Here is a 69587-nt window from a genome sequence, read left to right on the forward strand (position 1 = left end):
AATAGCTCAAGATTATTTAGAACAAGTCTGTAATCTCAGCAATTCCCTAAACTCACCACCAGTGGTCACCCTCCCCAGCTTTATAAATTAGCCCTCTAAATGGACTATATACAGTAGGTAGGCTACTATATAGAGACCTATAAATATGACACCTGTGTTATAACGTTGCTTTTCCATTCATATATTCCATTCATATATTTTGTGGTAATGAATGGAAAGTATTCAAATGTATGCTATCCTTTTTAATACTTCTAGACCAAACCATCCGTGGCCAAGAACAAGATTTACTCATCATTGCCACTTCCAACACAAACTGAAAAAGAAAACAATGGGCAGCTTGTTGGCAACTCAGTGTCTCCACCCACCCTTGTGTTTATACAGAGTTTTGTCAGTGAGATTCTCACTGATTGTTTCTTTATCATGATCATCATCTCGCTGCTCCTGGCCTCTCTGCTGTCACTCCTTCACTGCTGAGACTGATTATATAACAGCATATCATGCTGATTTTTAAAAAATACTTAATTGGTATGTGCAGAATGACACATCTCTCTCACATCTCTCTCCCTCAGCTCATGTGAATGTGGAAATAGTGAACGGCAGGGAAGCTAAATCCCACTCCAGACCTTACATGGTTTCTCTTCAGATAAATGGATTTCATAACTGTGGTGGATTCCCTTATTTCTGATGAGTTTGTCTTGACTGCTGCACATTGTCAAAAGAAGTAAGACTTTGTACTGATTGATTATTGATGAATAGGTTTTTAGATGAATTGACAGTAGTATATGGTTTACAAAGTTTTGTCATCAAATCAGTAGGCTGAATGCATGAAGTTGTGAAAAACATTCATTATACTAAAAAGACTTGCGTTCAACAGAAATAAAATACTGACAGTTGTGGTTGGTGCACGTGATATAAAAAATGAGAATGAAGGGTCTGTTCGTATTGGAGTGAAGTCCTACCAAAAGCATCCAAAATATAGCAGTGATTTGGACCTGAATGACATTATGATTTTGAGGGTAAAGCAGGAAATGTAGTCAAGGAGTATATACACACACTGCCTGTGTGAAAGTATTCATACCCCTTCATTTTTTCCTTCCCCACGTTTTGTTATGTTGCTGCCTTATGTTAAACTGCTTTAAATGTATTTTTTTTAGCACATCAATCTAAACTCAATACACCATAATGGCAAAAGCAAAAAGCAAAACACTTAAATGATTCCATTGCATAAGTTTTTATACCCTTATCTGGGACAATTGAAATTTAGCTCAGGAGACTTCATATTTCTTGTAGCTGTTACTATACTTTGAGGGTATTTAACCTGTGGCAAATTTTAATTGAATGGGTATGATTTGGAAAGGCACACACGTCTTAAATGGTCTAACAGCTGAAAATGCATATCAGAGCAAAAGCCAGGCCCTGCGTTTAAAAAACAATCTCTATCTTAGCTCCGTTACCCTTAATAGAAGAATTCTGAAACTCCGTTACCCTTAATAGAAGAATTCTGAAACAACCAGGACTCTTCCTGGAACTGGCCTTCTGGCCAAACTGAGCAATTGATGGAGAAGGGCTTTGGTTAGAGTGGTGATCAAAAACCTGATGATCACTCTTGTTGAGCTTCATGATCATATGTGGAGACAGGAGAAACCTACAGAAGGAGAAACATCACTGCAACACTCCACCAATCTGGGCTTTATCGGAGTGTGGCCAGACTCCATCCTCTCCTCAGTGAAGACACATGAAAACCACTTGGAATTAGCAAAAAACACCTATAAGACATACCCAAAAAGACTTGACCCAAAAAATGTACAGATGAACCTCAATTCAAAGCATCATGTTTAAAGGAAACTAGGCACTGCTCATCACCTGCAGAGTACCATCCCAAAAGTAAAGTGTGCTGGTAACAGTCTCATGCTGTGGGGCTGTTTTTCAGCGGCAGGGACTGAGGGACTCGTCAGAGTAGAAGAAAAGCTCAGTGCACAAAAACATTGAGATAATGAATGAGCCTTAATGAAAACCTAGAGCATTCAGAAGCTCAGACTGAGCAGAAGGTTCACCTTCCAACAGGTCAGTGACCCTAAGAACACAGCGAGTGTGGCTTATAGAGAACTCTGTGAATGTCCTTGAGTGGCCCAGCCAGAGCCTGAGATTGAATCCAGTCAAATATTTCTGGAGAAACCTGAAAATGTGTGTGTCATTTTCCCCCCATCCAACTGACAGAGCTTGAGAGGTGAAGAGGTGATGAGCAGACAAATGCAGACGTGTAAAGCTTGACGCATCATACCCAAAAAGACTTGAGGCTGTAAAGGTGCTTTAGCTAAGTTATGAGGAGTTGTGCAATGTACTTATTTCAGGGGTTTTTTTTTTTTCTTTTCATTTGTTTTTAAATAAATTTATGAAGTTGTGACAATTCTGTTTTTGCTTTGTCAAAAAAAAAGTAATTTAAAGCAGAGTTTAACATAAGGCAGCACCATATATATTGTAAGGGAAACAGGTCAATTTAGCTCAAAGGGAATCATTTAAGATTTTAAAGGGAATTTGAACAGAATCACTGTTTCACGGCTGATCACTGAAACGGCCAGCGATGTGCGGTGGATATTAATATCCAAAGTATAGTGACAACACTATTAATTAGCACAGTAACAAGATCGGCAGTTTAAGACATTAACTTGTGAGCACAAAACACAAGATACTACTTTTTCAATTGTTTCAATATGAATAAGGCTTTATTAGATAAATCTAAGACATATAAACTAATCTAACACATAAGCACACGTACTCACATTCACACAAGTTGCAGGAGGATAGAAAGTTAGGAAAGGATGAGTTTAAAAGAATGAAAATGTGAAATCCCAAGTTTACAGCAATATGTGAAATTGCATAGGCATGAACAACCATCAATCAATTAATTAACCCTCGCATTGAGTTCCTCAATGAGGTTAAAATTATATTAGATTCACCAGTACAGATCAGAGTCTGGAGGTACATTACTTGTGATGCCTCTGTAACGGGGTTCCCTTTGTTGTCGCTGAAAAGGGGATTTCCCGAGGTTGCTGATTGGCTGGAAGTTCAGTAGTCGTTGAAGTGACGTCTTGGGAAGCCCATGGTTGGGCGTAGGCTGACAATGCGGAGTTGTAGGCTGGTTGAAGTTTCAGACGGGCACGCGAGGTCAGACTCGGAGACACGGCGTTACAAAACTTAACTCAGAACACGAACTCTCAAACCGAAAAGAAAAGAAACTAAAGTAAAAGAATAGAAGTAAAGTTTGATGAGACTAGGTGGTGTTTCTTCTCATCGTGGCTAAGTAGCAGCAGGCGTGCAGGCCGAAGCACGCTGGAACGGCGCTCGAAGAACGCTAAAAGTGATGACAAAGCATGACTAAAAGCAGCAGCTAAAAAGCAGGCTAAGAGCCGGCATGACTGATAGCCAAAGCTAAACGAAAGCTAAAAGCTAAAAACAAAATTTGATGGTGTCCTGAGTATTTAAACTGGCATTTTGGCCACACCTCAAATGTTGTCTTGACCAATTAGATATTGTCTTTTCTCGGGGTGTTGCATTGTTTGTCCCACCCATTCATAAATCATATGTTATCTTATCAAGCACGTGGTCCGAATTTTCCCGCTCTTGCAGGGTATAATTTGGACATGATTCCTATAACAAGAATATGATACATTTGACAAATAACTGATGGTCAGAAACGTTTCAAGCAAGAAGATTCGAACACACACACATACTAAACGTGAATATGATCCCTTAAGCTATTCAAGAGTTATTTAAAAAGACATACACAATAAGTGATTAGAAACATTATAATCAAATGTGTGGGTTACATGTATGATATGGAGTTAAGCAATGGACTGATATCCATTTAGAAGTCTTTTTTGAGTTCATTTTGGTGCGCATATGCATTGGAAGGCATTCTCTGTGCCATTCTGGGCAGTAAGGATATGTCCTGTGAAGATCAGAGGGGTTAACAGGTCTCCTTAGGAATTTCATTCTGGTTCTGCTAGGTAGGGGGAAGTCAATCCAACGATCTTGTTTACTCTCATGGCTTTACATGTGAGGGTCAGACTGTCCATCTCTTCGATTACTTGCCCCAAATTAGACAATCTCTTCTTCGAATTGAAATTGTCAATAATTGTTCTAATGGTGTTAATGTTGAAAGCTGTTCTGTGAAAGAGCTGGTTGGTTCTCTAGCTTCAGACTGTGGTGCTAGGAGTTGATTTACAACATCCTGCCTTTCTCACCAATAAAGCTAAAGTACCAAAAACCATATCATTCCAATCTCAAACAATACCATTTCATTCCTCAAACTCTACAATATATAAGGCTCATATCTTGCCTACTTGATTAGGGAAAGAGTGAAAACTTCAAAACTGATTATAAGAAAAGTCAAAAATGGTATTTTAAAAAACGGAGCTTCTAAAGCACAGATGAGGGAGTAAGCGTGTATGAAAATCTGAATTTGCACAGCTTGTCAGCATTACTAATAGTGAAGCCACACGTTTAACTACTTAAAAAACAGTGACGTTAACACTTCTCTTCTGAGTAGGCCTGATTCCTGCCAGCTATAGAAGAGTGAGCTGGCAGATATGTTTGGTGGGCAAGATTTTTTAATCAAAGTTTTTAAACTTTTTAAACTATATCTATAGCTTTACAAATAGGAAGATAGACAGAGAGACAGATAGATAGATAGATGCCACTCACAAACCCACTGTGTGATTGTGAGCCTCTACTTTTCCAAGACAGAAAAGCTAATAAAACTACTAAAAATATAGCACTTTTCTGGTGTTATTTTAATGATTGGGGCAGTATTCAGCCCTTTCTCAAAATTCTCATCAAATAGCCCATCTCAGATTGCTTTTAATGCAAAAATCGTTAAATTAATATTAATGCTGTCTTCCCTTATCAAAAAGTAGCATACTTCAAGTTTATTTTATTAAGTGTACTTAAATAAAGTTCAAGTATATTTTTAAGTATACTTTATGTAGCAAGTATACAAATATCAGTCTTCTAGTAGTTTACATGTAAGTGTACTGCTTCAATACTCCTTGGGACTAAATTGGCACACTTTCTAGTATATAAAAGTATACTTTAAGTGTAACAGTAGCAAACTTTGAGTACACAACTAGTTTACCTTTATGTTTGTAGTTTGTACTGCAATTATACTAAAAGTTAACTTATAGGTATACTGATAGTTTACTAATTAAATAATTTGTACAGTAGACTCATAAGTTTTCTTTAAGTGAACTTTACATCATACTTTAAGTTACTACTATGTCCCTATTTAGGTTTTATTTTTGTATATATTTTGTTATATGAATATCTGAACATACAAAACATCCAAAGAAAGAACAGGGTATCTGCATGTAAACAAAAACATTTTATTCTAGCTTTATGCATTCTTTTTTTTTAAACACTTTAATGTGGGTATGTTTCATTAAAAAATAAAGAAATAACATTTTGAACAAAAAGCTGAAAAAAGACTATGAATTGGATTCAGAACGATAATCAAAACGTAGATGGAGTCGATCAACACCCCAAAGCTTGACTGTGATTATTACCTCTTCATCGGTCCACAGTTTATTCCATAACGTTACAGTTCTGATGCTGTTTCATGTCAGAGGATCGTGTTACATGTGTTAGTATCTGTTTGTTTCTTTTTCTTCTTCACTTGTGTTTTCTTGGAAATTCTGTGCAGAAGATGTGTACTAGCGCCCTCTACAGTATAATAATGAAAACACGGATTCTAGGAGCACAAGTATAATTCAAATATATTTAGACTTTTTGTAAGTATAAGTCAAGTATACTTAAATGTCATTTTAAGTATATTTCCGAGGAGTACATAATGCCCATTTCTGAGAAGTACACAAAAAGTAAACTAAAAGCATACTTTGCTATTTTTAGTTTAAAAGAAGTATACTAATAGCACACTTGAATGAACTTCTTTTTCGGTAAGGGTTTATTTAGAAGTTCTGATTGGATAGGAAAGATATTTGGGTGGGCTCATGGCCAGATCCCATAAACAGATAGCTCAACCATTCAGCTATCTATTTATGCCATCTGGTCTTGTTTCTGAGAAATGTCTTGTTTTGATGAAAATTATTGATGAAGTAGCATGGGTAAAGCTGATAAGTTTCTGTGTGCGAGTCTGTGGGTTAATGTTTGTATGTTGACGATACCGTGAGCAGGTGTAAGATCATTTTTATAGATAATAAAAGATAATTTTGTTTCAATTCAAATATTTTCATTTTTATATTTATTTGCTTGATCAGTGTCTTTGTGGTGTTGGATTCTTTTGCTGTACTAAGGTGCAAAACTCTTCGAAGTAACTGAAAAAATTTGGCAAACTGGTAATGTGGTCAAGACCCTCCTGGACCCACTTTGGCCATGAAGTTACAGAAGAAGAAAAAATAAAAATAAAAAATCAGCAGTTTAGGATGACTGTCAGTTAATCAGAATCAATCATTTTAGAGCTGTGTTGTTTTAAGAATGCTTAATTGCTATGTGCTGATTAAGGGGACTTACAGCATCATATCTTTCAGCCATCATTACTCCATGACCTAACTCTTAACTCATTAAAATAAAGGTGCTTCAAAAGGTTCTTCAAGCGATGCCATTAACAGCATGTATTATGATGTTTAATTGGTATGTACAGAATAAGCTGACTAATAGTTCTAATAAAATCTAATTAATCTAATAATCTCTCTCTCAGCTTGTGTGAATGTGGGCATAGTGAATGGCACAGAAGCAAAACCCCACTCCAGACCTTACATTGTTTCTCTTCAGAAGGACAAGACACATGTCTGTGGTGGATTCCTCATCTCTGATGAGTTTGTCTTGACTGCTGCACATTGCTGGAAAGGGTAAGAGTTTTGTTTAGTCTGAACTGTGTTTCATGTGTTAAAATCATTTTGGCTGACAAAAAACTTGCAATGCCACCATATATGTCATAAATGAGCAGCATCATGACTCCATAACCAGCACAAAATGCTTTTTCAACAGAAATGAGATTCTGACTGTTGTGGTTGGTACTCATGATTTAAGGAACAGTAAGAGTTCTGATCACATCGGAGTGAAGAACTACATCCCACACTCTGGTCTGAATGACATCATGCTTTTAAGGGTAACCAACTGTAATGCTTTTAGTTATTCAAAATAGTGATCAGTACATATAAAATTAGGGATTCCTGATCAGATTCTAATCATCACCATCAAAAATCACCTTGGCCTTCAGGGCTTCTGTACTAACCTCAAAAATAGCAGTGAAATCAACTGCAGTTCGATCTTATAAAAAATTATTAAACCTCTTTATTAATAATAGTTGTGTTTTTGAATTACAGCTACAGAAAAACTCAACCTAAATAACTATGTTAACTGGATATCATTACCAAAGGATGGGGAAGATGTAGAAAATACTAAGTGTAGCGTTGCAGGCTGGGGACAACTGCAGACTAACGGCCAAAACAGCAATCATCTAATGGAGGCAAGCGTGTATATATTGAATAACATGGAATGTAAAAAAAAATGGACCAATCTACTCAGTCTCAAAGATGATGTGCACAGGTGGCCATGGTGGATCCTGCCTTGTACGTACAAAAGATGATTCACAGAACTGATTATGTTAATTTGTGAACTGAGTGTCAACAAATACAGTATTTTACATTTTAGTGATGTGTTGTTCTGGGTTTCTTCACAGTATGACTCAGGAGGTCCTTTGGTTTGTGGAGACACTGCAGTTGGCATCACAGCTTTTGGGTATAGATTACAGTGCAATTCACCTCAGTATCCTAATGTGTATACTAAGATTTCACCATATATTCAATGCATCAACAGAATAATTAGAAATGTGAAATGAGTTAAGTTCTTGAATTCCTCTGCATAACCTCTTTCAGTAAAAGTATTACCTGGCAATCATCAATCATTCAAAGTGTCTTCATTGCCACATACATACATGCATACACACACACACACACACACACACACACACACACACACACACACACACACACACACACACACACACATATACACACACACACACACACACATATATATATACATATATATATATATATATATATATATATATATATATATATATATATATATATATATATATATATATATATATACTGTATATAGTATAATATACCTATTATGCTATTTGGAAGGTTCATAATTTGGTTTTGTGAGTCCACAACAACAGGGTTACATGCATACAAGGTTAAAAAAAATAACGTAATTTATATATATATATATATATATATATATATATATATATATATATATACATACATATATATATATATATATATATATATATATATATATATATATATATATATATATATATATATATATATATACATACATACATATATATATATATATATATATATATATATATATATATATATATATATATATATATATATATATATATGTATTAGTCCTGTCAAATGATTAATTACGATTAATCACATCCAAAATAAAAGTTTTTGTTTACATAATATATGCGTGTATGCTGTGTATATTTATTATGTATATATAATTGCAAACACATGCATGTATACATTTAAGAAAAATATGTTATGTTTATATATTAAATATATTTATATATAATATAAAAAATATAAGAATATAAATATATAAATGTATATACATGTAAATATTTGTAAATATTTTCAAAATATTTACTGTATGTGTATGTATTTATATATACATAATAAATATACACAGTACACATACATATAGTATGTAAACAAAAACTTTTATTTTGGATGTGATTAATCGCAAATCCAAAACTCAAATCCTGAGGTTATATATAATATGCATTTAATTTTACGTTATTTCTCAATGACTTTCAAATGAACCCTTTCCACAAGACTGTGATGATGCATTTCATTACATTTTACATTTACGCATTTAGCAGACGCTTTTATCCAAAGCGATCAACAGTGCATTCAGGCTCTACATTTTTTTTTTTTAGCAGTATGTTTATTTCACTATTGTTTATTCATCATTATCGTAAATCCTCGAATGGTTTTTATATTTAGATTTTTTTTTTTAAATGTATGTACATTTATAACAATAAACTTTGTATTATGTCACATTTGCATCAAAGTATTTTACAAAAAATAGTTAACGCTAATGCGAGGGTGCTTCTAATGCAGCGTCTATGGGAGGGACGGTACGTTTGTTAAACAAGTAATTGTGCTGACAGAGTTTTGAGAGGCGAAGAGGTGAGGAGCAGAATGGCAGATAATTGCCAAATGCAGAAGTTCAAAACTTGTTGTATCATACCCTAAAAGATATGAATACGTATGCAATGTACTTATTAGTTAATGGTATGAATACGTATGCAATGTACTTATTTCAGGTTTGTTTTTTTTTTCTTTTCATTTTGATTTTAAATAAATTTATGAAGTTGTGACAATTCTCTTTTTGCTTTGTCAAAAAAAAAAGTAATTTAAAGCAGAGTTTAACATAAGGCAGCAACATATATATATATATATATATATATATATATACAGTATTTTTATATATATAAAAATTAGTGGGGGGGCCGTTATCGGCGTTAACGTGCTGCGTTAACGTGAGACTCTTATCGGGCGATAAAAAAAATATCGCCATTAATCTATTCTCAAAGTTGGGTTGGGAGCTGGGTCTATACTACGCAAGCTATGATGACTTTCACCGTGATAGTTTAGCGCGGATGTATACCTAGACAAATTGCACTGTAGGGGGCGAGAACGAGTCTTCTAACCTGTGTGTATGCCTACTGTGAAATTACCAAGCTTCCCCAAAAAAAAACCTCGACAAGACTCACGCCTGTTTCACACCTACTCCGTCTGCAGCGCGTATGCAGTCTGTGTGAGTTACGTGTGTGGTGCAGAAGCAGCACGGACTCATTGTGCTTTCACACAGGACACGTTTCCAGTCCACTACTGATCCGCGGCTGTTTAGTCCACAAACACAACATTTGTTCATCAATCTATATTTCAAACCATGTTAAAAAAAAATGTGACTTATCACAGAACAGTAACAATCTTTCATAATCATAGACATTAGTTTAAAGTAAATAATATGAACAACATATTATTCATGCATTTGACTTCTAGGTTTGTATAATAAGCTGCTCAAGCAAGTGGCAAAACATTTAAACACAACAATTAGCCTACATTTCTTGTTGGGATATCGCAAATATTTAAAATTAAAGCACCGTTGACAGAAACAGTCGACTCTCGTGCCTTTTGCATTTAAATCTTTATTACAAGCAATCGCACGGTTCTTAATGAACTTTGTTTTTTCTGCTTCCATAAAAGTGCATAGGCCTATGTCATGTTGCCTTGTTTATCTAAAGGTGCTCTTTTTCTTGTTTTAAACCTAGCCAAAATCCATGTGTTGCGTGTGAAAAAACAGTAGGCTTTAATTAGTATACATTTATTGTGAAATTACTGCATTTCCGTGTCAATCCATTGTAATTTTTACCGCGAACAATGCACCGTCATTTTATTTCAGCGCATGCAGCACCGCAAAAATAGACTCGGTACGTAAACGATCGCTACACTGCTGCAGACGCACCGCTCCTGGAACGCACTGACGGGCCGCAACCGCGTGAACGCTGGAATCCGTTACATGGGTGCGTAAAAATAAAATAAAAAAATGCAACGCATACGCACTGCAGACGGAGTATGTGTGGGAACAGGCGTAAGGTTGTTTGCAACTTGTGCAATGCGGAATTAGTTTACTGTAGGAGTTCTTCCAGTCTCAAGTACCACCTAAACGCAAAGCATCCCTTAGCTAATGCAGAAGATGCCGGGCCAAGCAATGTAGCGCAGGGGAAGAGTCCGTCAAAATACTATGTTTGAGTGCAGCACAGCTCTATCAGTACTAACAAGTACATCTTATTGAACATAATTTGAATGCCTTCGGCAGAATTCAAATGAGCCATTTTAATCTAGATTAATCTAGATTAATTCCAAGATTACAGTGAGATTAATCTAGATTAAAGACAAATAACAATAAATATTGTGACAAATAATATATGTACCTGGCATCAAATCAGGTACTGTCTGCAGTGTTGCTGGCTGGGGAAGACTGCAGGCAAATGTGAAAATAATGAAAGGCAGACAGTGTAAAGAAAAATAGAAAGGAAGTGTGAAATATTCATTCTCAAAGATGATGTGTGCATATGGCCGTGGTGGATCCTGCAAAGTATGTACACAACGTATATACACACACACACACACCTTTTTTTTCTGAGTTTAAACTGATATACGATTCTAATTCATGTGTTGATCTGTTTCATAACAGGGGGATTCAGGAGGTCCTTTGGTTTGTGGAAAATCTGCAGTTGGTGTCACTTCATTTGGTGATTTTAATGTCTGTAATTTACCTGAGCATTCTAATATGTTATACTAAGATTTCAGCATATCTCAAATGGAAGCATCAACTCAAAGTTTCCTCATTGTCACAACCACATATAAGTATTACATGACAGGCACATGTCAGTTATTACATGGCAAGCATCAACTCAAAGTTTCCTCATTGTCACAACCACATATAAGTATTACATGACAGGCACATGTCAGTCACTTCTCATGAGCAAGTAAGGCTCATATCTTGCCTACTTGATTAGGCAAAGAGTGAAAACTTCAAAACTGATTATAAGAAAAGTCAAAAATGGTATTTTAAAAAACGGAGCTTCTAAAGCACAGATGAGGGAGTAAGCGTGTATGAAAATCTGAATTTGCACAGCTTGTCAGCATTACTAATAGTGAAGCCACACGTTTAACTACTTAAAAAACAGTGACGTTAACACTTCTCTTCTGAGTAGGCCTGATTCCTGCCAACTAGAAGAGTGAGCTGGCAGATATGTTTGGTGGGCAAGATTTTTTAATCAAAGTTTTTAAACTTTTTAAACTATATCTATAGCTTTACAAATAGGAAGATAGACAGAGAGACAGATAGATAGATAGATGCCACTCACAAACCCACTGTGTGATTGTGAGCCTCTACTTTTCCAAGACAGAAAAGCTAATAAAAACTACTAAAAATATAGCACTTTTCTGGTGTTATTTTAATGATTGGGGCAGTATTCAGCCCTTTCTCAAAATTCTCATCAAATAGCCCATCTCAGATTGCTTTTAATGCAAAATGTATTTTAAATATATTAATATTAATGCTGTCTTTATTTAGAAGTTCTGATTGGATAGGAAAGATATTTGGGTGGGCTCATGGCCAGATCCCATAAACAGATAGCTCAACCACTCAGCTATCTATCTATGACATCTGGTCTTGTTTCTGAGAAATGTCATGTTTTGATGAAAATTATTGATGAAGTAGCATGGGTAAAGCTGATAAGTTTCTGTGTGCGCGTCTGTGGGTTAATGTTTGTATGTTGACGAGCGAGCAGGAGTAAGATCATTTTTATAGATAATAAAAGATAATTTTGTTTAAAAAATGCAAATATTTTCATTTTTATATTTATTTGCTTGATCAGTGTCTTTGTGGTGTTGGATTCTTTTGCTGTACTAAGGTGCAAAACTCTTCGAAGTAACTGAAAAAATTTGGCAAACTGGTAATGTGGTCAAGACCCTCCTGGACCCACTTTGGCCATGAAGTTACAGAAGAAGAAAAAATAAAAATAAAAAATCAGCAGTTTAGGATGACTGTCAGTTAATCAGAATCAATCATTTTAGAGCTGTGTTTTTTTAAGAATGCTTAATTGCTATGTGCTGATTAAGGGGACTTACAGCATCATATCTTTCAGCCATCATTACTCCATGACCTAACAACACTCTTAAAAATAAAGGTGCTTCAAAAGGTTCTTCAAGCGATGCCATTAAAGAACCATTTTTGGTTCCACAAAGAACCATTCAGTCAAAAGTTCTTTAAAGAACCTTTTATTTTATAATCTGAAGAACCTTCTTTCGCCACAAAGAACCTTTTGTGAAACAGAAAGCTTCTTCAGATGTTAAAGGTTCTTTATGGAACCATTTAGACAACAAGGTTCTACTATGGCATCGTGAAGCACCTTTATTTTTAAGAGTGAAGAAGGAAGGAGAAATCGGTCTGCATGAGATCATCCTTGTTTATCCTGCATCAAAATGATAAATCTCAGTCTTTCTGAAAGGACATTAATATCTGATATGACTCTTCATAACAGTTGTATTATGAACTGTAAAATATTCAAATACCAAATTGCATGCATACATGCTTTATCCTTCTCATCTACACTACAGTATTTTTTCATCACTGTGTTGCTTATGCTGCAAGAAAACCAAAACTCATGAGCTACTCAGTGTCTCCACCCACCTTTCAGGTATATTTATACAGAGTTTTATCAGTGAGAGCTCACCGTCTTCATCATGATCATCATCTCTCTGCTCCTGCTGGGCTCTCTGCTGCCACACCTGACTTTCACTGGTGAGACTGGTTATATAACAGCATGTATTATGATGTTTAATTGGTATGTACAGAATAAGATGACTAATAGTTCTAATAAAATCTAGTTAATCTAATAATCTCTCTCTCAGCTCGTGTGAATGTGGGCATAGTGAATGGCACAGAAGCAAAACCCCACTCCAGACCTTACATGGTTTCTCTTCAGAAGGACAAGACACATGTCTGTGGTGGATTCCTCATCTCTGATGAGTTTGTCTTGACTGCTGCACATTGCAGAAAAGGGTAAGAGTTTTGTTTATTCTGAACTGTGTTTCATGTGTTAAAATCATTTTGGCTGACAAAAAACTTGCAATGCCACCATATATGTCATAAATGAGCAGCATCATGACTCCATAACCCAGCACAAAATGCTTTTTCAACAGAAATGAGATTCTGACTGTTGTGGTTGGTACTCATGATTTAAGGAACAGTAAGAGTTCTGATCACATCGGAGTGAAGAACTACATCCCACATGAGAACTCTACTCATGACATCATGCTTTTAAGGGTAACCAATTGTAATGCTTTTAGTTATTCAAAATAGTGATCAGTACATATAAAATTAGGGATTCCTGATCAGATTTTAATCATCACCATCAAAAATCACCTTTGCCTTCAGGGCTTCTGTACTAACCTCAAAATAGCAGTGAAATCAACTGCAGTTCGATCTTATAAAAGATTATTAAACCTCTTTATTAATAATAGTTGTGTTTTTGAATTACAGCTACAGGAAAAACTCAACCTAAATAACTATGTTAACTGGATATCATTACCAAAGGATGGGGAAGATGTAGAAAATACTAACTGTAGCGTTGCAGGCTGGGGACAACTGCAGACTAACGGCCAAAACAGCAATCATCTAATGGAGGCAAGCGTGTATATATTGAATAATACGGAATGTGAAAAAAAATGGGGACCAATCTACTCAGTCTCAAAGATGATGTGCACAGTTGGCCATGGTGGATCCTGCCGTGTACGTACAAAAGATGATTCACAGAACTGATTATGTTAATTTGTGAACTGAGTGTCAACAGATACAGTATTTTACATTTTAGTGATGTGTTGTTCTGGGTTTCTTCACAGTATGACTCAGGAGGTCCTTTGGTTTGTGGAGACACTGCAGTTGGCATCACAGCTTTTGGAAATAGATTTCAGTGCAATTCACCTCAGTATCCTAATGTGTATACTAAGATTTCACCATATATTCAATGGATCAACAGCATAATTAGAAATGTGAAATGAGTTAAGTTCTTGAATTCCTCTGCATAACCTCTTTCAGTAAAAGTATTACCTGGCAATCATCAATCATTCAAAGTGTCTTCATTGCCACATACATACACACACACACACACACACACACACACATATACACACACAGACATATATATATATATATATATATATATATATATATATATATATATATATATATATATATATATATACTGTATATAGTATAACATACCTATTATGCTATTTGGAAGGTTCATAATTTGGTTTTGTGAGTCCACAACAACAGGGTTACATGCATACAAGGTCAAAAAAAAAAAAAAATGCATTTAATTTTACGTTATTTCTCAGTGACTCTCAAATGGACCCTTTTCACAAGACTGTGATGATGCATTTCATTACATTTTACATTTACGCATTTAGCAGACGCTTTTATCCAAAGCGACTAACAATGCATTCAGGCTCTAAATTTTTTTTTTTTTTTTGGCAGTATGTTTATTTCAGTATTGTTTATTCATCATCATCGTAAAACCACGAAATATTTCCATCAAATAATTTTACAAAAAATAGTTTTAAATGTATGTGCATTTATAACAATAAACTTTGTATTATGTCATATTTCCATCAAATTATTTTACAAAAAATAGTTAACGCTAATGCGAGGGTGCTTCTAATGCAGCGTCTATGGGAGGGACAGTAAATTTTGTTAAACAAGTAATTGTGTGCACATCCCACCTTCTGGCAGGTGCAGGACAAAAGAAACTACAAAAGTGAAAAAATATATAATGTCCACAACACTGCTTTTAACTCCCATATTTAATTAAAGGCAATGTTTCGACCCTGCTGGGTCTTCTTCAGGCAAATGGTGAACACATTTGATAAAGGGATATATAGGCCTTACAGTCAACTGACCCACCCTGTGATTTCCATTAGCTTGATTGGGTCTAAACAAGCCTAAAAGCCCCACCCATTACTCAATTAAGAGAACACTTGCATAGAAAAACACTTAATGGAAGAAACAGTTCTATATATACACAAGCCAATCCCAAATAATTGGAGAACATTACCCCACATATGCATAAAACCTACTGAAATGTAGTCAGCATAGAAACAAAAAATTATATACACACACATACACAAACAAATACAGCTAAAATCATTCAAGTTCAAGTGAATCAAGTTCATTTGTTTTCCCCCTCATTAATGTACATAGTTAATTTGTTTTTCCCCCTCACAGAATTGTTGACATTTTTGCACATTTATTAAAAAAAGAAAAACTGAAATATCACATGGTCCAAAGTATTCAGACCCTTTCCTCAGTATTTAGTAGAAGCACCCTTTTGATCTAATACAGCCATGAGTCTTTTTGGGAAAGATGCAACAAGTTTTTCACACCTGGATTTGGGGATCCTCTGCCATTCCTCCTTGCAGATCCTCTCCAGTTCTGTCAGGTTGGATGGTAAACGTTGGTGGCCAGCCATTTTCAGGTCTCTCCAGAGAAGAATTGGGTTTAAGTCAGGGCTCTGGCTGGGCCATTCAAGAACAGTCACGGAGTTGTTGTGAAGCCACTTCTTCGTTATTTTAGCTGTGTGCTTAGGGTCATTGTCTTGTTGGAAGGTGAACCTTCGGCACCAGTCTGAGGTCCTGAGCACTCTGGAGAAGATTTTCGTCCAGGATATCCCTGTACTTGGCCGCATTCATCTTTCACTCGATTGCAACCAGTCGTCCTGTCCCTGCAGCTGAAAAACACCCCGACGGCATGATGCTGCCACCACCATGCTTCACTGTTGGGACTGTATTGGACAGGTGATGAGCAGTGCCTGGTTTTCTCCACACATACCGCTTAGAATTAAGGCCAAAAAGTTCTATCTTGGTCTCATCAAACAAGAGAATCTTATTTCTCACCATCTTGGAGTCCTTCAGGTGTTTTTTAGCAAACTCCATGCGGGCTTTCATGTGTCTTGCACTGAGGAGAGGCTTCTGTTGGGCCACTCTGCCATAAAGCCCCGACTGGTGGAGGGCTGCAGTGATGGTTGACTTTCTACAACTTTCTCCCATCTCCCGACTGCATCTCAGGAGCTCAGCCACAGTGATCTTTGGGTTCTTCTTTACCTCTCTCACCAAGGCTCTTCTCCCCCGATAGCTCAGTTTGGCCGCACGGCCAGCTTTCGGAAGGGTTCTGGTCGTCCCAAACGTCTTCCATTTAAGGATTATGGAGGCCACTGTGCTCTTAGGAACCTTAAGTGCAGCAGCGGAATTTTTTTTTTGTAACCTTGGCCAGATCTGTGCCTTGCCACAATTCTCTGAGCTCTTCAGGCAGTTCCTTTGACCTCATGATTCTTATTTGCTCTGACATGCACTGTGAGCTGTAAGGTCTTATATAGACAGGTGTGTGGCTTTCCCAATCAAGTCCAATCAGTATAATCAAACACAGCTGGACTCAAATGAAGGTGTAGAACCATCTCAAGGATGATCAGAAGAAAAGGACAGCACCTGAGTTAAATATATGAGTGTCACATCAAAGGGTCTGAATACTTAGGACCATGTGATATTTCAGATTTTCTTTTTTAATAAATCTGCAAAAATGTCAACAATTCTTTAACTTTAATTAAATAAGCAAATGGCTGCAATACAACAAAGAGTGAAAAATTGAACTTGAATGATTTTAGCAAATGGCTGCAATACAACAAAGAGTGAAAAATTTAAGGGAGTCTGAATACTTTCTGTACCTGCTATACATATCCCTATAAGAATGGCTTTATATCAAATTCTTCATTAAGACCACAGGGAGACATTGTATTTAAATAGTGACTCCAAAATGTTTCCCATTGGAGAAGCCTTTTATCATGATCTCCTCCTCTAGACAGTTTATTGACCCGCTCCACGCCGATATATCTAAGGGTGCTGACATTATGCCCTGCTAGTTTAAAATGAGCAGCGACAGGACTGCGTTCATCCCCTGTTCTAATGGTACTTCTGTGTTCACTGATCCTGGTCCGTAGCACTCTCGTTGTTTTGCCCACATATGCTAAGCCACATGGGCAGTGAATTAAATAAATAACATGTGTAGTGCTACATGTAATGACACCACGAATACAAAATGGCTGCATCCGAAAACTGAAAAATGCTGCCTTCGGAGGACGCATTCCAAGGTAGGAAGGCATCAAGGCACGTCCGAATCCAATGTTAGCTTCAGTTCCTGTCTCCTGAGATGCCTTCATCTTGCCGATTTTTAAAGGCAGCAGATGTATCCTTCACTGCCTTTGATATCCCACAATCCTGTGCGTTCAATTCTGTAACAGTTAAGCCAACAAATAAAGATGGCGTCTGAACGTTGCGGTCGGTGGTCAGTTTGTGTGTAAATGTACATTTTTGATCAACATTTTCCACTTTTGATGTCATTTCTAGTGAGAAATTCATATTGCAGTAATTAAATATTCACTTATCACCAAAGCTCTCTATATTTTGCTTTAGATCATTAAACCATTACTCAGAAGCCTGTCCAAAATCAGTTTCATGAGGTGCCTTTGTACAAAAACGCTACCTGCAAAGTCATTGCCTGATACGGCTACTGCCTACCACTAGGCACAACTGCCACATCTATAGTTACCATCTGGCATACTGTACTAACAAAATACCAATTTTTGCACTTATGCGTGTACGAGCACTAGGCACAACTGCCACATCTATAGTTACCATCTGGCATACTGTACTAAGAAAAGACGTTGTGAATTGCGGACGTATATCATTTTTAACTAGGAGGTCTTTTAAGTTAGGGGCACGCTTAAAAATAAGCTTAGGTTTGTCTGGGAAGACTCTGCTGAGTTTACGGTCCGAATCAATAATGTGCCAATGTTTGTAAACAGATTTTCTAAATTCTGACACAAGTGGGGAATATTTTACACAACATAAAGGGGACTTGTTTGGATTTTTAGTGCGCTTATTTGATCGAAGACACTCATCTTGTGTTATCTGATCAAAACGGTAAATTTTACATTAGTCTCTGTATTTTTTTTTTCCTTTTTTTGAAAGTCATTTTTCTTTTGCTATTTGAGCAAATAGAAATGCAAAAAATATATATCTGTGGTACTCTTCCAATCACTGCCCTCGAAGTTTACCCAACTATGATGACTTTTGCTGCTGAGAAACCTGTAAATGTGAAAAAGGTCTATGATTTGTTCGAAGATTCATCTTTCCAAACCCCTCCTTTGCATGAGGCTATTCTGCTCTGATTGGTCAGATGACCCAGTCTGTTGTGATTGGTCTACTGCATGCAACGCATATCAGAACACCCATTCTGTTATAACAATGATAGTGCTTCACTCTGTTCTAAATATAAAGAATCAGAGGGGAAAGTTGTGTCAGCAAACCTGACCCACAGCTTACTAAAGACACAAACAATATGGTAATATGCATTAGCTGAACCCAGACACAGAGTACTGATAAAGCACTGCAGTTTGTAAACCAATGTATTGCTCCACCCTTTATCATGACTCCAAGTAATAAGAACTACAGATATTCTATATTAATCAACACATTTCTAGACAATAGCAGGCCCACAGCTGATTAACAGAACTATAACGTGAGTTAGCCGGAGACCTACAGCTGCACTGAGTGTATACACAACACACAAAACTACATGTTTTGTATGCTCAACAGAACAATAAAGAAACAATGATTAATCATACTTACAGGTCGTGATTCGGAGGAGCAAGCTGGTCCAAACAACTGGGCACTGACCTATCTTTCAAAGACAACTGGTTTACGAATCCTGCTTTGAACTCATTAACTTGTGACTTGCAGAAATGGAATTCGAAAATTAAAATGACTTGTTTCAGCAATTCAGAGTCAAGTGTTTCAGTTGTGACCTTAAAGGAACACTCCACTTTTTTTGAAAATAGGCTCATTTTCCAACTCCGCTAGAGTTAAACAGTTGAGTTTTACCGTTTTCGAATCCATTCACACCAAAAACTCGTATTCAGGAAAAACTTGATAGTACAGTCTGCAATAATAAAAATATACAAAATTCTAAAAACAATGTAAAAACAAAACTTGATAGTACAGTCTGCAATAATAAGAGGATTCATAATGCTATAGCCATTGTATAAACAGGTCACATGCTGCCTTTGTCCAGTCAATACACTAATGCTTCACATATGCAAATAAGAATGTTAACCCAGGGTTTAGGAATGTTCAGTGAGAAATACCAGCATTTTCATCTGTCAGTTTTAAGGTGCAAAGCACCTTTTTCATCATATTTATACTCATAATACATGTTTAATTCTTATCGCCCAAACCATCTGTGGCTTAAATTTGTGACCACAAGGATTAACAAAAACAATGCTCGCTCATGTTACAAGATTTTTTTTTTTTTAAAGAGTAGGTACCTCAATGTCTCCGCCCACCTTTTAAGTATATTTATACAGTGTTTTGTCAGTGAGAGCTCACTGATTGTCTTCATGATGACCATCATCTCTCTGCTCCTGCTGGCCTCTCTGTTGCCACACCTGACCTTCACTGGTGAGTCTGATTGTGTAAGAATTCTAAGAGTATTTCATTGGTATGTGCTGAATAATCTCACTTATAACACTATCTCTCTCTCAGCTCATGTGAATGTGGGTATAGTGAATGGAAGGGAAGCCCACTCCAGACCTTACATGGTTTCTATTCAAATGAACAAGCGACATATCTGCGGTGGATTCCTCATTTCTGATCAGTGGGTCTTGACTGCTGCACATTGCTGGAACAGGTAAAGATTTCAATTACTTTTACCTGAAACGTTAAGTTAACAAAATCAGCTGCAACAAAATGACTGCAGTGCAACTATACAGTGTATCGTATGTCATAAATGAGCATCATGACTAAATCAATCTTTCCGATAAGCTCTTTCAGCAGATGTCAGAGTCTGACGGTTGTGGTTGGTGTGCTTGACTTAAGAAAGAGTAACATTCGGAACCACATCGGAGTGAAGAATTGCATTCCACATCTACAATCCAGCACCAGACCTTTTCGGAATGACATCATGCTTTTGATGGTAAGCAACTGTGCTCATACTACTTGTTCAAAACAATGTCTGATTAGGACATAGAAAATACCAAGTGCTTTTTGGAATCTGGTTCCATTTTATTACCCATTGTTCCAACAAAAAATGTCCAAAACTGCAAAAAAAAAAAAAAAAAAAAAAAATTACATCCCTTGAAAAATTTGTTGTCATACAAAGCAGATAAAAATCAGACATGTAAGAAATATACTTTTTTAAGAGGCACATCAAATCATAATTTAATACACGTTAGCCTTTGGGTTTTCTGTCCTAACCTCAAGAACAGCAGTACAATCAACTGAAATTAGACTTATAAAAGATTATGCTCATTAATCATGGATGTGTTTTTGAATTACAGTTATATCAAAAGATACATCTAAACAACAATGTTCAATTGATACCATTACCAAAGGGAGGAGAAGATGGTACAGCAAATCGTGGCTGTAGTGTTATGGGCTGGGGAAGACAGTGGACTAATGGCTCACCGAGTGCTCGTCTACTGGAGGCAAAGGTGTTCATAGAAAATAAGCAAAAGTGTCACTATGGATGGGGAAATGAGTACATAGACTCACAGATGATCTGTGTCCATGGCAGCGGTGGATCCTGCGAAGTACGTACAAAAGATGATTCACAGACTTTATGGTAATGTATGAACTGGTTTCACTAATGACATTCTGATCTGTGTTTCCTCAGTATGATTCAGGAGGTCCTCTGGTTTGTGGAGCCACTGCAGTTGGTATCACATCTTTTGGTGACCTTTCTAACTGCAATTCACGTCTGAAACCTAACGTGTATACCAAGATTTCAGCTTTTCTTCCATGGATCAAAAAAAACATGAGAAATGTTGAGTGACTTCATGGAAAATAAAAAAAGGGAAGAAGTGTTTTGTTGAATTCTCCCATAAACCTTATTTCAATAAAAGTATCACATGGCAAGCATCAATCAGTTGTATAGTGTCCTCATTGTCACCACATATAATTATCATATTACATGGGACACACATCCCAAGTCATTTCACAATAGTTCACTTGGTTGCCATCCATATACATATACATACTGTATATGTATATGTATATGTATAATCTATCTATCTATAAAATAATAAAAGTTTAATAGAAGACTGTAAATACTGTAATTAGTGGACTTTGCTTAAAAAAGCATGCAGATCTTACAAAAACGATTTCCTTACAAAAACAAAATAAAACACATCTTCATTTCAACAAATTCATTTTAAGTAAGATACAGTATACTGATTGTACTTTAAGTTGAGCTAGCTAATGTAACATGGCAATTTCAGATTCTATGCTGTATTTATGTGAAGAACAATCTGATTTATTTGTTAAAACCATGCACACTGATTGTCTTAAAAAGATCAAGTAAGTGTTTCTCCAGTAGAGTGTGCTTCAATTATCCAGCTACCGATGGCACACAGGCATGTGGTAACATTACCAGATAGACCACCAGTGCACCAACATCTGCAAATGTTGATTTTTAAATAAAGCAGTGTATAGTCATCTAATCACTTCTAGATCAATCCTCGACCAAAGGCTCTACTCTTCAGCACAACAGTAAAACCCTCAAAATGCAGCGTTAACAGACATCCTTTTAAAACCAACCATGACAGAACATTAAAGATTACCAGAGCACCCTCTAATTTAACCTTAGGCAAAATAACAGTACATTTCAACATTCACTTCTGAAGAAGCAAAGCATACTGGGATTTAGAAACTATAGTGACAGAATCACTTTATCTTAATTAGGGTTTTCTGAGGAACAAATGCATGGTATGCTTATTGTACAGATTACTATATTTTTACAATTAAAATCAACTTATTGTTTGTACATTAAGTACAGTCAACTAAAAAGTGTGAGATACGAGCCAACCAAGTATAGCATGACACTTCTCAGACATTTCAAGATGCGACAAATGGTTTGGTTCAATCTACGAAAACAAGCTCCGATCATCGCTAACATGGGTAACACACAGTGATCAGACAAAACCTGACCAACTGTTACTTTGGGTGGTGTCTTTTAATGCAGTGTGAATTGAACTTCAGAGATCTAACCACAGGTAGCATGAGCCAGTTTGACTAAGCTCTTAAATGATTTTTCACGCCTAACATAATTTACAAGAAATATTATCATTTACATCATACATGGGGGAGAATAGTCTACTTCTATTAAGACCACAAACCTAACACCTCTCTTTTCCACCTTAGTGCTGCAAAATGAAAGCCACATCAAGCTGTGATAGAGGAAGTATGAGTGCTACTGGGGGGCTAAACCAGCCCACTTTGCAATAAATACCACCATCAACAACAGTGAGATCTTCAGCACTCCTGAGAAACCTTCCAAGTACAGCATCATGATCATCTCTGTGCTTTTGCTAGTCACCATGCTACCAAATCTGAGTGTTCCAGGTAAGAAAATGCTGGAAAAGAACTGACTTCTTTTACGTCTTCTGCATTTATCATAAATATGGTATTTTAATGTTCATTTTATGCAATGTTAGCAATATGCTCTGTATTAGGTCAAGTCTACTTCTCACTTAACCAACCTAAACAATTCTTCTCTATCTTAGCATCTGTGCAAGTGGGTATAGTGAACGGCACAGAAGCCGAACCTCATTCAAGACCCTACATGGTTTCGATTCAAAAAAATAAAAAACACATATGCGGTGGCTTCCTTGTGTCTGCACAGTTTGTCATGACAGCTGCACACTGCTTCAAATAGTAAGTTTTTTTTTTTTTTTTTTTTTTTTCAATTACAATTTCACTGCGAGTCAAATAGAGCCCCATACTGCTCAAAAGGTCATCACTTGGTGCGACTTCTTTGGAAATGACACAATGTATAATAGTACCCAACCAAATGGGCCCACGACTCATACAGTCTCAAAAATAAAGGTTCTTTATTGGCATTGATGGGTGTATGATGACCCTTTATCATCTATGGAACATTTCCACTACACAAAGGGTTCTTAGATTATTAAAATAGGCTTCACACTAAGAAAAATGGCTCTTTTGAGAAGCGTTTACTGAAAGGTTCTTTAGGGAATAATTAATGGGTCTTCAGTGGCATCACTTTTGGAATGTAGTGTGGGAACTTTTTACTTAAAGCAAAGTTTGTTTTCTTCTTCATCTTGACAGCGGAGATAAGCTGACAGTTGTGGTTGGCGCTCATGATTACACCAAAGGCTCTGGTCACATGGGTGTGAAATTCTACCACATCCACCCTGGGTATAAGCCTACTCTGCTAAATGACATCATGCTACTTCAGGTAAATGACTCAGCTAGGTTTTGCAGAGCAAACTGCAATAAAGCAATAGTGTTTTAACTATACACTAAACAAAATTTTGAGGAAAAGAAAAGTGAATGTACTACTCTCTTAGGCCTTGTTCACATTGAACACAAATCTGATTTGGTTTCAAATCTGATATTAAGGACTGACTAGTCAGTTCATTTTGCAAACCATTAAATGCTTTAATTCAAACATTGTTTCCCATACTAACAAAGTGATGAAAAAGCTACCTGAAACCTGATTGTTCAGACTGAGACACACTGACAATTTGAATTTGAATTGGATTTCACTCCACATTTGGATATGACTTGGATTGGGAATGTGGAAATATTAGTGGTTTTGTCTTTTGTTGTAATTACAAGATTTAAGATCAGAGATGCCACAAAATAAGATTTTTGTATTAACAAAGTCTTAGAGAACTGATCCTATATGCTGTTAACTGAACAATATTTAATTACTATTCATATTTTTTACTTTTGTTTTTCATGTTTCAATTGTTTTAAAGCATATATGTAACAACTGTAAAAATACTAACATACCTAGTAAGCCAATTATCCTTAGAAGTAAACAAAATGTAAATACAAAAAAACTTGGTCAGCCAATTTGTATACATTTTTGAAAATGATCCGCATTAATGGTAATTAATTACTTGCTGTAGCTATATGGAGAAGTCAAAAAGAGCAAGAACGTCAAGTGGATCTCCTTACCAAATAAAGATAAGGACATCAAGGCCAAGGTCAAATGCAGTGTTGCAGGATGGGGGAAGAAAAACAACACTGATAAAGCAAGTAATAAGCTTATGGAGGTGGATGTAACCATCATTGACAAAAAAGAATGTCAGAAGAAGTGGAAAGAAGATTACTCCACCTCACGTATGCTGTGTGCAGGCGGTCATGGAGGATTTTGCCAGGTACAAATAATATTCTGTACAAATCACAAATAGTGAGACGGTTCAATTTTATTCACACCCTGCACTTTCATGACTTTCTCAGGGGGATTCTGGAGGACCTTTGGTGTGCAATAATGACGCAGTCGGTGTGGTTTCATTCAATGAGAAAGACAACTGTGACTCACCTAGTCGACCAAATGTCTACACCAAGATTTCCAAATTTCTAAAATGGATAAATGCTATTCTTGAAGGTGTGAAGTAAGAACTTGATTAATAAACTTCAACAATGCGGTCTGCTTATGTGTGTGAATTTTTCGAGCTCATTTAATAATGAATTAATTGAATAAATCTTGATTGATGTGACAAGCACCAAAAGTTTTTTCTGGGGAAAGATGGTTTCAACTGTTCTCAACAGGCCTAGTTTCCTGTGGGGGTCGAGCTCTTTGCATGTGGTCAGACACCCTGTGAGGAAGTCTAGTTTGCAGACTCATCTTAAAAATAAATTCTGATGACTATGCAAGGTCATGAGACTCACCACAGATTAAAAAAAAAAAAATAATAATTTGTGAGCTAACAGTCCTAAGTGAATATGCATAAAATATTAAGTCTGTAAATTGAGGAAAAAACTTTTCACACAGGTTTCCCAAAACATTGTTCTAATTTGCGATTGGTCAGGCATCTCTGCCCAAACTAACACCACTGATTGAACCACTGTTGCTATGCTAGGCTGGTCAGGGTTTTTTAAGCAAATGAGCAATGTTTTTATAAACAGAACCACAGTGTTTGTACCTATCAGGAAAATCAACCTATAAAAATGTACTATTTATAGAGTTTAATGGGAAATTCACCCAAAAATAATTCATTTACTGACCCTCAATCGTGACTTTATTTTGTGAAAATAGTCTATACGATGGACATTTTCAGAGGGGTCCAGTGTTGATTTTGGACTGCATTGACTTTCATTGTATGGAAAAACACAGTTTTTTTTTTTTTTTTTTTTTTCTTCAATATAAGTTATTTTGTGTTCCAAAGAAGAAATAAAGTTCGGTATGGCATGAGGGTGAGTAAATCATGACAATTTTCATTTTTGGTAGAATTAACAGGAATACTTGTTTTAACATCATAATTTTGCAGATGTTACATTTAATTAAACAGAAGAAACATCCAGGAAATGCTGTGGTTTGCTGTGTAAAGGGAGGCTTGCCCTTTTACATTGAGTAGTTTAAAAGTCAGTGACACATTTTCAGTGTTCCACAAGCACAATGACTGGCTTCACTGCTATTCTGTTCGCCACAGCTGTGACCACACTGCACATCACAGGTAGCTTCTTTCATTAGTAATTCTTAACCTTCACACATTGCACTTGTGCCATTAAATGGATTATTGTTTGAGTTTATAGTTATTTCTGTCTTGTTTTTCTCAACAGTTGTGGTTGGAGATGACATAATCAATGGGAAAAAAGCTTCAAAAAATTCCTTGCAATACATGGTCTCAGTACAGAACAATAAAAAACATGACTGTGGAGGATTTCTGATAAATCCTCAATATGTGCTCACAGCTGCACACTGTGCAAGGTAAGTTGTTCATTTTTTGAGCCATGTCTGTCACTAAATTATATATCTAAGCTCTTGGAAAAAAAAAAAAAAAAACTTGAAATGAGTAAATTATGATTGGTGATTGAACAATTCATGAAAATGTGAGTTGGACTCCGTCCACTTTATTGTATTCCAGTAAAGAGATGACTGTCGTTGTTGGTGACCATAATATTTCTCCAAGGAAAAATCTAAAAAGATTTGATGTTGTTCGCCAATTTATACCAAAAACATTTAAAAACTTTAAGATGGGTAATGACATCATGCTTCTAAAGGTAAAAAAACACCTATTGAGTTGTAATGAAATTTTCACAAGACGACATGCACATTTAATAACTAAGTATCTGCATTTTCAGATTTCCAGGAAAGCAGTTTTGGGAGGAAAGGTGAAGACGGTGAAAATCCCACATCAACATTACAGTGTTAAAAACAATACCCAGTGCTTGGTTGCTGGATGGGGTTCTACTAAACAGCGTGAAAAAGTTAATGACCTTTTTGCCTTGAATGTAACAACTGTTGACATCCACGACTGCAAGGAAGCGTGGAAGAAATACAAAGAAAACATCACACAACTTCCACCAAACATCATCTGTGCTGGAGGATATAAACAGAACAGAGGAGTGTGCTCGGTAAGAAATATACAAGAGAGACTGAGGGAAGTTGTCACAATGTCTTAAGTGTATAAACTATAAGGTTTTGAGACAATTAAGAAAGATAAAAAGTGTGACAACTAGCCACAGCCTCATCTTCATATACACACAAATGTATTGTAGTATTTTTTGTTGTTGTTTTGGACTAGGGATGTTTTATTGCTCTTCTACTAAACACCTTCTTCATATATTTTCTTGCAGGGTGATTCTGGAGGCCCGTTGGTGTGCAATTCAGTGGCAGTGGGCATTGTTTCCTTCAACATAAAGGGGTGTAAATATCCTGATGTACCGAATATCTACACTGACATTTCGAAAAATGCACGTTGGATCAAAGCAATGATGAAGAAAAATTAAACTTAAGATTTTTGTGTTTACAGCACTTGCAAATTATGCTTAATCATACAATACTGACCAGATAAAATTGTTTTGCTGATGACTTGTCTCTGAATTTTCACAATTGCCACTTCTGTGCATGCAAATTGTTGTTTATGAGAAAAAATGCCTCAAAATGCCCATGCTTTTGTGTATATTATGGGTTACAATAATAATGCATTTATACACGACCCAGTAAATCAGGGATGGATAGTACATCAGATGCCTGTGACTGAATTTTGTTTTTTGAAAACAAAACTCTTTTCTCAGGGGGGATTCTGGAGGGTGTGCAATTATGACGCAGTCGGTGTGGTTTCATTCAATGAGAAAGACAACTGTGACTCACCTAGTAAACCAAATGTCTACACCAAGATTTCCAAATTTCTAAAATGGATAAATGCTATTCTTGAAGGTGTGAAATAAAAACTTGATGAATAAACTTCAACAATGCGGTCTGCTTATGTGTGTGAATTTTTCGAGCTCATTTAATAATAAATTAATTGAATAAATCTTGATACAAACTACAAACACAAAAATCCCAAAACATTGTAAACATATTCCAAACTTCACTCAGCAGGCCTAGTTTCCTGTGGGGGTCGAGCTCTTTGCATGTGGTCAGACACCCTGTGAGGAAGTCTAGTTTGCAGACTCATCTTAAAAATAAATTCTGATGATTATGCAAGGTCATGAGACTCACCACAGATTTAATAATAATAATAATAATAATAATAATTTGTGAGCTAACAGTCCTAAGTGAAAATGAATAAACCTCTGTACAAAAGAAAGGCAAGGACAAACTTTTTACACAGGTTTCCCAAAACATTGTTCTCATATGCCATTGGTCAGGCATCTCTGCCCAAACTAACACCACTGATTGAACCACTGTTGCTATGCTAGGCTGGTCAGGGTATTTTAAGCAAGTGAGCAATGTTTTTAAAAACAGAACCACAGTGTTTGTACCTATCAGGAAAATAAACCTATAAAAATTTACTATTTATAGAGATCAAAGCAATGATAAAGAAAAAAGAAACTTAAGTTCCTCTTCAGGAACTCGAGCTGCGTCGGAGACGCTTTGGGGAATGCCTCCAGCGTGACGTCTCTGAATCATGTGTGTAATCAGTCCAATGGATGGGCGAGACGTCATAGGCGGGTGACGTCAGAGACCAGGAAGCATAAAAGCACAAGTGGCGAAGCCGGTATCCAGCCTTCTGTCTTCAGCAAGCACTCTGTGTGTGTGTGTACTGTTCAACAATTACGTTTGTGAGTCTTATTTAGTGTTGTTTGTCATCCCAAAAAATTATGTCAAAAGCACCCTCCAAGACCAAAACACAAAACGGGTGAAGGCAAGCAGCGTTTCAGACTGTGTGTTCCTCCCTGTCCTCGCTACATCTCAGGCGAGGATACACACAATTTGTGCGTTTTTTGCCTGGGAGCGGAGACGGGCGAGTCCCTATCTTCTTCCTCACCTGCAAGATCCAGCGCCCGCTCTCAGGGATCGGAAGCGCACTCCGGCGCTACTTCTCCCCGGGGAGTTGGCTCGGCGTTTCATCTACCTTCCTCCGAGGAGGCTGATGTGGTGAACGTCGCTGAGGATTCGCCCCCTCAATCGCCCCAGTATGAGGAGCTTTTGGAGGTGGTTACTCGTGCTGTGGCCAAGTTAAACATCGATTAGCCCGCCGAGAAAAAGGCTGAACCGCAGAAAAGCAAACTGGATGAGCGTTTTCTGCGAACTAAGCTGCTACCTCCGCGCCGAAACATGCCTTTTTTTTCCCGATTTACACGCCGAGGTGTGTAAATCGTGGGGAAAACCATTCTTGGCCCGCCTCTTCATCCCCATTTCTGATCACTACGGCAACATAGCGGGGATGAATGAGCGCGGTCATAAGGCGATGCCCCGGGTTGAACAGATGCTCACGAGCTATCTGTCTCCCAGTGCGGCATCATCATTAAAGGCTCCGGCGCTGCCCTCCAAGCCGCTGCGCACAACATCAGCACTGGTGGGCAAGGGGTACTCGGCAGCGGGTCAGGCTGGTGCGTGTCTGCACACCATGGCGGTGTTACAGGCGTACCAAGCCGATCTGCTGAAGGATTTAGATGAGCAAGAGCACGTGAGATCTGAGGATATCAGGGAGCTCAGGAGGACAGCTGATTTGTCTCTCCGCGCTACCAAGGAGACCGCTCGTGCTATTGGGCGGTCTATGGCAGCAATGGTGGCAGCAGAGAGACATTTGTGGCTCACCTTGTCCGACAGAAAAGGACAGGGTCTGTTTCATGGACGCCCCGCTTGTATCCTCGGGCCTGTTCGGCGACGCTGTTAATTCTGTCATCGACAGGTACCAGGAGGCTCATAAGCAGGTGACGGTGTTCCAGCGGTTCCTCCCGCGTCGCTCTCTAAATCTGGAGGCTGCCGGGCGGGGGCAGCCTCCACCGAGTACCAGCTCCTCATACAGGGAGGCACAGAAACAGAGCATCGCCTCACGTGCTCCCCAGCTAGGCGGAGCCGTGGGTCCAGACGACGCTCTGGGTCGGGGGCTTCTAAGTCTAAGCCGGATCTGTGGACCGTACTTAAGGCTAAGAGGTCCTCGGCCAATAAGCCCTGACGCCACTGGCCCGGGGCTTATGAGGGCAGTCCTCTCTGTGGTGCAGCGGGTCACACCGCATTACACGAATTGTAATATATATATATTAGTTATATTAGTTATATATATATATACACTCACCTAAAGGATTATTAGGAACACCTGTTCAATTTCTCATTAATGCAATTATCTAATCAACCAATCACATGGCAGTTGCTTCAATGCATTTAGGGGTGTGGTCCTGGTCAAGACAATCTCCTGAACTCCAAACTGAATGTCAGAATGGGAAAGTAAAGTGATTTAAGCAATTTTGAGCGTGGCATGGTTGTTGGTGCCAGGCAGGCCGGTCTGAGTATTTCACAATCTGCTCAGTTACTGGGATTTTCACGCACAACCATTTCTAGGGTTTACAAAGAATGGTGTGAAAAGGGAAAAAACATCCAGTATGCGGCAGTCCTGTGGACGAAAATGCATTGTTGATGCTAGAGGTCAGAGGAGAATGGGCCGACTGATTCAAGCTGATAGAAGAGCAACTTTGACTGAAATAACCACTCGTTACAACCGAGGTATGCAGCAAAGCATTTGTGAAGCCACAACACGCACAACCTTGAGGCGGATGGGCTACAACAGCAGAAGACCCCACCAGGTACCACTAATCTCCACTACAAATAGGAAAAAGAGGCTACAATTTGCATGAGCTCACCAAAATTGGACAGTTGAAGACTGGAAAAATGTTACCTGGTCTGATGAGTCTTGATTTCTGTTGAGACATTCAGATGGTAGAGTCAGAATTTGGCGTAAACAGAATGAGAACATGGATCCATCATGCCTTGTTACCACTGTGCAGGCTGGTGGTTGTGGTGTAATGGTGTGGGGGATGTTTTCTTGGCACACTTTAGGCCCCTTAGTGCCAATTGGGCATCGTTTAAATGCCACGGCCTACCTGAGCATTGTTTCTGACCATGTCCATCCCTTTATGACCACCATGTACCCATCCTCTGATGGCTACTTCCAGCAGGATAATGCACCATGTCACAAAGCTCGAATCATTTCAAATTGGTTTCTTGAACATGACAATGAGTTCACTGTACTAAAATGGCCCCCACAGTCACCAGATCTCAACCCAATAAAGCATCTTAGGGATGTGGTGGAACGGGAGCTTCGTGCCCTGGATGTGCATCCCACAAATCTCCATCAACTGCAAGATGCTATCCTATCAACATGGGCCAACATTTCTAAAGAATGCTTTCAGCACCTTGTTGAATCAATGCCACGTAGAATTAAGGCAGTTCTGAAGGCGAAAGGGGGTCAAACACAGTATTAGTATGGTGTTCCTAATATCCTTTAGGTGAGTGTGTATATATATATATATATATATATATATATATATATATATCACACAATATATATATATATATATATATATATATACACACATATACACACACACACACACACACACATATACACATAAACACATATATATATAGCACAGATCTTTTTAAGATAGAGAGAGAGATGTGACCCTAATTACAGCTTACATGTCACCCAGCAGATGTAACTGTAGCCTGTATGTCTGACCGCACAGCTAGCATGAGCAGCTAATGGTAAAAAATAAAAAATCTATTTGTTTCCATGATAAACCAGCCTTATTGCATAAGTAATGTTTTCCAGCTTCTAGTCATGTATTGTGCATGCTACCTTATATTTACCAGTTGTTATTTTACTTTAATAAAATTGAGATATGTCATGCATGGGATTGGTACCATAGGGTTTAACCAAAATCTAAATGTAGATATCAAGCAACATTATTTTTGCAGTAAGTTAGTAAACACTTGCCAGTCAGCATTAATATTTGCAAGCCTCCAAGTTTGGTAGCAAATCTATGCATGATTCCACGGTAAACCAGAGATATTAAAGTTGTTTTCCAGATTCATTCCCAGTGTTAGCAAATGCTAGCTAGTCTGTTAACATGAATAACGTATTTGCAAGCCTCCAAGCATAGACGTCACATTTTAAATCCTACCTGTTGCCTTTCACCATCCACTTATTTAGTTGCTGTTGCATCCCCTGACATGCCATCTCCTTTTCCCTCTTTCTTTTTCTATTTTTAGCCCCCCGGATAGCTTTTTTGCTTTATCCATCTTTTTCGAGTTTCAACGACAACTCACTAACGTTACTGCTGCTCACTCAGCGCTCACGGCGCCCCGCCCACTCGCGATATTACCCTTCTATGTCTAAATTCTATGATTAATCTTATGAGGGCACCGGCGCCTACTCTAGCCTGTTAGTCCTCTAAAATTTATATAACTTTTTTTATATATAACTTTTATATAAATTTATATAACTTTTATTATTTTTAAAAAAATTTAACCATCGCTTTGGCGCCCCCCATGGTGTGGCGCCCCTATGCGCCACATATAGCGCATACCCACTTTTTGCGCCACTGGTGGTACATGTTCTGTTCTGTAAAAAACCTAGAAAAATGCTACTATAAATTTGAAAATAAGCCATGACCAAAAAAAAAAAAAAACAGGTTTGATCAAAACAAGAGAGGAATCACAGGATTCCATCATGAATAGAGTCTAGAGCAATGCTGCCAGAAAGACATCAGTTTTACCAAGATATGCTGGAGAAGATCTTGTATTCAAGAAAAGCAAGACGTATTTGCAGCAAAGTTGCAAATTCTGCATCTTGCCTCATCACTGACTGTGAGGATGTGTCTTGTGGTAGAGACCTATATAAATGACTGGTGGTCGCACCAGCATCTTATCAAGATGAGTGCAGCATATACGGCCTGTTGCTCTCAGTAGCTTTGATGAGCCTGCTATTGACTGGTTAGCAAACTAATGCTCTAATGATTATAAAATGATAACTGAACTGTTTTCTGTTATCTCAAACATGCATTTTTGCTTGCTTAGGCACATTTGGAGCTGATATCATCAATGGCAAAAAAGCCAAGAAGAACTCCATGCTGTACATGGCATCAGTGCAGACTGATGGAAAACACAGTTCTGGAGGATTCCTGATCCACCCGAGCTACGTGCTCACAGCTGCACACTGCGATAAAAGTAAAGCCTATTGTTAATCTGGAATATGTTTGGTGTTCAACAAAACTGTTTAATAATATACAATTATGTTATGAATAAAGTGGCAACATGACTGTGACTCTGGGCACCCACAACATCAGTCCAAAAGGAGCAAATCTGAAAAGATATACAGTGGAAAATAAACATAAGCAGGGGTGCACATAAGTGGTCCGCAGGTCCTCATGCACGACCAAAATAAAAAAATGTGCTATATAAATAGGTTCTGACAGTGCATTTGCGTACTGACATGCATAGCAAATTATCCAGTGTTGAAATCCTAGTGTTGAGGACTTTTAGAGTAAAGTGTTAAAGTTGTGGTGTTGAATTTTAAAGGATTAACACTAACTAGTGTAAACAGCCCCCTCTGGCCGGTGTTAATACTAATACGCAGAGTTACCTTTATTAACACTGTTGAGTGTTAATAGTCACATCCGGGACATTTGCTTGTGTGCGCGCCTGACCCGATCTGAAATATTTTTCACAGACGCCATTTTCTTTGCTCGCGATGCGGCTCATATGAGAACGGAATTCGGCGAAATAAATTGTATAATAGACGAGGACGAGGACGTCATTTACTCCAAAACTTTATTTCTACATACTCCAAAACTTTATTTCTCAAGAGAGATATTTTCTTCCACTCACAATGTTAACAAAACAACAGACGAGGACGTCATTTACTCCAAAACTTTATTTCTCAAGAGAGATATTTTCTTCCACTCACAATGGGGAGAATACAGGGAATCTGTTTCTTATCAAAGGAAAACACCATAAGTAAGTGTTTTACCTAATCTACATGTATTTTATAAGATGATTTTACTTCATGAGGATATTTAAATTATCATTTAATATGTTATTACATCATAATAACATTAATATGTTGTGCGCTCCTACACTTTTCTCATAAAGATATTTTCATTCACTCGCGAAGCGGAGCAGACGAGGAAGTTGGTTTTAACAAGGAAAACACCGAAAGTAAGTGTTTTACTTTATTTACTATATGTATTTCATAAAATAATATTATTTAGTAAAGATATTTGTATGCTGTGCGTGCCTAGATGATCTGAAACATTTCTCACAGATTAAATTTGATGTTAAATCAAACCACTGTAAACGGCCCAAATCTAGCAATATCAGTAACGTAAAAAATAAAATAAAATCAAGATTGATAAAAATGTGACACAAAAAATCTAAGCATGGAAATGCCCCCCTAAAAAACTGTGTACTCTCTTCACTGAGTTGAATCTTCTTCACTGACTCCGGACTGGAGCTTTGGTTGTTATGACTGTCAAAATGACAGCTGACAGATGAACGTGATAACTTCATGCAACGAGCACAGCAGATGTATTTACCTCAGAGAAAAAAGCACATGTATTGTATTTCATGCTATGTTTTTATTAATCTTGATTGTTCGATTAGAATTAGGTTAGATTGAATTGCTTTGCTAATAGATTCTCATGAACACACATTCATGCACAGAGACCAACACAGGATAAAATAAATGATGACATAATTTTTTTATTTTTGGGGGGCGAAATAACCCTTAAAACAAACTGTTCACCTGAATTGTTATTTACTTTAATCATGCCTTTCTACAGACACCATGTAAGACATGTATGTCATACAGGTTTGGAACCACATGAAGATAAAAAAAAAAAAAATGATGACAGAATTTTTGGGTAAATGAGTGAACTATTATTGTATTGTAATTGATACTTGTCTCTGATATTTCACCTGTTAATAATAGTTTTGATAAATGGATGTGAAACTATTCTGTTTTTTCCCCCCAATTTTACAGAAGCACTTTTGTGATGCTGCAAGTGTGAGTGGATTTCTTGCTTAGCTGGAAACTGCAGAGAACCACGTCTTGTTGTCCTGAAAAAAAGAAAGAGACCACTTTCTCCAAGGAGGTTCAAACGCCATTGGCACAGACTTTGTTCAGTGATCAGTAAACTACATTCAGCCAGGGCCGTCCTTAGAGGGGTGCAACTGGTGCGGTCGCACCGGGCCCCGCACTTGAGGGGTAAACGGACTGAATAAGCCCTCCCTCCACCAACCTGGGAACGCTCCCTACTTCGCACCGGACCCCGAATCAGCTAAGTACGGCCCTGCATTCATGGTTGATGGTGATGAATGAGATGCTTTGGTTTAAGCAGATAAATGTAAGCACTTTAAACCTGATTAAATTGAGAATACATATGGACTGATTTGCTTTGACATTGTTTTAATTGTTGTAAAGAATTTTCTTTATATGTATTGAAAACACTGAATGTGGAGACATTTTGGTGCAGGGAAAAAGAGTTACAATTTTTCAATTAAAATAAATAAATGTGTAAACATGCATTGTTTTGTGGATTAATTTATCTATTTCTCTCTCTCTCTCTCTATATATATATATATGTATATAGAAAATGTTTTTTTTGTTGTTTTGTTTAGAACACTTATTACAGTGTTGTTATTTAACTCTAATAGTCTTAAATTTTAACACAATAATAGTGCTGGCAATATCAACTACTTATTTCAGTGTTGTTATTTAACTCCAGTAGTGTTATATTTTAACACCGTATTGGTGTTGAAAACACCTTTACTTTAACACTCGTCTGGTGGTATCCATATATACACTTACAAAGTGTTAAATTTAACTCTATTGGTGTTAAATTTCCGGTTTCAAATTTGTAGTGTGGTTGACAGCTGTTAATACACAATTACCATTTTAGATCAACAAACTGTACTATATACGATTAATTTTCGAACTGAAAGCATTAAATCTAGTCTATCCAATGCTGTTTTCAAAGCACAATACAAAACTGTGACATTCCTTCACTGACGCTCTTTAATCAGCAGTGGCGCTAAATCCAGAAGCGATTATACTTACTTGACGGCAACCCACCAAAATAAAAGCCTGCTGATTTTAAGTTTGAAAATTATGAAAACACTTTTACTTATTTATTTTTAAAGGCTTTTATCCAAAGTGACTTACAGTTGGGGAATACATAAAGTGATTCTTCTTAAAGAGCCAAATAAAGAAAATAGTAGTAAATATTAGCATTTTATTTCTGAGTTTACTATAAAATATTTATTACTAAAACCACCACTTATTCTTAATAAAACCATGCTGAAATAATATTATAACTATTATTAATACATTTTTTATAGTTATATTTAATGGGACATGTTATATGCAGTGTGAGGGCCAAACCAAATCTCCACGTTTTCTTATGAGAACCAGGCTGAAAAAATGATGTGCACCCCTGAACATAAACACCCATCCTTCAAAGACACCAAAACTGTCAATAATATCATGCTCCTGAAGGTACAGAATTCATAAATAAATTTAAATGTATTATAAAAAATAACAATATTAAATTTATCATTAAATATAAATTTCTAATTAAATACATTTAATTTTAGAATTTAATAATAATGCATACATTTACATATTAATAATAAATTAAATAATTTGATTAAACATACCATTAATGGTCATCGTAAAAATCACTTTTCTTATGTGAAATGTTAGCTGTCCAAGAAACTGAAAATGGCAAAGGCATGAAAACCATCGAAACCTTGAGCAAGGACAAAGCACTGGAGCCAAAAACCAAGTGCAAGGTTGCAGGATGGGGTCAAACTGAACAGGAAAATACAGTAAACAATCTTCTGGAGACAGACGTGTTGACTATCAACTCCTCCATCTGCCAGACATTGTGGAAAGAACTGCGAGTGAAACTCCCCAACAATGTCTTGTGTGCTGGGGTTTTGAGACCAAAAGTGGTGCTTGCCAGGTATGTCTAAATCAATATTTTGAAGACTGTTCATAATTTGTGAGTCCATATTCTTTTGAACTCAATAAAAATGAGACTGCTAATTGATCTCAAACTCATTGTTATTTCAGGGTGATTCGGGTGGGCTGCTGGTGTGCAGTGGGACAGCCGTGAGGATTGTCTCTTTCAGCCTGTCACAAAACTGTGACTACCCAAACTTCCCCAATTTTTACACTGAAATTTCTAAATACAAAGAGTGGATCAATGAAGTGATCAGAGGAGGTGCTTGATGCAATGAAAATGCATTTTACTCTCGTGCAGCCAATATAAAAAAAAATAAAAATTTTAAAAGAATAGGGAACACTTTTTCAATATTAACTACTAATTTGCTGTGTATTAATAGTAAGGTAGTTGTTAAGTTCAGGTATTGGGTAGGATTAGGGCTGTAGAATAAAGTCATGTAGAATAAGGCTCTAATATGTGCTTAATCAGTACTAATAAATGGCTAATAATCTACAGTTCACCAAAAAATCCATTCAGGAAAAACTTGATAGTACAGTCTGCAATAATAAGAGGATGTGTAACGCTAGAGCCATTGTGTAAACAGGTCACATGCTGCCTTTCTCCAGTCAATTACTTTGATGTTTCACATATGCAAATAAGAACATTAACCCAGGGTTTAGGAATGTTCAGTGATAAATGCCAGCATTTGAACCCACAATTAATTGTTAACGTCAAGTAAAATATGACCATTTTGAAAAGTGAAACCACAAAACCCAGAATGACCCAGAGTTAATTTTTAGAGTTATTTCCAGTTATTTTAATTGTGAAAAGCCCAAAATCCAATTTTGATTAACTTTAAGTTTTCACTGGCCTTCTATTTCATCTGTCAGTTTTAAAATGCAAAGCACATCTTCATCATTCATATTTATGTTCATAATTCCTTCCTTAAAGGTGCAATGTGTAATATTTACAAAGATCTATTGACAGAAATGTAATATAATATACATAACTATGTTTTCAGAGGTGTATAAAGACCTTACTTACTGAACCGTTAGGTTTTTATTAGCATAGATTGAGCAATTTCTATCTACATACACTGCGGGTCCCCTTACATGGAAGTCACCACCATATATACAGTCGGCATCTAGTCATAGTTGGGGGCGTGGTCTGGCGTGGCGAGGGTGGAGTCGGCGTGGGGGAAAACACCGCGAACATCGCGTGTATTTGAATGACAAAAATATTGTATTGCGAGTCATTGACGCCTGCCGACCGGCAACGGTACATTGCAAAATTAACTGCAATAGCTTATGATTGCCCTTATTTAATTAAAAGCTGGGTCAATGACCCAACCAAATGGCCGGAGGTGTCGTTTGTGTGTGTGTGTGTGTATGTAGTGGAGAGCACATATTGAGCGCTCATTCCCAGAGACGCGTAGAACAATTGTAGTCTCTTTTAACTTTAATACTCATATAGTCCATATCGATATTTGATTCATTGTACAGCCCTACTTTAGATTTATTCATTCAAAAATAACCAAATTCCGTGATGTTCTGCTTTATATAGCAAGTTCCATTTTTGACTGGATTCCGCGATTCAATCCGTGTCGCTTCACAAACACAGACGGGGTGAATTTATGAATGAAAGTGTGAAAGTTCTGACACAAAACAAAAGTTGTTAAGTATCCTCACGCTTTTTTAAGTGGGTATATGGAAATCCTTGGCCTTTTCTAGTGGGTATACAGCGTTTACCTGCGTATCACGTAGACTACACCTCTTAGCAGACGCGTTTTCATGCGAGTTTAAGTTCGATGCTAGGCTACATAGTTTTGCTTAAGGAAGAATGATAAGGCTAATTATATATGCATGCCATTTCTAAAACAACCTTACACAGTTTTGATAACGTTAATAATGAACACAATGTTAACATAGCCTACATGTGATGAAATGCCAACTGCACACATACACATGCTTAGTCCTGGGATTCCACAACTTCCCTTGATCATCCTCACGCCTTATTGCTTGTAGCCATTTTGTCCTCCTTTCCGGTTCTTTGTGTTTATTAGAAAGGATGTAGAACTTCAATTCATAATTTGTTAGTTTATTGGCGGTACAGAAAACGACACAGCAACTCTTCAGCATGATTGTCCTGTGTATTTCAATTGGCGCCAAGGCAATGTTTTCCCCCACGGGCTAAATTCACATCACGTGACGGGGCGTTCCCAGGGGCGTTCCCAGACCAACCGTCTGTATGTATATTTCTACTGTATCCCTAAAAGAACAAACTTCTCTACAGAGTGCGTTTCGTCACTTTGTTGTTCTTGCAAATAAAACACTGACACAATGATGAACAAGTACATCAATATCCGCCATAACATCGATTTATTGAATAATCAAGTAAATGTAATTCCTTAATTTACCTTTGAAAAGAAATATCATTGCTCTTTGTTGTCTTTACCGATGACATCTTTACCTGTGTCGGCCACCGTAGCTTCTCTAAAGGGGGGTGAGCAGGGGACTGAGCCATTGGTTACAATTTGCAACCTCCGCTAGATGGTGTTAGAATTTTACACACTGCACCTTTAATTCTTATCACCCAAACCATCTGTGGCCTAAATTTGTGACCGCAAGGAGTAAAAAGAACAATGCTTTCTCATGTTACAAGATATTTTTTTAAAGAGTAGGTAGCTCAATGTCTCCGCCCACCTTTAAAGTATATTTATACATTGTTTTGTCAGTGAGAGCTCACTGATTGTCTTCATGATGACCATCATCTCTCTGCTCCTGCTGGCCTCTCTGCTGCCACACCTGACCTTCACTGGTGAGTCTGATTGTGTAAGAATTCTAAGAGTATTTCATTGGTATGTGCTGAATAATCTCACTTATAACACTATCTCTCTCTCAGCTCATGTAAATGTGGGTATAGTGAATGGAAGGGAAGCCCACTCCAGACCTTACATGGTTTCTATTCAATTGAACAAGCAACATATCTGCGGTGGATTCCTCATTTCTGCTCAGTGGGTCTTGACTGCTGCACATTGCTGGAACAGGAAAAGGTTTTGATTACTTTTAACTGAAACATTAAGTTAACAAAATGAGCTGCAACAAAATGACTGCAGTGCAGCTATACAGTGTACTGAATGTAATAAATGAGCATCATGACTAAATCAATCTTCCCAATACGCTCTTTCAGCAGATGTCAGAGTCTGACGGTTGTGGTTGGTGCGCTTGACTTAAGCAAGAGTAACATTTTGGGCCACATCGGAGTGAAGCATTGCATCCCACATCTACAATCCAGCACCAGACCTTTTCGGAATGACATCATGCTTTTGATGGTAAGCAACTGTGCTCATACTACTTGTTCAAAACAATGTCTGATCAGGACACAGAAAAAGTGCTTTTTTTAATCTGTTTCCGATTTATTGCTCATTGTACCAACAAAAAAAATGTCCAAAACTGCAGAAAAAAAAAGAAAAAGAAAAAGAAAAAAAAAAACATCACTGGAAATTTTTTTGTTGTTATACAAAGCAGATAAAAATCGGACATGTAGGAAATATACTTTTTTTAAGAGGCACATTAAATCATATAACTGAATTCACCTTAGCCTTTGAGTTTTCTGTCCTAACCTCAAGAACAGCAGTACAATCAACTGAAATTAGACTTGTAGACGGTTTCATCGGGTGCACGTGCCTGGCCCTAAGTTAACTTCCGGTCTGTGTTTGTTTATCAGTCTGGCAATGGCGCCATCTACAAACTGAAGTTAGGCTCAGTTGGTTGTGCTGTGGGACGTGTTTCCCATACATTTATTTATTCGAGGCGCTCACAATATCAAAACTGACCAATTTTCCAAAAGGCTTCGATGATTAAACATGAGCACGTACTGCATGTTTAAAAATCAAAACGTGGCGCGGATGTTTTTATATCACTGTATTTCTGAAGGAAGACTCTTTAATTAGTCTATTAAATTTTTGATGTCATTTTCATTTAATCTTGCTTGTTATATGCCTGATAAAGTAGTGTTTGTGAGCTCAGCGCTGCTTTGTGTAAGTTACAGTAGTTTCTCCCACTTTAAAGCACCTACTGCTGGCACAGAATGAATTTGCATTTTCAGTAAGTCTGATTTATGCAGCAAACATATTTTGCTTGTTATCAAAAATAATCTACTCTAGAGGGACTACTTAGCTGTTGTTTTTGATTCTATTTGGAAGTCTACTGGAAGATAAGTTAGGGCCACAAAAGTGCGCATGCGCAGTAACGTTTATGTTGTTGCCGTTGAAACCGTCTATAAAATATTATGCTTATTAATCATGGTTGTGTTTTTGAATTACAGTTATCTCAAAAGATAAATCCAAACAACCATGTTAATCTGATACGATTACCAGAGAAAGGAGAAGATGGTACAGCAAATCGTGTCTGTAGTGTTATGGGCTGGGGAAGAAAGAGGCCTAATGGTCCACTGAGTGCTCATCTACTGGAGGCAAACGTGTTCATAGAAAATCAGCAAAAGTGTCACTATGGATGGGGAGATGAGTACATAGACTCACAGATGATCTGTGTCCATGGCAGCGGTGGATCCTGCGAAGTACGTACAAAAGATGATTCACAGACTTTATGGTAATGTATGAACTTGTTTCACTAATGACATGCTGATCTGTGTTTCCTCAGTATGATTCAGGAGGTCCTCTGGTTTGTGGAGCCACTGCAGTTGGTATCACATCTTTTGGTGTACTTCCTCACTGTAATTCACACCAAAAACCTATACAAACAAATAATCCATCCTTCCATCCATCAAAAAAAAAAAAAAAAATAAATATTGAACTACATGAAAAAAAAAAAAAAAAGAAAAGGGAAGAAATGTTTTTTTTGAATTCTCCCATAAACCTTCTTTCAAGCCTCAATCAGTTGTATAGTGTCCTCATTGTCACCACATATAATTATCATATTACATGTGGGACACATCCAAAGTCATTTCACATTAGTTCACTTGGTTGCCATCCATATACATACACATATGTGCATATGTATAATAAATCTATCTATCTATAAATAAATAAATGTTTAATAGAAGACTGTAAATACTGTAATTAGTGGACCTTACTTAAAGCATGCAGATCTTACAAAAACGATTTCCTTACAAAAACAAAATAAAACACTTCTTTGTTTCAACAAATTCATTTTAAGTAAGATACAGTATACTGGTTGTACTTTAAGTTGAGCTAGCTAATGTAACATGGCAATTTCAGATTCTATGCTGTATTTACGTGAAGAACAATCTGATTTACTTGTTAAAACCATGCACACTGATTGTCTTAAAAAGATCAAGTAAGTGTTTCTCCAGTAGAGTGTACTTCAATTATCCAGCTACCGATGGCACACAGGGCATGTGGTAACATTACCAGATCCTGTATAAATTTTTAAATAAAGCAGTGTATAGTCATCTAATCACTTCTAGACCAATCCTCGACCAAAGGCTCTACTCTTCAGCACAACAGTAAAACCCTCAAAATGCAGCAATAACAGAAATCCTTTTAAAACCAACCATAACAGAACATTAAAGATTACCAGAGCACCCTCTAATTTAACCTTAGGCAAAATAACAGTACATTTCAACATTCACTTCTGAAGAAGCAAAGCATAGTGGGATTTAGAAACTATAGTGACAGAATCCTTTTATCTTAATTAGGGTTTTCTGAGCAACAAATGCATAGTATGCTAATTGTACAGATTACTATATTTTTACAATTAAAATCAACTTATTGTTTGTACATTAAGTACAGTCAACTAAAAAGTGTGAGATACGAGCCAACCAAGTATAGCATGACACTTCTAATAAATTTTTTTTTTTTTTTTTTTCAATATATCTTATTTTGTGTTCTACATAAGAAATAAAGTAATACAGGTTTGGTATGGCATGAGGGTGAGTAAATGATGACAGTTTTCATTTTTGGGTGAATTAACAGGAATCATTGTTTTAACATAATCATTTTCAGATGTTAAATTTAATTAAACAGAAGAAACATCCAGGAAATGCTGTGGTTTGCTGTGTAAAGGGAGGCTTGTCCTTTTACATTGAGTAGTTTAAAAGTCAGTGACACATTTTCAGTGTTCCACAAGCACAATGACTGGCTTCACTGTTATTCTGTTCGCCACAGCTGTGACCACACTGCACATCACAGGTCGCTTCTTTCATTAGTAATTCTTAACCTTCACACTTTGCACTTGTGCCATTAAAGGGACTATTGTTTGAGTTTATAGTTATTTCTTGTTTTTCTCAATAGTTGTGGTTGGAGATGACATAATCAATGGGAAAAAAGCCTTCAAAAATTCCTTGCAATACATGGTCTTAGTACAGAACAATAAAAAACATGAATGTGGAGGATTTCTGATAAATCCTCAATATGTGCTCACAGCTGCACACTGTGCAAGGTAAGTTGTTCATTTTGGTGCCATATTCATCACTAAATTGAATATCTAAGCTTTCACAAAATGTCCATGCTTTTGTGTATATTATGGGTTACAATAATAATGCATTTATACACGACCCAGTAAATCAGGGATGGATGGTATATCAGATACTTGTGACTGAATTTTGGTTTTTGAAAATAATTTTTTCACCAAAATGAGTCATTTTTCTTCCAGCATAAGGTCAGTAAAAGCAGGAGTTTAACATTCAGAAAAGGTTGATTGTGAATTTTTTTTTTCCATGATTAATTTTTGATGATACTAAAATTTGGGAATACAAATACAATTTAAAATTCACATTTGTGTGTTTTTATTTTCTAGCAAGAATATATACATGTACGGGCCATTATACAGGATTGCAGAGTTGAAAATGTCATGAAAGATACTTTTAAAAACAACACTGGAAAAAAATACAAATATTATATCAATATCAGTTTCATAAGTTGAATTTTTGGGGTTATTGTTCGGGACAGCTGCCCACCTCCCAATTGAAAGTACCCAATAAATAATGATTTTATATATACAGTATTAAGCTTATTAATATTTTAAATATGATTGTGGGTTTCAATAGAAGAATCTTAATAAACATCTATTTGAATACTTAAATGCTTTTTAAATATGTTTTTGGTTGTGGGACAGCAGTTTAGGCCAATTCTGTAGAATGGTCCATATAGTAACAGGGTCATAGTAACAGCCTGACTGTTGTAACTCAAAACTATAAAGACGGTCAAGACCACAAAGGGGCAGACCAAAAATTACCATATAAAGCAGTGATAAAGACATATGATGTGTTTACAAGCAATGTTTCATTCTAGGCGATATTTAGCAAACATATCCAATAGTTTCACAATAAAAAAAAACCAAAACAAAGGATTTGTCAAAGTCTGGGATACCCTATTCAGGAGAAGTGCCACATCCTTTTGTGGTACATGTTCTGTTCTGTAAAAAACCTAAAAAATTCTACTATACAATTGAAAATAAGCCATGACAAAAAAAAAAAAAAAAAAAAAAAAAAAACAGGCTTGATCAAACCAAGAGAGGAATCACAGGATTCCATCATGAATAGAGTCTAGAGCAATGCTGCCAGAAAGACATCAGTTTTACCAAGATATGCTAGAGAAGATCTTGTATTCAAGAAAAGCAAGACGTATTTGCAGCAAAGTTGCAAATTCTGCATCTTGCCTCATCACTGACTGTGAGGATGTGTCTTGTGGTAGAGACCTATATAAATGACTGGTGGTCGCACCAGCATCTTATCAAGATGAGTGCAGCATATACGGCCTGTTGCTCTCAGTAGCTCTGATGAGCCTGCTATTGACTGGTTAGCAAACTAATGCTCTAATGATTATAAAATGATAACTGAACTGTTTTCTGTTATCTCAAACATGCATTTTTGCTTGCTTAGGCACATTTGGAGCTGATATCGTCAATGGCCAAAAAGCCAAGAAGAACTCCATGCTGTACATGGCATCAGTGCAGACTGATGGAAAACACAGTTGCGGAGGATTCCTGATCCACCCGAGCTACGTGCTCACGGCCGCACACTGCAATAAAAGTAAAGCCTATTGTTAACCTGGAATATGTTTGGTGTTCAACTAAACTGTTTAATAATATGCAATTATGTTATGAATAAAGTGGCAACATGACATGACACCCACAACATCAGTCCAAAAGGAGCAAATCTTAAAAGATATAAAGTGCAAAATAAACATAAACACCCATCCTTCAAACATAAATAATTTTAAATGTATTATAAAATATAACAATATTAAATTTATCATTAAATATACATTTATAATTAAATACTTAAATTTCATTTTAGAATTTAATAACAATGCATACATTTACATTTTAATAATACATTTTTAATAATAATATTAATTTGATTAAACATACCATTAATGGTAATCGCAAATATCACTTTTCTTATGTGAAATTTTAGCTGTCCAAGAAGCTGAAAAATGGCAAAGGCATGAAAACCATCGAAACCTTGAGCAAGGACAAAGCACTGGAGCCAAAAACCAAGTGCAAGGTTGCAGGATGGGGTCAAACTGAACAGGAAAATATGGTGAACAATCTTCTGGAGACAGACATGTTGACTATCAACTCCTCCATCTGCCAGACATTGTGGAAAGAAGTGCGAGTGAAACTCCCCAACAATGTCTTGTGTGCTGGGGTTTCGAGACCAAAAGTGGTGCTTGCCAGGTATGTCTAAATCAATATTTTAAAGACTTTTCTTAATTTGTGAGTCCATATTCTTTTGAACTCAATAAAAATGAAACGGCTAATTGATCTCAAACTCATTGTTATTTCAGGGTGATTCGGGTGGACCGCTGGTGTGCACAAAACTGTGACTACCCAAACGTCCCCAATTTTTACGACTACCCAAACTTTCCCAATGTTTACACTGAAATTTCTAAATACAAATAGTGGATCAAGGAAGTGATCAGAGGAGGTGCTTGATGCAATGAAAATGCATTTTACTCTCGTGCAGCCAAAGTCAGCTGTTATGGTGCCATGTTTATGCTAGCTAGAAAAGAAAAGAACAACAAAAACTCTTTAAACAATGACATTGCATTTTTCCTTTCTAAAGCACCACTACAGAGAGAGCGAAACCAGCTAGGGGCCTGTTTGATTCTCAACCACTGCTAAAGTTCACCACCATCACCACATCCTAAGTTGCACAACTGTCTAGTTAAACAGAAATAGATGCAACACAGACACTTCCATGCCTTCAAAAATAATAAATGTACATTTTTGAGCTTCTTTTAAGAATTCCTGGAGACACAAGCAATTGATTTGTCAAGGTGAATAAAAAGTCTATATAACAAAGAACTCCATTCATTGAAGGACATTTAGTCTCATTTTTTTTTAAAGATTTTTTTTAGACAGTCACAAAAATGTTGTTGTTGCATGAAGCAAACAAGGTTGAAGGAAAAGAAAAAAAAGAGAGAGAGAAGGAATTGCTCCAGAAAGAACATCTGCCATCACATTAGTTACACATTAGGGGTAATGCTTTTCTATTATGATAGTTCTTTAAGATCTCCATAACCTACTTTTCAAATGAATCATAGAGATTGTGATCTTTTATGTCCTATAAACATGTCCTGTTTGTTTCTGTATGTAAATACATCCGCGGACACACAAAGTATATTTTGGGCTGTTTCTAACTTGACATACACACAAGAAAATGTGTCAAAATGCCTGACGTGGCTAATATTCTTGTCAACATAAGTAGGTTACGTCTTGGTGAATGTAAATAGCAGGGAGAAACTAAGATGTGTGACAGTATATATTTATGGGTGCGTGCGTTAGGTCCTAAAGTGACAGTAGCCTAATAAACCTGCTGCTGTCTGGTTAATGTTAATAAAAAAAAAAAAAAAAAGAAAAAGAGAAAATCAATCACTGCTCTTGATGGTATAATTTTGAACCTTTTATAGAAATTATTGTAGTCCTTAATAAGCTTGACGACTTTTTAATTTTAGTAGTTATGCTAGTAGGGACTACTGTTTTTACTTCTCAGTAACTTGCAAAACTCTCTTTAAAATCAACATGAAAATAAATTGTGATAAGATCATAGATTAAGATATGATATTTTCGCCTTATCGCCCACCCCTGGTTCTTGTCATTGTTGCATTTCCTTAGTTTACTGGACTTCTGCTTAACTATGAAGTCCACAATGCACAAAACCCACAAACCCCTAATATGTTTCCATGCACATACATCTTCTTTAATCAACATGTTCTGGTAAGACAACATGTACGGAAACTTTCAAAATGAGTCAAGACGTGCAGAAAGGAGCTGGGGTCTATCTCGACATGAATGCAGCATTAGTTTGTGGTAAAGCTGAAAAGTGTTACTAAGTAATGCTTTTATGTGGTAAGAACCTATATAGAGTCCAAGCTTAACTTCCATAAACTTGTAAGCAACAAGCAATAAAAAAATATTGTAGTTGTTAGCAAACACATTCATGCAGAAGAACTACATCCCTCAAAATATTTGACATTATTTATTTTACATCAGACAGAGCAACATGGAATTATAAACTATACAAAACTCAGTTGCAGTCCTTTAGTGCCTATATTATAAAGGGTGAATTTCAGATGATTCAAGGGGAGATCAATGCCGGAACAGAACACTTCCACAAAGAGATTTCTTAAAGGATTAGTTCACTTTCAAATTAAAATTTCCTGATAATTTACTCACCCCCATGTCATCAAAGATGTTTATGTATTTCTTTCTTCAGTCGAAAAGAAATTAAGGTTTTTGATGAAAACATTCCAGCATGAGGTAGACGTCAGGGACTCCAAACGGATGAAGGTCAAAATTACAGTTTCGGTGCAGCTTCAGGGCTATAAAAACCATACAAGACTATGAATAAGGGTCTTATCTAGCGAAACGATTGGCCATTTAAAAATAATAAATAAAAGTGTATATGCTTTATAAACACTTTTAGCTGCACTGAAACTGAAATTTTTGACCTTCAACCGTTTTGGAGTCCACTGAAGTACATTATATGGAAAAAAATCCTGGAATGTTTTCATCAAAAACCTTAATTTATTTTCGACTGAAGAAAGTAATACAGAAACATATTGGATGACATGGAGGTGAGTAAATTATCAGGAAATTTTTATTTGAAAGTGAACTAATCCTTTAAATAAATACAAGAGTTGAATAACAATATACATATAGAACACACTTATATTATTATCTTCAAATTATTTTTGACTCCTCTCAAACAACTGTTCTGTTATTTCCGTTACCAAAGGGGGGAAAAAAAACTGAACAATTTGGTTTGTACCATTATTATATTCATGTCTTTAATCATTCTACTTGTTGTTTTCCTCAAAACTTCATGGAATTTAGTCTGTGACATATATGCAAGGGAAAACACTTCTTGAAGTGAGCAAGTCTTCTCATCCACTGAAATGTTTCAATAGTAACTTTTACTCATTTTAAAGTTCTAAATGCTCATTTTGTGAGGTCATTAACGTATTGGAGGCCTTGTTTGGTGTAGTCACTAACTGTGGACGGGGCGACTGATAGAGCATGGACAGACTTCTGGACCCCTGAGTGAAAAAAAAATGGAGCGATATACATTTATATATATATTTTTTTTAAATTTACAGTATGTTTGCGGTAAAAACTGATTATATACTAACATCTTCCACCAAATACACTATCACTTACCTGAGTTCCATGCATCCAGTGGTGAGAACTCAATGTTGGGCACGGCAGGAAGCTAAAATATTTCATAAAAAAAAAAAAAAAGTATCTGGTCAGTATTACACATCAGTTACAAAACTACACATATACTACCATTCAAAAGTTTGAGGTCAGTTAAAAAAAAAAAAAATAATAATAAAATGTTTTAAAAGCTTATGCTCACCAGGGCTGCATTTATTTGATATAAAATACAGTAAAACAGAATCGTTGTGAAATATTATTAAAATTTTTCTGTTTTCTTTAAACCAGAAGCAGAGAGTGCTACACGGGTGTCTTTATACAGCCACTGGTGCTCATTGGATGTGATCACTGTAAACACCAAATTATGTAGACAAAATACTTCCAAGGCATTCACATTCAATAAACTGGGCTTAACTAAATTAATATATTTTATTGATAATATTTTTTCATTTACTGTAGTTTAAACATGTTTCGGGGGGAATCACCCAGAATTATACATATAACAGTATAGATATAAAAGTGTACATCATCAATAGTGCAAATTACTAAAATGGTAAAAATTCTACTTCTTCATTAACTCCTGGGGACTTAGGCATTATAATGAGGTGGGTCATGTCACTGAGAGTTGGATTGGAATTGAATCTATTCCATGTTCGAATATATTCCAGGTGCAAATAGACAGAGACAGCTCCTACAACGAGAGACTTTTTGGATTCATACTCTCCGGGCGATTAAGTCCCCAGGAGTTAATGAAGAAATTGATTTTTTACCATTTTTGTAGTTTGCACTATTGATGATGTACTATTTTAAAGCCACCATATATATATAAACCGAAATCTTTTGTAACATTATAAATGCTTTTACTGTCACTTTCGATTCATTTAATGCAACCTCGCTGAATAAAAGTATTAATTTCTTAAAAATAATAATTATAATAATAAAGCTTTTGAAAGATAGTGTATTCTTATACCTGCTGTCACACCTTTGATAATACATATCAGGTAAGTTCTCACTGATGACTTCAGTGCTGTGTCATCCTTCTCACTTTAAATACCCTTACACCGCATCAAAAGTCAAAGGCTCTACTTTCGGTTTCATTAATAAACTCAGTTTCAGTAGTTCTCTTACCTCGACGCTGAAATACTTCATCCACTCCTCCACAGCAGGTGGGACGGCAGCTTTAGCTCGACCCAAGGCGACAGATCCCTCTTTACCATCTCCAAGAAGTCCTGCATCGTATGCAACATAAAGGGCGCCACCTGCAATCGTAACTTTTGTTGCAAACCTGAAACATACATCAACACAAATTCATTCATTCAAAGTCACAGTGAGATAAAACAGCAGAGATGTTTGCAAGCTACTTGAGTTATTATGAAACAAACAATATTAACGATATTAGCTTAACTAAAATTCAAAACAAAAAAGTCAATATTTCATGTCTTATTGCTTTCACTGCTTATGTTTTTGCTAATAAATAGCAGACTAGCTCTCCTTAACCTACCAATAAGATAGCTACTCGAATACATGCTACTTTAATTTATAACGAACACAAATATTATAAAATATAATAAAGCACAAAATATGTCAGTCAGCAGAACTCTTATACCCAAACAGACACTTGTAAGCTAACTGCTAATTAGCTTTATATACACAACAACGCGAAAATACTAACTTGACTACAGGCAAAATCCTGGCAGCCATGGTCCTTAAAGCAACGGTATGCTATATAACACAAAACCGTGAAATAAAACCCTGCTTTAAAGGATATTTTGCTTTATCTTGACAGCAAACTCCACTGGCAAGGGCATTAGCTCCAGCAGAACGAGCTGGAAGCAATGAAGTTCGTTTTCAATGCAGTAAGACTTTCACTAGCCGCACGTTCGACAAAATAAGCATCGGGTGAATAAAAACATGTTAAAGTGGCATAAGTAATTAAAAAAATAAACGATTTTAAAAGCAGACGATTCTAAAAGTTACTTTAATAGACTTGTGGTGTTATTTATTTGATGAATGTGCCGCCATAATAACTCGCTGAACTTAATGTCAGCTGCTTTGTTTCAGTATTATTCTTTAATTGTATTATTATTAAAAATATGGCTTTAATGTGATATTGTGATTTAAAGTTAACAGGATAACGTTATTTCTATTAACTTCAACGCCAAAACAGTTAGTACTCGTTAGTTCAGCCATGTAAGTTAGTAGGCTAACCTGATTTTCGGTTTTAATTTCGTATAGCCAGTAATTTTATTCTGAATTTTAAAAACACACAAATTTAAAACAACAACTGGATTACAAATAAACATTTAAATAATAAAGAAAAACGGTTGTTAATATCCCGGTTATAGAATATACAGTGTGCATTCATTGCACAACATAAATCGTATTGTACTTTGATAAGACTCCGCCTTTTGACACACATATGATCCGGTTTTGCTAGTTCAGTTAATGCAGCTCCTGATTTTGTACAGTTGGTCGGTTCAGCTGCATACTTCTTTTAATCTTCCACAGCTTTGCTCAAATGAATCTTTATGCCAAGTTACTGCTGCTGGGCAGCATATGCGTTGCTTTCATCGCGGTTCGATGGAGTGCTCCGTCATTTAATAAGGGTGAGCTGAATGACCTTTCTGTTTATCTACGTGTAATAACATTTAATATTCGTATAACCTGTAATACCACATGAAGTCATGTGCAAGACCCGTGATTAGTCAAACCGGGATTTAGGAACAACAGTTTTTCTTTCTTTTCTTTGTGGTGGACCTAATACTGTTAAAGCTATTCTCTATTGTATGATAATTTTGAAATGGGACATTATTTTCTCTTTAAATTATGTTAATATATTCCTCAAAACCCAGATATCATAAGGTTTTATTACACAAAATAAGCAGCCATTTTTCAGAAATTGTTTACCAAATAGCCTGTGGTCAAATTCAGCATAAACATTGTGTAGAAAAATACAATACACAGTAATATTAACTAGCAAGAAAGTACATAACTCAGATAGTAGGCCAAGTCATGCCATTTATTGTTATCTATTGTGTCACTTTGAGATATTATAATCGGCTGTGTTGTGCAAGGCAGATAACAATTATGTGAATAAATAGATATGCATTATGTAACTTTGCTGGCTAACTATTGTTTTTAATGTTGTGTTGTTCACCACGCACATACATCTTCTTTAATCAACATGTTCTGGTAAGACAACATGTACGGAAACTTTCAAAATGAGTCAAGACGTGCAGAAAGGAGCTGGGGTCTATCTCGACATGAATGCAGCATTAGTTTGTGGTAAAGCTGAAAAGTGTTACTAAGTAATGCTTTTATGTGGTAAGAACCTATATAGAGTCCAAGCTTAACTTCCATAAACTTGTAAGCAACAAGCAATAAAAAAATATTGTAGTTGTTAGCAAACACATTCATGCAGAAGAACTACATCCCTCAAAATATTTGACATTATTTATTTTACATCAGACAGAGCAACATGGAATTATAAACTATACAAAACTCAGTTGCAGTCCTTTAGTGCCTATATTATAAAGGGTGAATTTCAGATGATTCAAGGGGAAGATCAATGCCGGAACAGAACACTTCCACAAAGAGATTTCTTAAAGGATTAGTTCACTTTCAAATTAAAATGTCCTGATAATTTACTCACCCTCATGTCATCCAAGATGTTTATGTATTTCTTTCTTCAGTCGAAAAGAAATTAAGGTTTTTGATGAAAACATTCCAGCATGTAGTAGACGTCATGGACTCCAAACGGTTGAAGGTTAAAATTACAGTTTCAGTGCAGCTTCAAAGGGCTATAAACCATACCAGATGATGAATTAGGGTCTTATCTAGCGAAACGATTGGTCATTTAAAAATAATAAATAAAAGTGTATATGCTTTATAAACACTTTTAGCTGCACTGAAACTGAAATTTTGACCTTCAACCGTTTGGAGTCCACTGAAGTACATTATATGGAAAAAAATCCTGGATTGTTTTCATCAAAAACCTTAATTTCTTTTCGACTGAAGAAAGTAATACAGAAACATATTGGATGACATGGAGGTGAGTAAATTATCAGGAAATTTTTATTTGAAAGTGAACTAATCCTTTAAATAAATACAAGAGTTGAATAACAATATACATATAGAACACACTTATATTATTATCTTCAAATTATTTTTGACTCCTCTCAAACAACTGTTCTGTTATTTCCGTTACCAAAGGGGGGAAAAAAACTGAACAATTTGGTTTGTACCATTATTATATTCATGTCTTTAATCATTCTACTTGTTGTTCCTCAAAACTTCATGGAATTTAGTCTGTGACATATATGCAAGGGAAAACACTTCTTGAAGTGAGCAAGTCTTCTCATCCACTGAAATGTTTCAATAGTAACTTTTACTCATTTTAAAGTTCTAAATGCTCATTTTGTGAGGTCATTAACGTATTGGAGGCCTTGTTTGGTGTAGTCACTAACTGTGGACGGGGCGACTGATAGAGCATGGACAGACTTCTGGACCCCTGAGTGAAAAAAATGGAGCGATATACATTTATATATATATTTTTTTAAATTTACAGTATGTTTGCGGTAAAAACTGATTATATACTAACATCTTCCACCAAATACACTATCACTTACCTGAGTTCCATGCATCCAGTGGTGAGAACTCAATGTTGGGCACGGCAGGAAGCTAAAATATTTCATAAAAAAAAAAAAAAAAAAGTATCTGGTCAGTATTACACATCAGTTACAAAACTACACATATACTACCATTCAAAAGTTTGAGGTCAGTTAAAAAAAAAAAAAAATAATAATAAAATGTTTTAAAAGCTTATGCTCACCAGGGCTGCATTTATTTGATATAAAATACAGTAAAACAGAATCGTTGTGAAATATTATTAAAATTTTTCTGTTTTTTCTTTAAACCAGAAGCAGAGAGTGCTACACGGGTGTCTTTATACAGCCACTGGTGCTCATTGGATGTGATCACTGTAAACACCAAATTATGTAGACAAAATACTTCCAAGGCATTCACATTCAATAAACTGGGCTTAACTATATGTGTGTGTGTGTGTGTGTATATATATATATATACATATATATATATATATAAAATCGGGGGGAATCACCCACAATTATACATATAACAGTATAGATATAAAATAGTACATCATCTATAGTGCAAATTACAAAAATGGTAAAAAATCTATTTCTTCATTAACTCCTGGGGACTTAGGCATTATAATGAGGTGGGTCATGTCACTGAGAGTTGGATTGGGAATTGAATCTATTCCATGTTCGAATATATTCCAGGTGCAAATAGACAGAGACAGCTCCTACAACGAGAGACTTTTTGGATTCATACTCTCCGGGCGATTAAGTCCCCAGGAGTTAATGAAGAAATTGATTTTTTTACCATTTTTGTAGTTTGCACTATATGATGATGTACTATTTTAAAGCCACCATATATATATAAACCGAAATCTTTTGTAACATTATAAATGCTTTTACTGTCACTTTCGATTCATTTAATGCAACCTCGCTGAATAAAAGTATTAATTTCTTAAAAATAATAATTATAATAATAAAGCTTTTGAAAGCTAGTGTATTCTTATACCTGCTGTCACACCTTTGATAATACATATCAGGTAAGTTCTCACTGATGACTTCAGTGCTGTGTCATCCTTCTCACTTTAAATACCCTTACACCGCATCAAAAGTCAAAGGCTCTACTTTCGGTTTCATTAAATAAACTCAGTTTCAGTAGTTCTCTTACCTCGACGCTGAAATACTTCATCCACTCCTCCACAGCAGGTGGGACGGCAGCTTTAGCTCGACCCAAGGCGACAGATCCCTCTTTACCATCTCCAAGAAGTCCTGCATCGTATGCAACATAAAGGGCGCCACCTGCAATCGTAACTTTTGTTGCAAACCTGAAACATACATCAACACAAATTCATTCATTCAAAGTCACAGTGAGATAAAACAGCAGAGATGTTTGCAAGCTACTTGAGTTATTATGAAACAAACAATATTAACGATATTAGCTTAACTAAAATTCAAAACAAAAAAAGTCAATATTTCATGTCTTATTGCTTTCACTGCTTATGTTTTTGCTAATAAATAGCAGACTAGCTCTCCTTAACCTACCAATAAGATAGCTACTCGAATACATGCTACTTTAATTTATAACGAACACAAATATTATAAAATATAATAAAGCACAAAATATGTCAGTCAGCAGAACTCTTATACCCAAACAGACACTTGTAAGCTAACTGCTAATTAGCTTTATACACAACAACGCGAAAATACTAACTTGACTACAGGCAAAATCCTGGCAGCCATGGTCCTTAAAGCAACGGTATGCTATATAGCACAAAACCGTGAAATAAAACCCTGCTTTAAAGGATATTTTGCTTTATCTTGACAGCAAACTCCACTGGCAAGGGCATTAGCTCCAGCAGAACGAGCTGGAAGCAATGAAGTTCGTTTTCAATGCAGTAAGACTTTCACTAGCCGCACGTTCGACAAAATAAGCATCGGGTGAATAAAAACATGTTAAATGTGGCATAAGTAATTAAAAAAATAAACGATTTAAAAGCAGACGATTCTAAAAGTTACTTTAATAGACTTGTGGTGTTATTTATTTGATGAATGTGCCGCCATAATAACTCGCTGAACTTAATGTCAGCTGCTTTGTTTCAGTATTATTCTTTAATTGTATTTATTATTAAAATATGGCTTTAATGTGATATTGTGATTTAAAGTTAACAGGATAACGTTATTTCTATTAACTTCAACGCCAAAACAGTTAGTACTCGTTAGTTCAGCCATGTAAGTTAGTAGGCTAACCTGATTTTCGGTTTTAATTTCGTATAGCCAGTAATTTTATTCTGAATTTTAAAAACACACAAATTAAAACAACAACTGGATTACAAATAAACATTTAAATAATAATAATAAAAACGGTTGTTAATATCCCGGTTATAGAATATACAGTGTGCATTCATTGCACAACATAAATCGTATTGTACTTTGATAAGACTCCGCCTTTTGACACACATATGATCCGGTTTTGCTAGTTCAGTTAATGCAGCTCCTGATTTTGTACAGTTGGTCGGTTCAGCTGCATACTTCTTTTTAATCTTCCACAGCTTTGCTCAAATGAATCTTTATGCCAAGTTACTGCTGCTGGGCAGCATATGCGTTGCTTTCATCGCGGTTCGATGGAGTGCTCCGTCATTTAATAAGGGTGAGCTGAATGACCTTTCTGTTTATCTACGTGTAATAACATTTAATATTCGTATAACCTGTAATACCACATGAAGTCATGTGCAAGACCCGTGATTAGTCAAACCGGGATTTAGGAACAACAGTTTTTCTTTCTTTTCTTTGTGGTGGACCTAATACTGTTAAAGCTATTCTCTATTGTATGATAATTTTGAAATGGGACATTATTTTCTCTTTAAATTATGTTAATATATTCCTCAAAACCCAGATATCATAAGGTTTTATTACACAAAATAAGCAGCCATTTTTCAGAAATTGTTTACCAAATAGCCTGTGGTCAAATTCAGCATAAACATTGTGTAGAAAAATACAATACACAGTAATATTAACTAGCAAGAAAGTACATAACTCAGATAGTAGGCCAAGTCATGCCATTTATTGTTATCTATTGTGTCACTTTGAGATATTATAATCGGCTGTGTTGTGCAAGGCAAGATAACAATTATGTGAATAAATAGATATGCATTATGTAACTTTGCTGGCTAACTATTGTTTTTAATGTTGTGTTGTTCACTATCACAGTGAATAGACCTGAAACATGACCTGAACTCTGCTGAACTGGCAGTCCGTAACAGTTTGAATACTTTCTTCCATTAAGATAACTGAAAATTGATTTTCTGCATAGGGGGATGTGATAGATAATCCTTGATTTCCAACATTTGATGGTCATCAACATGAACTTGCATGATGATTATAAAAGTGTCCCACAGATCACCACATATTTTCTCACGTATAAATATTGAGTATTTTTGCCAAAAACCGCCACCAAGAATCAGTCAAGGCTTTAATTTACCAGGCCACAATGACATTTATGCAGTTAAGGATGTGTGACAAGCAAAGGAACATCTCTGTCCTGCAGCGGATCTACCACCTTGTTTTACCCTCAAACTAATTACTGTTACCGCAGAGCGCTTGTTGGAGTACAGAGAGGCTATTGGAAAAGTTTAATATAACTTGCTACCCTCAATTGACGTGACTAATGGGAAAAGGCCGTACATAAAATCTTTTAACAAACTGAAAAACTGTGATAAACCGAAAGCTAGATTCATCATTGACCTTTATGGACATTAAATACACCATTATGTCATTATGAGGCATTTTTATGCAAAGACTGTCATTTTTTACACTCTCGCATAGCCACGACTTCAGATTGGCAGTAGAAGTTCTCGACTCCATTGCAGATTTCAGTGGCCAAGAATCACCCAAAACGCTGTCTAAGTGACATGTAAAGCAATGCTGGTTCTGTTCAGCAATATGTTTAGTGGTGTGAAAATGTAAAGTCGATTTTAAAGACACAGACATCTCTCTGAATCCCTGTAGAATTCAAGAATCAAATGACGACTTTGAAGCTCCCAAAGCGTTTTGCATTTTGTGTGCCTTATGGATCAGACGTTCACCCAACGATCGGTGGGCATGCAAATAGCATCACTGTTGATATAAGTAGCTCTATTGACTTTTGATGCATTGCTCATGTTCAGTGTGTTAAGGGCTGTTTCTGTTATATTTCTACATGAACGTGCTAGACAGACATGTTTGTCAAATGCACTCAATTTTCGTGCATGATACAGCATTCTAAAAATAGGGCCTTTCGCACTGCAGGGACCTTTTCATAGTACCAGAACTAATTGTGGAACTACCCACTTTTGGGCGTTTTCGCTCCGCAGGAACTGGGTGCAATTTTAGTACCGGACTGAGTTTTTCGAGAACCAAATTAGCTCCTACTCAGGAGCAGGGTCTAACCAGCACAACAGGTACTACCCGTGACGTAAGTAGACATAGATTTGCAAGATGCGTATGAAAACGCCCACACCCGCCATTAAAAAAAATGCCTCACAAAATACAAAAAACATTTCAACAAATTACTCAACAATTATCCAGAACAGCGATAGCTGGACGGACGCTGAAGTGCAGGCACTTGTAGCAAATGAAGCACTGTCAGTTGTCGTTAGAGATTCTTAGTCCTGCTTTCCATTCTTTCAATCGCTTTATGTATACGTTGTCCATTATTGTGAAACCTGCGAGACACAACAAAAACACAGATCCGATCACAGCGTTCTCCATTCTCCTGTTGTTAACGTTGTTATTCTTTGTTAACGTTGTTGAATGTTGCGCATAAATGACATCGCTGTTGACCAGCTTACATCACGTCCTAGTACACACTGTCGGTCTGAATGCAACCCTTTAAATGGTACTGGGAATAAGTTCGCGCAAAATCGTCCCAGTACTTTAGTACTGTACTTTTAGTTCTGGAACTAAAGCCGTGCGAAAGGCCCTAATGTGGCACTCAACTTGAGACCTTTTTCCCTATTCAGCTGCCTGCATCTCGCACTCCGGGCGAATGGCCCCATAGTCAACATCACACTATGTATTTTTTAGAGTCCTTGAAAGGTGCCAGGGTGCTGGTGACTGGTGCCAGTACTGGCATCGGCGAGCAGTTGGCGTACCACTATGCTCGTTTAGGAGCCCAACTCGTTATCACAGCGAGGAGAGGAAATGTCCTAGAGCAGGTCAGTTGGGTTTTCTTCTTTCATTCAGCATTTACATGATTCACGGATATCAGATTGCTTCATTCATCTCAACTCAGGTTGTGAGTAAGTGCTTGGAAATTGGGGCTCAAAGGGCCTTGTTTATCCCTGCGGACATGGCGAGCCCCTCCGATGCTGAAAGCGTGGTGCAGTACGCCATCGAAAAGCTTGGGGGTCTGGATTACCTGGTTCTGAACCACATTGGGCCCAGTCCATACAGAATGTGGGATGGAGACGTGGAGCACACACGATGGCTGCTAGAGGTGTAGAATCACAATGAAATAATTTGTATTGACAAAAGTGACTTTGTTAGTTCCCCCAAAAATGAATTTGGACCAAAAAGGACATACTGTAAAAGCAATGTAGTTTTCAAATCTCATTCACACTTCTTTATTGTAATTTTCAGGTGAAGCATACGTTACATTTGATGCCATATAACTAAAACATGTAATTGATTTGTCATTTTTTTTATACCTTCTTATAGGTGAATTTTCTTAGTTATGTACAGATGACTCAGAAAGCTTTGCCTGCTCTTGAAAAGAGTAACGGATCAATAGTTGTTGTTTCCTCCCTGCTAGGTGATTAAAATATGACATTTTTCCTCACAATTGTCAATGGTTTAACAAACAAACAGATGTTGGAATAACATTCAACTCTTTTCCACAGGAAAAATGTGCGGCCCCTTTGCTTTGCCGTATGCTGCAACAAAGTTTGCACTCAATGGTTTCTTTGGAGGCCTTCAGCATGAGCTAGCTATGCAAAAAAGCAATGTGTCCATAACCATCTGCATACTCGGCCTGATCGACACAGATAGTGCCATGGAGAAAATCAAGTAAGAACAAGATAACATCAAGATCTTTAGTTCTCTATGCTAATAAATGCAATGCAAACTTACAGCAGGAGAAATTAATAAACAAACTTCATGCCTCCAAGCCACTAGATGGCAGTATACTGCCCAAAATAAAATATATATAAAAAAAAGTGAAACATGAACAAAAAAGTTCAAATTTAAACAATGTTTAAAATGGTAGAGTTTAAGTTTTGCCTTGTGGTGCTAGCTCAGTACTACTTGCAAACAAATTGGCAGACAAAGTCTAATTTGTGGTCATATATAACACTTACTTATGCAACTCAAACATTATCACACATTACCACTTGAGTTGCTGATAAAAGGCTCATTCTTCATATCTCTTATGTGTTTAATGCAGAGGTTACATCAATATGACCGCCTACCCTGCACACGAAGCCGCCTGGCACATTATCGAAGCTGGAGCGTCTCGACAGCCTGAGACCTTCTACCCTTGGTACACCTTCTACGCCTGTCTCTTCAGGGATTGGTTCCCCTACTTAAGGGATCAGGCGATTCAAAACTCCTACACATATAATCCACAAGTTAATAAGGAACCAGTTACTGGAAGCTGACAGTTTCATCGAAATCTTTGTGTGGAGCAAAGCATTAGCCGTTAACGCATGTGCTTTGACACACCAAGCCCATGGTGCTCTTGAGGGAGAGGAGTTCTTCTCCCTGTTGTTAAAGACCAAAAATAAAGCTTTATAATGAAATAACATTAAACCTGCTGAGAAATATTTTATGATTAAAGTGATTTGTAGTACATCATCAAGAACATATTGCTGCTTTTAAGATTAAGAGTTTAAACATTGTGTATTTTGTCTGTTCATAAACTTTATGCACATTTTGGCAGAAGCTGTTTGCAAAGTCTGTTAAAAACCATATATTTCATGTAATCAGGATGTGAAATGGAAGATGCTTTGTCTGTGTAGACTAAACTACTTCACTAATGTAAAGCACTCTGAACTTACCTCATATTTTCTTATCAGTTACACACATTATCAATGTGTCTGAGGCAAATACCTTGTATAGACTCAACAATAAAGACGTTCCAATAAAAGCTTGCCGCCTGAGTTTTACTGCTGATAAAATCTAACATGCAGAGCTACAAAATTAGATAATGAGAAGTTTCAAAACATTTATTGTGTTTTAGACAAAGAATTGCGTCCATAAAATCACACGCTTTCTGCGTTTTAGTACCCGCAAATTATGCAAATCAGGTATATTTACAGACTCACACTTTTGAATGTATAGTTACAACATTAAATTGCTGTAAGGTTTTTGCACCAGAGTGCATTTGGATGTTATAACACAATATGCCCGGAAGAGGGCAGCAGTCTCTTGACAATAACGACAACAAACTCTTTTAATTCCACGTTACCCTTTCATCGTCCCAAAAGTTTGTGGTTAGATTGTATGACCGCCATTAGAGTCCTTCATTAGAGAGATGCTCCACATTAATTCCCTGCAATTATCACGGGTGGGTCATACTATATCAAATTCACAGAAGAGCTAGATGAACTGAAATGAAGTCAGGCTGTATCAATTCTCATGTACTTGACTGGGTTTAAGAGGAGAAATCAAAGCCAGAACCTCCTCCTACTCAGTGTGCTCAGCCTTACACGTTACACACACACTATCTCTTTTCACTCACACTTTCCCCTTCTCTCTCAGACACACACCCACACATGCCCACATACACGCTCATGATGGGGCCTCCAGGGGGGAAGGAACGGACCGGCTGGCTGGGATAGCAGCCAGCAACACCTGCAACAGATTAGGGCTCCTAATGCTGAGCAATAAATCCCCAACCCTCTCCAGCACTAGCATCACCATGGACATGAACTGATCTATCTATCTATCTATCTATCTATCTATCTATCTGAACAGAAAAAGCAATGACAGAGTGAAATAATTGGTCTTGAGAGTCAGATCTTTTCAATGAATCATTTGATCCAGTTAATGAAAACAGGCTGAAAGATTTATCTATCTATCTATCTATCTATCTATCTATCTATCTATCTATCTATCTATCTATCTATCTATCTATCTATCCTGACTGTCTATTTGATTCATGAAACAGTTGTTTGGATCTATTCAATAAACCGGTTGATTCAGTTCACAAACAGTTTGAATTACTGATTCTTGATTTAACATGCCGTCTGTCTAACTAGGCATTGATCTAGTCAGATTTGTTCCTCTAAAAATATATTTCCATGTTATCCAAACATTTTAAAATCTTAAGAAAAAAAGAAAACTTTAAATGCATAAGGAAAATTTTATGGCTATCTTAAAATTGAACCTCCAAAATCCAGTTTTTAAAAAGACCCCCAATGTTCCCAATTAGCAGAATCTAGAAACAGAACCGCTGTTGTTCTGGACCCAGATGTCCTGTTCCCTGCATGTGAGACAGTACTAGTCAAGCGGTGAGACGCAGGAGGGGGTATGTGCAGTTAGATGAAAAGGGTGTGTTAGCCCTCCCTCTAGCCTCATAACCTCCCTCGCTCCATGCTTTTCAAAAATCACACAATGGTTGACACCTGTGTCCTTTCAGAGCGGCCACTGTTATTGTTTACACACTCAGCGGAGCAGAGGAACAGGCCACAAGATCTGTGAAGCGGGCCAAAGCCGCAGCCCTTTACCTCCCTACTTCTAACTAGGACACTTCACCCAAACTCAAAAACACACTAGGGGTCTGTGTGAGAATCTATCTATCTATCTATCTATCTATCTATATGTCTGCCTGTCTATCTATCAGACATGTACTGTCAATGACTGATTTATAAAATAATTGTTCTAATGTGTCAGATCTTGAGACATGAGTCAAATCTTTTTCAGTTATTCATTCTGTTCACCTACACTATCTATATATGAAGAGGTCATTTGCAAAAAAAAAACAATTCAAAAATCGTGTTTTTTCATTCAGTTTTTAACCATTTTCAAAAATCGTGTTTTTTCATTGTGCATTCCAGTTAATCTTGGGTTGGGTTATTTTGATTATAAAATAACTAAAAAAGTACAGCTAACTATTACAATAAAACACAATAAAAACATAACATAATAAAAAACATGATTAAAAAAAATAAGTTTTTGCAAATAAACTCTTCATATGAGGATAACTATTGATATATGATTCATGAAAGAATTGTTCTTAGGAGTCAAATCTTTTCAGTGAATCAGTTAATCCAGTTTACAAAATCAGTCTGGAGCGCAGTGTTGCCAAGTCCATGGTTTTCCAGTGGAATTGGGCTACTTTAACACTGTTGCGGCGGGTTGTTTTTCATGTCCACAGATTGAAGCGACCCCAATAACCCTATAATTAACACTTTAAATGTGAACTAAACCCGGAAAAAATGTTGTAAATCACTTAATAACAAAAACGAAAGGCTATCGGGCTAGTTTCGGGCTAAAGTTGGGCTATAGTTTTGTTGTGAAAACCCATACAATGATGTAAATCACTGATTAACCACCATTGTATGATGCATTGTTGTAGAAATTAACTATTCTAGACTTTTTCCCGAACACAGTTGCATTTCCATCTTTTGAATCACATTAGTTCAACATACATACGGCCATTTTTAATGACGTCACATGCATGTTGTAAAGAAATAACTAATGCTTCTTAACTAATTAGAGATCTCTAACATGGTGCTGTATTGAACATGGCATCTGACGACTAATTTACTATTTTTTGTTCCCTGTCATTTTGCCTTATTTGATGTTTGATTCATCGCTGGTTCCCTCCTACGTCATACTCTGTGGTTCGATTGGTTATTTATACGCATGTGCAGTCTTCAAAAATGGCACTTATTGAGGACACGCCAAAATACATAGATTAAAATGGATTTATATTCAGATAGAATGGAATATACTGTATAGATTGTTTTGCATGTTAGCTTGCTTATTGTGCCCAAGAGCATATTTATTTAAACCCTTAGGTATGTCTTAGTAACAAGAAACTTTGCTTCTAACCACAGGTCGAGAGCTGTATTCCAACCACGGAAGTTTGTGATGCTGTTTGCGAATGATCGTTTGAACTATGGTTTCGGGAAACACTGAATTGCTGAATCATGTTGGTAATGACAGAACTTGCGACCATAGTTGGCTAATGATGCTTTTGGGAAACGCAACCTTGAATGGTTCTATCAACTTACTATACCTTTAACACAGATTTTAGGGTGAGTTTCCGGGTGGTGATTGTACTTCATTGCATGTGGTGAACAACAAAAGGATATTTGGGCTTATTTGTTGTTTTTTCATGCTTGCTACAGGAATCATTTGTGCGGTTGTCTAATGGCTTGTATTTGTGGTGAAGTATTGATTAAATAATTAGGGGGCATCTGCCGTGAGTCTGAATGTGTTTGCGGGCATTATTTGGACATGTTTTCTCCCTGTATCTGAGCTTAATGAAGTCCCATGCACAATTACGCATCTTTTTGTACCCTAGCCCTTCTCTTTCCCCCCTGTTTTGGGGGGCACATGGATGGCGGGGTGGGGGTTAGATGAATTCTTCTTTCTCTCCCTGTCTCTTTTTCTCCATAAAGGAGAGAAAGACCAATTAACAAAGAATGAGAAGTGAACCGTAAATACCCTCAACAAGGCCCAGCAAGAACAAGAACTGGCTTTCTCTCTCTATCTCTCTCTCTTTTCCCCCCATCTTCTATCCCCTCCACCTTTCACAAAGGGATGGCTCGGAGCTTACAAAGTGCCAATTAACACTGAATGTTTGGCCCTTGCGCCTCCCTCCCGGAGCCGCTGACAGCGATGGTGTTTGGGTTAATACTGAAGGCCTGCAAGGAATTATAATTCTCCTCCTTCACCCCCTCCCCCATCCCTCTCTCTCCTCCCATCCTCAATCCCTTTATTTTGTTTCCAATGGGGCGGTTTACAGTTCAATGCACGTTCAAAGGGTGATATAAGATGACTTTCCAAAGAATTTTGTATTGAGCAGAGGAAAGAGGCAGGGTAGGGGTTGCCATTGCGGTGGGTTGATTGGTTAAAGGACAGCCATCTAAAAAAAAAAAAAAAAAAAAAAAAATCAGACAAACAACTTCGAGTTCCTTTAGTTAGAGGTGTTTGGTAAGCATTTTGAACACAACCCAATCACTAAAGGGGTGAACTGACTAAACGGCTGTCCACTGTAAAGGCCTGTTCACACCAACGACGATAATGATAATTATATCACTTCAATTCAAGAGAATAACAGAGTCTACACCACAACCATAATGATAATGACACAAAGTAATGCTAATGATATCAATGCTTCAATGCTGGATTCAAAGATACAAAATATGCATTTTCTCCTCCTCTTGCATCCGTTTTTGTGTCCCGGGCTGGAATTTCCCAAGTGTGTGTCGTGTGAAGCGCTGTGTCTGCTTGTCTGGGGCCTATCTGACCTCTTCAGGAAGGTGAGGAGAAGATAGAAAGAGTCTGAGAGAAAGACAAAGCTACACAGAGAGAGAGAGGTTGGTCGACAAGTGTTGTATGGTGCAGTGACTCTTGAGACAGTATAAAGGGGTGATGTGAAGTTCAGACAGAGAAGAAAGAGGAAAAAGAGCTCATGAAGCTCTTTACATACACATATATAAACATGTATATATACACATATATAAACCCTATACAGTATAAAAAGATCACTGAACACGATCATCATGATGTCACCAACGGTCGCTATCAATCATGTGCAAGGTATTTATTTTCACTCACTTTAAACATAACTAATGTATCAAAGTATTCTAAATATTGTGTAACTGGAATAATTATACATAGCTTAATCTTTACATATGACTTAGAGACAAACATAGAGATGGTCGGTTGAAGACGGTGTGTCACCTCAAACAGTGGGAGAGCGGACCAATGGAAATGATTAAAGAAAATATCCAACATCTGGGAGCGATTCCGCCAGCAGACGAATTTCAAAGTGTATGCAAATGATAGCGTAAAAAGCAATTGCACAGGATCTACCAATTTGGTATCTTATTCACATCTTGTTCCGTGACTTTTGACCGCATGTATTCATACATTTATGCATGAAGGCACTGTGTCCCACACACATACACACTTGAACCTTTCCTAAAGATGACCCTGAAATTGTTTAGACTGCACTGCATCCCCTGCCATTGGCTTTGGACTTGTACAAAGAGCAGCTGTGAACTGATTTATGACGATTTGTGAGATAATTATGTGAATTATGTGGGAGTGAACTCTTCACATTAAAAAAGAAAACAGACAATACATAGGCTAAGTTAAGCTCTAACATGTTGTTGATTACCACCTAAAAATAATTGAGGGAAATGTTAATATGGAATAGTGTCATAAAGGGCTTACTGACCTTTTAATGCTGATATTTCCACTTAATATTCATTTTTTATCAAATATTTTAAGATTGCCCCCTATTGAAGAGAATAACGAAACATTAAAAAGCCCTTCCATGCGGAGTTCACTTCTTAAAGGGATAGTTCACCCCCTAAAAATCAAGATATTTTGAAAAATGTCTTAGGCTATGTTTATACAACAACGATGTAACAAAAACAGAAAAGATTTTCCATTGTATTTTTGAAAAGTTTTGCGTACAGAGGACAATGTTGTCACTATGATCCACATTCACACAGACACACGAAAACAACTAAAAACTTTGTATTATTCATGTCATGCCAGTAGTTGGCGATAATACTTTGTGAAGAAACACTATGCGCATGCAGCAGGGGCACTGTAATGGGGGGAAATTTTAGGACGATTCCAAGGGCCCGGAATATGTCCCCTCAATGTGCAGACTATCCCTTTAAATTTATAATAATGTCATCACAATAAAGTTTTCTGATTTATGGAGGTTTTTGACATTTAAGGGGGTAAAATGTGGAATTGCTTAACTTAAGTAAACAACTTTTAAATGGTATTTAATTCAACTGAAATTTTAACTAAATGCAACGTTTTATTTCCATGTATTTAGTTTGCATTAAAATGTGCATATTTGCTAATATATAGCAGAATTTAGGATGGCGAGACCGAATAGGCCAAAAATGGCCATCCTCATGATAAAAATTAAATTAAATAAAAATTAAAGAGTACTTTAGGGAGGACAAATTTATGTAGTCCAAATCCAGAAATTAGCACTTTAGCATTTCCAGTTCCATCGTCCTGAAGTCAATGGTTTTTTTTAATGGGTTGGTTTTAAAGGGTTAGTTCAACCAAAAATGAAAATTCTGTCATTATTTACTCACCCTCATGTCATACAAAATCTGTTAGACCATCTTCAGAAAACAATTTGAGATATTTTTGATGAAAGACCCTCTGACAGCAACTCAACTGACACGTTCAAGGCCCAGAAAGGCAGTAAGGACATTGTTAAAATAGTCTATGTGACATAAATGGTTCAACCGTAATGTTATGAAGCTAAGAGAATACTTTTTGTGTGCAAAGAAAACCAACATAATGACTTTATTCAACAATTTTTCTCTTCTGGGTCATTCTCCACTGCCATTCACGAGAGTAACTTGACTCGTGTGTGATGCTGTTGATGCAGAAACCGGCATTCTGGGGTAGAACGCGAATGCACTGTGCCTTGTTTACAAGTAGAGGAATGCACACGCATGCGTGGTACTGTTGTGAATGTGCGTCAAAGTCTGACACGGAAAAGAACAAATTGTTGAATGAAGTCATATTTTTTTCTTTGCGCACAAAAAGTATTCTCGTAGCTTAATAACATGAATATAATGGTTGAACCACTGATGTCACATGGACTATTTTATCGATGTCCTTACTACCTTTCTTGAATGTTTCAGTTGAGTTGCTGTCTATACAGGGTCAAAAGTTCTCAGATTTCATCAAAAATATCTTAAATTCTGCTCCAAAGAAGGTCTTACGGGTTTGGAAAGACATGAGGGTGAGTAATTAATGACAGAGTTTTTGGGTGAACTATCCCATTAAATACTTAAAATAAGGTCCGTGGTTCACACAAGCTCAAGATATTTTCACTTTTTTTTTCTCAATAATACCCCTTTTTGGGTGAATTATTCCTTTAGTAAGATGAACCTAATGCACTGCAAATAACCATTGCAGAATGTAAATGATCCGATCGATAACTTGTTTGCAGATGATATGGCATATATACACTCCATCTCAGCTGTGGCTTTGATGCTGGCACAGTAGCAGGGTAATCTCTCTACACAGTAGCTACTGTTACCCTCCATCCACCCCCTCTCTATGTCTCCCTCCAATGCCCCAATCTCCCCCAGCTCCGCTCTCCCCTTCACAGCTTGCTGTGACCCATCTTGCACCTCCCGGAGTCCACAACAGACGCTTGGTGTGTGAAGAGGGTCAGGAGTTCAGTGCGCGACTCCGTCCGTCCCCCCTCTCTGTGCAGTGAGCGCCTCACGAGGTTTATAATTGTCTGCTTTTGGCATCCAGGGCAGGTTCAAGCGCAGTCCAGTACTGGACAGAGAGAGAGAGATGTGTCTTATTAAACAGTCACTGATTAGATGCAACTAATTGAGAGGGCTCACAACATCACTGGGTAAAATCTGGCCATAATTGGGTTAATTGATATTGACATTAGAGAGAAGACAGGAAAAGCGGAGCGGTTACTGTTCTGAAATGGATAAAAATTTAGTTTTAAAAAAGTGACATGTTAGTAAATAAATAAATAATGAAAAGTTAAGAAATAGTAGCCTACAGCTTCAAAGACAGAATTATAAGAATTGAAAAATAAATAAATAAATAAAACTACATACATAAGGCATTCTCAAACTTATTAAGTGAACTATTTGTATCCTGCCATCTACCTAACTGAATCAGGAAATGAAAGAACGCCATGGTTCAATTCTAATCCATAGGCAAAGTGTCATTAGTGTCTTGCTAAAGCCTGAAAAAGTGTGTGCGCATGCTGCAAAAAACGAGAGCGGTAAGTGTAAAAATACAAGAGAGAGAAGTGCAACAGCAGTAGAGCAGATGTGGCTGGAGTGCAGCCAAATTCAACCTCTCTGTAGTCCATAACCCTCATCTCAGGAGAACGCTGAGGAGACAATAAGAGCGAACCAAAGGATCAGAGAGAAAGCACAAGTCTTTCATCTTCTTCCATCCTCGTTCCGTCACCCGAGCGTGTCCTAATGAACTCGGTGTTGATAAAAGTCACATATTTCTTGAACAAAACCGTTGCTGTTGTGTCCTCGGCTTTCAGCGTGACCTAGTTTTCATGTGAGCAGATGGTTCGGACTGATTGCTAAATCAATAAATCAACCAAAGAATGAGTTTCCACATTTTACGCTCTTAGATGAATGGCAAGAAGATGACAAAATTGGGCAGCTGCCACCATCCGATGTTCTGATGTGGACTTTCTCAGGCGAGTGTTTGGTCTTTGGAGAGTGGCTGTGAACATCCGTCTGCAGATGGCCAACACATTGCATTCCAGACAGGCCCTTCTGTCTGGACTGGACCAGGAATGGTGCATGGCTCTCCAGGGCCACATGGAACTGCGTCTCCCTCTTAAGAAACACCCGCAAGATCTCGTGCGCGACAATTCAAATTCACACTTATTAATTGAAAATAAGCCAAAACTCATGGCTACTTTTGTGGTCGTCAGTGGTAAAAAATACTCTTGGCCACATTTACCAGAAAACTCTGTCAGCTTTAACCAACATAGATTAACTCAGGCTAGCATGGGAGTTCATTCAGTTTCAATATGGTCTTCAGATCAGGAAAAACAATGGCTGATAATGGCCCTTCAGTTTGTCACTGAACACATATTGGATTTTTGCCATGTATATGCTGAGAACTTTGGCCTTTCGCAGTATTTCAGCCAGTTTACATGAAAAGAGACTGGGAACTTGAGATTTGCCAGTCAGAGTTACAATTTGCTCAATTCGTTCCAGATTATATTCCTGTTGAAACTGCCTCATCTCGATCCAAATGCTCTGACGATGAGACCATTTGAAGAGAAAGAGCTCATTATTACATGTGCTGTATTCTTTCAGATGGTTCGTTGAGATGGAGATGGTTCCAAGTAGCATCTGCATGACTCAAACGGACCAGATGTGTCTCTGGCTCCACGGCCAAGTCTTTAAGTAGCAGCGGGCCGTGCCTGCTGCCTCCCTGGGGTGCCTGGAATAAAAGCAAAACTGTTAACAGGTAGCCCCCTCTACTCCTGATGCCCCTTATAGACTGCACATAGGAACAGACGGAATTGTTGGGGTCTGCCGAAACAAAGAAGCACATGAGAAGAATCGCCAGCTTCTTGTCAAAAAGACTCACTCAAACCTTCTACTCCAGATGTAGACTCCCCCCAGCTTCCTCAAGCCCAGCCCCCTCAACTTTGACAAAGGCAAGCCAGAAAGTTATTTTCA

At 36.9% G+C, this 69587-nt stretch overlaps 6 protein-coding genes and 1 pseudogene across 7 annotated transcripts; 5 read left to right on the plus strand and 2 right to left on the minus strand.

Annotated features, from left to right (window-relative positions):
• Positions 1 to 13173: 13173 nt before the first annotated feature.
• LOC109047546 (complement factor D-like) lies at positions 13174 to 14769 on the plus strand. The gene is made up of 5 exons (XM_042749296.1): positions 13174 to 13431; positions 13542 to 13692; positions 13833 to 13956; positions 14173 to 14421; positions 14532 to 14769. The coding sequence occupies exons 1-5, from the start codon at positions 13374 to 13376 to the stop codon at positions 14688 to 14690; spliced, it is 741 nt and encodes a 246-aa protein (XP_042605230.1). The 5' UTR covers positions 13174 to 13373; the 3' UTR covers positions 14691 to 14769.
• A 5123-nt stretch (positions 14770 to 19892) lies between these two features.
• Positions 19893 to 25196, plus strand: LOC109047290 (granzyme-like protein 1). Of its 2 annotated transcripts, none has more exons than XM_042749292.1 (5): positions 19893 to 20198; positions 20283 to 20427; positions 20562 to 20712; positions 21077 to 21328; positions 21412 to 21751. In XM_042749292.1, the coding sequence occupies exons 1-5, from the start codon at positions 19952 to 19954 to the stop codon at positions 21568 to 21570; spliced, it is 954 nt and encodes a 317-aa protein (XP_042605226.1). In that variant the 5' UTR covers positions 19893 to 19951; the 3' UTR covers positions 21571 to 21751. The 2 variants fall into 2 exon arrangements, with proteins under 2 accessions (XP_042605226.1, XP_042605227.1); XM_042749293.1 differs by lacking the exons at positions 20283 to 20427; positions 20562 to 20712; positions 21077 to 21328; positions 21412 to 21751 and adding exons at positions 23300 to 23450; positions 23865 to 23994; positions 24674 to 24925; positions 25008 to 25196 and having other exon boundaries at positions 20126 to 20198.
• A 776-nt stretch (positions 25197 to 25972) lies between these two features.
• On the plus strand, positions 25973 to 27963 carry LOC109047289 (mast cell protease 1A-like). The gene is made up of 5 exons (XM_019064990.2): positions 25973 to 26224; positions 26331 to 26478; positions 26636 to 26771; positions 26853 to 27125; positions 27348 to 27963. Exons 1-5 carry the CDS (start codon positions 26167 to 26169, stop codon positions 27498 to 27500), a joined length of 768 nt encoding a protein of 255 aa, XP_018920535.1. The 5' UTR covers positions 25973 to 26166; the 3' UTR covers positions 27501 to 27963.
• A 1420-nt stretch (positions 27964 to 29383) lies between these two features.
• On the plus strand, positions 29384 to 37243 carry LOC109046932 (annotated as a pseudogene).
• Positions 37244 to 48227: 10984 nt separating this feature from the next.
• LOC122141596 (MICOS complex subunit MIC13-like) lies at positions 48228 to 50436 on the minus strand. The gene is made up of 4 exons (XM_042749472.1): positions 50265 to 50436; positions 49721 to 49877; positions 48596 to 48647; positions 48228 to 48474 (listed from the first exon to the last, which is right to left on the minus strand). Exons 1-4 carry the CDS (start codon positions 50291 to 50293, stop codon positions 48377 to 48379), a joined length of 336 nt encoding a protein of 111 aa, XP_042605406.1. The 5' UTR covers positions 50294 to 50436; the 3' UTR covers positions 48228 to 48376.
• A 1597-nt stretch (positions 50437 to 52033) lies between these two features.
• LOC109094154 (MICOS complex subunit MIC13-like) lies at positions 52034 to 55088 on the minus strand. Its single transcript, XM_019107834.2, has 4 exons — positions 54902 to 55088; positions 54359 to 54515; positions 53221 to 53272; positions 52034 to 53102 (listed from the first exon to the last, which is right to left on the minus strand). Exons 1-4 carry the CDS (start codon positions 54928 to 54930, stop codon positions 53005 to 53007), a joined length of 336 nt encoding a protein of 111 aa, XP_018963379.1. The 5' UTR covers positions 54931 to 55088; the 3' UTR covers positions 52034 to 53004.
• A 556-nt stretch (positions 55089 to 55644) lies between these two features.
• On the plus strand, positions 55645 to 60310 carry hsd11b1la (hydroxysteroid (11-beta) dehydrogenase 1-like a). Its single transcript, XM_042749175.1, has 6 exons — positions 55645 to 55837; positions 58252 to 58382; positions 58460 to 58663; positions 58885 to 58978; positions 59067 to 59232; positions 59609 to 60310. Exons 1-6 carry the CDS (start codon positions 55750 to 55752, stop codon positions 59820 to 59822), a joined length of 897 nt encoding a protein of 298 aa, XP_042605109.1. The 5' UTR covers positions 55645 to 55749; the 3' UTR covers positions 59823 to 60310.
• Positions 60311 to 69587: the final 9277 nt, after the last annotated feature.

The sequence above is a fragment of the Cyprinus carpio genome, chromosome B22 (assembly GCF_018340385.1).
Source record: "Cyprinus carpio isolate SPL01 chromosome B22, ASM1834038v1, whole genome shotgun sequence".
NCBI lineage: Eukaryota > Metazoa > Chordata > Actinopteri > Cypriniformes > Cyprinidae > Cyprinus > Cyprinus carpio.

Bases quoted from the DNA above. Each gene is read 5' to 3' on its own strand.
- LOC109094154 (XM_019107834.2), bottom strand. From the start codon at position 54,930: ATGGCTGCCAGGATTTTGCCTGTAGTCAA. The intron at 54,516-54,901 runs GTTAGTATTTTC...TGTATGTTTCAG, and splicing joins AGGATTTTGCCTGTAGTCAA to GTTTGCAACAAAAGTTACGA. The intron at 53,273-54,358 runs GTAAGAGAACTA...GAAATATTTTAG, and splicing joins TGAAGTATTTCAGCGTCGAG to CTTCCTGCCGTGCCCAACAT.
- hsd11b1la (XM_042749175.1), top strand. From the start codon at position 55,750: ATGAATCTTTATGCCAAGTTACTGCTGCTGGGCAGCATATGCGTTGCT. The intron at 58,383-58,459 runs GTCAGTTGGGTT...ATCTCAACTCAG, and splicing joins GAGGAAATGTCCTAGAGCAG to GTTGTGAGTAAGTGCTTGGA. The intron at 58,664-58,884 runs GTGTAGAATCAC...ACCTTCTTATAG, and splicing joins ACACACGATGGCTGCTAGAG to GTGAATTTTCTTAGTTATGT.
- LOC109047546 (XM_042749296.1), top strand. From the start codon at position 13,374: ATGATCATCATCTCTCTGCTCCTGCTGGGCTCTCTGCTGCCACACCTG. The intron at 13,432-13,541 runs GTGAGACTGGTT...TCTCTCTCTCAG, and splicing joins GCCACACCTGACTTTCACTG to CTCGTGTGAATGTGGGCATA. The intron at 13,693-13,832 runs GTAAGAGTTTTG...CTTTTTCAACAG, and splicing joins GCTGCACATTGCAGAAAAGG to AAATGAGATTCTGACTGTTG.
- LOC109047289 (XM_019064990.2), top strand. From the start codon at position 26,167: ATGACTGGCTTCACTGCTATTCTGTTCGCCACAGCTGTGACCACACTG. The intron at 26,225-26,330 runs GTAGCTTCTTTC...TTTTCTCAACAG, and splicing joins GACCACACTGCACATCACAG to TTGTGGTTGGAGATGACATA. The intron at 27,126-27,347 runs GTAAGAAATATA...ATTTTCTTGCAG, and splicing joins AGAACAGAGGAGTGTGCTCG to GGTGATTCTGGAGGCCCGTT.
- LOC109047290 (XM_042749292.1), top strand. From the start codon at position 19,952: ATGTTTAATTCTTATCGCCCAAACCATCTGTGGCTTAAATTTGTGACC. The intron at 20,199-20,282 runs GTGAGTCTGATT...TCTCTCTCTCAG, and splicing joins GCCACACCTGACCTTCACTG to CTCATGTGAATGTGGGTATA. The intron at 20,713-21,076 runs GTAAGCAACTGT...TTTGAATTACAG, and splicing joins ATGACATCATGCTTTTGATG to TTATATCAAAAGATACATCT.
- LOC122141596 (XM_042749472.1), bottom strand. From the start codon at position 50,293: ATGGCTGCCAGGATTTTGCCTGTAGTCAA. The intron at 49,878-50,264 runs GTTAGTATTTTC...TGTATGTTTCAG, and splicing joins AGGATTTTGCCTGTAGTCAA to GTTTGCAACAAAAGTTACGA. The intron at 48,648-49,720 runs GTAAGAGAACTA...GAAATATTTTAG, and splicing joins TGAAGTATTTCAGCGTCGAG to CTTCCTGCCGTGCCCAACAT.